Source organism: Prionailurus bengalensis, chromosome B1 (genome assembly GCF_016509475.1).
Source record: "Prionailurus bengalensis isolate Pbe53 chromosome B1, Fcat_Pben_1.1_paternal_pri, whole genome shotgun sequence".
NCBI classification, from domain to species: domain Eukaryota; kingdom Metazoa; phylum Chordata; class Mammalia; order Carnivora; family Felidae; genus Prionailurus; species Prionailurus bengalensis.
In genome coordinates, this window is record NC_057344.1 from 179,265,025 (window position 1) to 179,337,113 (window position 72,089).

The following is a 72,089-nucleotide window of genomic DNA, read 5'->3' on the forward strand; positions in this document are numbered from 1 at the left end:
ATATAAGAGAAATGTTTTTCTTTTCAAAAAATGTATATATGTGCCTTACTCTGGCAAGATGTTTTATTCTATTTCCTAAGGCAATTATCACATTTTTTATGTACCTTACTGTATATGCTACTCATTTGCCAATAATACATTGTTCTGTGTCCAGAGCAGTACAAATAACAGAATATTCGTGTAGGAGATGATTCATCCAAATTCTATCCCCATTTACCCTAGTTCTTAGTATAATTATCTTCAACATAGTAGATTCTAAAATCTAAAAGCAATAAGCAACTTATAGAAGTTTACTTCTATCTCTCTCTCTCTCTCTCTCTCTCTCTCTCTCACTTACTTACTAATAATATCAATTCTGGCTCTTCTGTATTACTATGACCTAATCCATGGTCAAAGGCTTAAGAAATCAAAGATTTTGGCTTTCTCCTTTATCTGACTATCATGAGAATTTACAGTCCCCATAGCCTGGGTATGTACCAACTCATTATATGATTTTAAGCAATATATCATGCAAAGATTGAGAACACCAACTTCCCAACACATTTTATATTATGAGCTATAAGAGACAACACCGCTGTAATCTTTTTGGATTTCCTTTTTGGGACACCCTTTTTGGATTTCCTGGAATTTTTCTGACAAAATTCAACATTTCAGAATAAGTTCAGGTTTCTCTTTCTCACAATACCTTCCTCTGAGAAGGGTCTACAGGCCCTGAGATAGAAACAGGAATAAGGATTACATCAAGAAACATTTAGAACTGAGTCGGTCAGAATGATGGAGGAGCAGGGTTAACTCCTGGGACAAACTTAAATGTACAAATATATCTAAAAGGGCTACAAGTCTTTCTAAAAAGGATGCATCCCTCAGTAAAATTAGCCTTATCTCACATGAATCAAGTGGTACAGGGAAAGTGCAAGATTGCTGTGCAAGTCGACTTACTTCTTTAAACATTCTTCTTGAAATGATAAGTTGGCTTAGGTTTGTAACCAATTTTTCAGGTTCAATATTGTCATATTTAGTTAATCATCTTCCTTTGGCTTTTTTCCCTTCTGTCCGTTATCATATAGGACAAGTAAGGCAATATAGATCCACAAATGTTCCATTTCTTTCTAATGAATATAAACCAAATCATTGGGAGAATGATCGATTTTGTAATTTTAGACCAAATTCATTATTCAAAACCTTTCTCATGGGACCTCATATTTTGCTGTACCCATATCTCTGAAACTCATATCTAGATTTGCCTCTAGGCTTCATAGGTAAACCACATGTTGCTTTCCTTGTAATTACAAATAATTATATATGTTTTTTCTCTTTATGTAATCATGATCAGGAAGTGAGGAGGGCTTCTGTAACCTACATAATCAGGAACGGTTCTTAATGCAATGACTGTGCCCTTCATGTGTTCAAACTTGACCTGTGTTCTTGGCTCACCTCACTCTTGTACTTGCAAGAATGTAAATGCCCTATAGCCTTCTCCACAATGTTTTCTTCCCTCATTTCCCCTCATAGTCTGGCTTACCTATAGATATTTCCTAAATTTATTGACATAGTCCATTTTTGACTACTAACTAAAATTTTTCCTGCAATTAAATACGTGTCCCTTTATGATCTTTACTGCCTATAGTGGAATGAATTGTAGTCCCTCAAAAGACACGTCTTTGGGGAAACTACAGATGTGATTTTATTTGTAAAATGATTTTGCATTTTGGCTCAGTTAGTTAAGCATCTGACTTCGGCTCAGGTCATGATCTCACGGTCCATGTTTTCAAGTCCCGCGTCGGGCTCTGTGCTGACAGCTCAGAGCCTGGAGCCTGTTCGGATTCTGTGTCTCCCTCTCTCTCTCTGCCCTTCCCCTGCTCATGCTCTGCCTCTCCCTGTCTCAAAAATAAAATAAACATTAAAAAATGGTTTTGCAGATGTAACTAAATTGAGGTACTTGATGTGATAGCATCACATGATGATGTGATAGCACCCCAGACTTAGGGTGGACCTTAAATCCAATGACAGGTGTACTTATAAGAGAAGGGCAGAGGGAGATCTGAGATCCAGAGACATGGGGGAGAAGGCCATATGAAGACAGAAGTAGAGATTAGATTTATCTTGACACAAACCAAGGAACATATGAAGCTACTAGAAGCTGGAAGAGGCAAGGAAGGATTTCCTCCCAGATAGGTTGGAGAGAGGGTTGCTCTCACAACACCTTGATTTTGGATTTTCAGTCACCTTCAGAACTGCATAACTTTTTGGTAATTTTACAGAAGCCTTAGGACACTAATACACTGCCATTTGATGTAAAGAATCTTTTTTTTATTTTTTTAATGTTTATTTTTATTTTTGAGAGAGACAGAGACAGAATGCAAGTGGGTAGGGTCAGAGAGAAAGGGAGACACAGAATCTGAAGCAGGCTCCAGGCTCTGAGCTGTCAGCACAGAGCTGGATGTGGGGCTCAGACTCACGAGCTGCGAGATCATGACCTGAGCCAAAGTCAGATGCTCAACTGACTGAGCCACCCAGGCAACCCAAGAATCTTAAATGATTGTGATTGAATGTATATTGTAAATACAGTAAAGAAAATAATGACCAAATTCACACCATGATTCTTGATGAATGACTTATTTGATTTAGCATTTAATATTTGACAGTTATAACAGTAAAAACTACATATGTTTAGATATTTATTGAAATATTATATGATATTAAATTTATATTATTTACATATAACTATATCTTTATATGTAAATTATTTATATATTTATTGATATATTATATAATATTAAAATTATATGAATTCTGGACTGAGCCAGAAAAAGTCAGGAAATTCAGAAAAGAAAAACGTAACAGAATAGGTCTTATAGCTTATGGTATAAACCTGTTAAAAAATGCAGTTGCAAAAGTCTTTACTTGGTGATTTATTCAACAGTTATTCGTTGAGTAACTATGGTCCCGATCCATAGGTCTTTATGACCAAATTCTGATAGATGAAATGAGAAAGCCAATTCCGATTTTTGGGAAGAAGAATGGTTCCACAGAGCATGTATTGGTTTATCATCATTTCATCAGTGAGTTATGCGTGTGGAACAGAGATATCCCTTAAAAAGATACATGGTTTTTACAATGCAACAAAACATCCACCCTTGCAAATACAAAGGTACATTAGCACTACACAGGTAGGTGAAAGAATAACCAATCGTGCCCTATTTCCTTTGAACATTTTCAAGTACATTTTCAAGCTTGCGCTAAGTAGTCAAGTGCCTTCTGAAGAAACACCCTCCACTTCAGAACCATCCCAATTGGTGATTGAGATTTGGGTTTTTGCCTGTACATATGTATATCACCGTTTACAATTTCAAATCATTTGGATCCACGACTTGTGTCCATCGCCTTGAATTCAATGAGAAATGCTTCGCCTCCTGCCAGGTTTGTGGCAGAAGTAAGGTCTTTTAGTTTATTATCCAAATGAGGGAAGAGTTTCTTCCGCTCGCACAAGAGAGTACTTGGAGTGTGAGTCACTGCCCTGTGTTTTGACTGTGAAATGTTAATCCATCTGCTGTTGATAGAGATTGCAGGAGGGAGAGCCAGGGCAGTTACGGTTAGGTCCTGACACCCTGGCATGGAGCCTGACTGGATATTGCAGAGCTCTAAATCTGCCCGTCAGGAGATGGGACACAAGGTAACAACTGCCAGTTAAATCGAATTGCTTAGAGTAAATTGGACAAATTTTGTTAGACCCTTGCCCCCCCTCACCCAGAACCACATCAGCAAGGGCAATGATGTTAACTTTAGGGTTGAACTTGTGCCTGAGCGAAACTAATTCTGTAGATGCTTCCAGCAAGTGTGTTAGGCTGATTAAAAGCAGCTGCATGGTCAACTCAAATTGTTTTATATATTGATGTTTTGTGTCACCAAATGAGTTGTAGGGGACAGAGGTTCAAATAGCGGTGTTTCATTCAGGGTGTTGAACAGAGTATTAGGCACAGAAAAATGCTCAATGTATATGGTTTGAATGGAATTGCATTAAATGTATTTTTTAATTCAAACAAGCTTTGTTGACTCAGACTCTCTCTTTAATTACAAAAACAAACTCAATAATGTGTTAAAGATGTGCTTTCCTCATTTACAGCCATGTAGAAATCTGGCATACTTCCTCTCAGTTAAACTGCCGAAATCATTAAAAACATAAGTTAGGACAGGAGATTCAACTCAATTAATAATCTTCTGACTTAGAAATCTATTCTTATTGTCATGACAAAATTTCTCCTGGTAAAAAGAGAAAAGGGCTAAAATGTGCTTGTTCTTTTCCATTGCTAGGTTACCAAGAGATGATACTCATGATGTATATGTCAGCTTATACTAGTGATATATGGAACAAAGATCAGCTAATTGGTCAGTTATTAATGGAACTTGTAGATACAATGTCACATCTTCACATACTCTTTCCTCCCTTTCTCTCCTTATCTTCCTCATTCTCTCTCTTCCTCTCTCTCTCTTTCAAATGTTCTTACCTGTATTTTGTTTACTTTTGAATGTTTACAAAATTATACTTGTTTGTAAATTTTTCAAATGATTATCATACTGATATTCTTTGAAAGTTGTTTTCTTTTTCTCCCCCCCCCCAATGCAATATTATGTATCTAAGGTATATCCATGTTACTGTATCTATTTTGGTTCATTAATTTTACCACTTTAAAATATATGATGTGAATATAAAGTGATTTTTCCATATAGCTGATGGGAAATTAGGGGCTCTTTTGTTGTTATTAGAATAGTACTTTTACAGGTCCTCTTAGACATGTCTTTGAGCTCATATATTAAATTTTTTTCTTTGGAGTATACTCAGTTGCAGAATTCCTGGATATATGTTTAAAACTTTTCTAAGTTTTTTTTTTTATGTTTATTTTTTTTTTTTTGAGAGAGACAGAGACAGAATGCAAGTGGGTTAGGGCAGAGAGAGAGGGAGACACAGAAGCAGAAGCAGGCTCCAGGCTCCAGGCTCCAGGCTCCAAGCTGTCAGCACAGAGCCCTACACAGGGCTCGAACTCATGAGCTGTGAGATCATGACCTGAGCCGAACTCGGACGCTCAACCGACTGAGCCACCCAGGTGCCCCTGTTTAAAACTTAGTGCTGGGATAGCAAGAGATACAATAGAACAAATAGAAAACCCAGAAGTGGTCTCAAATATATATAGTACTTTGATATATGATATAGGTACCCTTGCAGATCATTGAAAATATAAGAATCCTTCAGTAAATAAAATTGGAAAGATTGACCATCAATGTGCAATAAACTAAAAACAAACTTGTAGCTCACAACACAAATAAATCAAGTCCAGTAAAATGAAAGGTCTCAAAACAAATATTTAAACCACTAAAATGAATGAGAATACCTTTCCAATCTAAGGATAGGAAAAAAAAATAAAATAAAGACACAAAATAAAGTGGCCAGTGAAGAAAATTAATAAACTTGACTACACTTAAAGCAAAACACACAAACAAACAAACAAAAAAACAAAAAACAAAAAACTATAAGCTACCCAATTCAAGAAGATTTTTTTTTATTAATTTTTTTTCAACGTTTATTTATTTTTGGGACAGAGAGAGACAGAGCATGAACGGGGGAGGGGCAGAGAGAGAGGGAGACACAGAATCGGAAACAGGCTCCAGGCTCTGAGCCATCAGCCCAGAGCCCGACGCGGGGCTCAAACTCACGGACCGCGAGATCGTGACATGGCTGAAGTCGGACGCTCAACCGATTGCGCCACCCAGGCGCCCCAAGAAGATTTTTTAATAACATTATAACCAATAGAAATTTAGGGTAGAGTAGAAAAATGCTTATACAAATAAAAAATTCATTTATTAAAGGGTAAAAAATTGGAGGCTATTATCACTCATAAGCATATATAGAGATGCCTAAAGATATTTGTAATCAGAGAAATTGGGTTAAAGATCACAAGTTTGTTTTTTTTTTTTTTATACTTAATGCACACCCTGTTGAATTTTATTTTGTTTTACTTAGCTGTGTGCACCGGGGTGTGTGTGAAGAGTAAAATAAAATTTCTAAGTACATAACCCAAGTTATAGCATCATGCCTAAAAACAGTAAGATTTTTAACCTAGAACACATGGCTGAATTGGGAGTTGGCCTATAAGAAGCACATATAGACAGAACCTACTTTGGCATATAGACAGTTGGCATATAGACAGAACCTACTTTGACCTCCAATGATCTCCTGCCTCCCAATGTCCACAATTTCCATTAATCTCCTCCCCCTTGAGTGGTGAAGGTACTTGTAACTGGCTTTTAGCTGACAGAATATGGAAAATATGATGGGATGTCATTTTCATGATTAACGTATGTTAAATGGCTAAGGTCATGGGATGCCACTCCCTTAATTAAGCTACCTTTGTGACAATGCAAAAGGATAGCGCACATGTAATTAAGGTCTCAAATTAGTTAATTTTGAATTAAGTGAAAGGGCTGTTATTTGGGGTAGGCCTGACAATGTAAGGTGAAATCACATTAGACAGAGACTAGGCCTTTCTGAAGTGAGAGACGTTATCCTACCTGGCCTTGAAGAGGCACACTACCAAGTTAAGAACGTGCTATTTCCAGGGGCGCCTGGGTGGCTCAGTCGGTTAAGCGGCCGACTTTGGCTCAGGTCATGATCTCGTGGTCCATGAGTTCAAGCCTCCCGTCGGGCTCTGTGCTGACAGCTCAGAGCCTGGAGCCTGTTTCAGATTCTGTGTCTCCCTCTCTCTGACCCTCCCCCGTTCATGCTCTGTCTCTCTCTGTCTCAAAAATAAATAAATAAATGTAAAAAAAAAATTTATAATGAAAAAGAATGTGCTATTTCCAAAGGCCGTCTGGTTGATGACTGTGGGTGGCCTGTAGGACAGGAAGGAAGATTTCAACCAAACAAGCAACAAATGGGAACCCTCCGTCATACTACTGCAAGGAAATTAATATTGCCACCACTCTGCATGAACGTAGAAGCAGATCCTTTCCTAGTCAATCCTCCCAATGAGAACTCAGGCTAGCCTTGAGTCGCTGAGCAGAGGATAGAACTAAATTGTGCACAGAGTCATTACCCAAGGCAATCGTAACATGTATGTTGTCTTAATCCACAAAACTTATTGTTATTTGTTATGAAACATAGAAAATGAATATAGTTAGCCCTTCAATCAGAAGGAAACTGTTTAGGTTTTGTTATTAGAACATCTTGATCCAGAACTCAGATATCTTTCATTCACTTAACAAATGTTTTTTGAACACCTTCTAATGTGCCAAGGACTGTTCTACACACTTGGAATATATCAGTAATATGGAACTTATATCTTGGATGGGTTGACATCTTAATGAAGATGATAATTAGATGAGAAAGAAGAGAGACATAAGAATAACTAGTAAGTTACATAATATATTGGAAGATAGTAAGTACCATGATCCCAAGGAAATGTTGAATAGAAAGATCATGAATATGGGAAGATACAGGCAGCATTATTTTTTAAAAATTTTTTTTTTTCAACGTTTATTTATTTTTGGGACAGAGAGAGACAGAGCATGAACGGGGGAGGGGCAGAGAGAGAGGGAGACACAGAATCAGAAACAGGCTCCAGGCTCCGAGCCATCAGCCCAGAGCCCGACGCGGGGCTCGAACTCACGGACCGCGAGATCGTGACCCGGCTGAAGTCGGATGCTTAACCGACTGCGCCACCCAGGCGCCCCCAGGCAGCATTATTAAGGGCTGTGTTTAGGATAACCTCCTTTGGGCATATACTTTAAGAATATCGGCTAATGTTTCCCAGCAGAAGCAATAGCTTAATGCAGTGACTTCAGGAAACAGTCTGTCTTACATATCCAGGGAACAGCAAGACAGCCAATAAAGTTGGAGCAGCTGAGCTGGGGGGAAGGTTGTAGATGAATGAGACAGAGTGGGGTTCATGGGTGGCTCACTTGGTTAAGCCTCTGACTTGATTTTGGCTCACTTTATGAACTCACACTTCATGAGTTTGAGCCCCACATCTGGCTCTCTGCTGACAGTGCGGAGCCAGCTTGGGATTCTCTTTCTCTCCCTCTCTTTCTGCTCCTCCCCCTTACTCTCCCCAAAATAAATAAATAAACTTTTAATTTTTTTATGTTTTATTTTATATCTGAGAGAGAGAGAACAGGGGAAGGACATTCTGAGGGAGACACAGAATCTGAAGCAGGCTCCAAGCTCCTAGCAGTCAGCACAGAGCCTGATGCGGGGCTCAAACCCACGAGCAGTGAGATCATGACCCGAGCCAATCAGACACCCAACAAACTGAGCCACCCAGGTGGCCCTAAATAAATAAACTTAAAAAAAAAAAAGAATGGGACAGAGGGTATGCAAAGTGTGAGAGAAAGTGCGGATCACAATGGATCAAAGTGTTCAGCGGTAGAGTATGGAAAACTAAAGTCACCATTAATCGATATATGCAAAATGGTGAGCACCTAGGTTTTTGTGGGAAGACCAGAAGTTCATTTTTGGAATTGCTGTGCACTGAATTGGCAACCCCCACCCCCACCCCCCAATCCACATGCTGAAACCCTAGCCCCCAAGGCAACTGTATTTGGGGATAGAGATTATGGGAGATAATTAAGTTTAAATGAGGTCATAAAAATGGGGTCTTAATCTAATAGGCCAGATTGCATTATAAGAAGATAAAGCAAGAGAAATGTCTCACTCCATGCTCATACACCAAAGAGAGGCCACGTGAGGCCATAGAGAGGAGGCTTCCATCTGAAAGCCAGGAAGAGAGGCCTCACCAGAAACAAATGTGCCCCACCTTGATCTTGGACTTCCAGTCTTCAGCACTGTGGAAGATAAATTTACTTTAAGTTACCTGGTCTTTGCCATTGTGTTGAAATGAACCAAGCAAGTTAATACAAACATTTTAAAGTTTACGTGGTTATTAACTAAGTGAAGATGTTGACTAAGCTGTTGTTCATAATGATTCTCTGCCATGAAAAAAAAAGTGTGTGTATATAAATTATCTAAAGAGGAATTCCTCCATCCTTCATCCTCTTCAGGGCCTGTTTGGCTTAGCTTCATATTGGCGGCTGGAGAATCAATATTACACGTAGGGGAGGCACTACTTTCAATGCATTTCTATTTAATTTCCAAATGTATGTCCGTGTGTGGAATATGTGCCGTGTGTACACGTACATCTATGTAGTAGGAAATGAAAGAGAGGGAGTGGCTATTGTGAATCTTCCAGAAAGCAGATTTTAATACTCACCAAAAAATGAAATTCACCTGGATTACATCCCAGGCCGTGTAAATGGAAGGAAACGGTTAATGGACACTTAGGCTCTTTCCATAATTTGGCTATCGTTGAAAGTCCTGCTCTAAACACTAGGGTACAAGTGCCCCTATGCATCAGCACTCCTGTCTCCCTTGGGTAAATTCCTAGGAGTGCTGAACTGATGAATGGATAAAGAAATTTTGGTTTATATACACAATGGAATACTACATGGCAATGAGAAAGAATGAAATATGGCCCTTTGTAGCAACGTGGATGGAACTGGAGAGTGTGATGCTAAGTGAAATAAGTCACACAGAGAAAGACAGATACCATATGTTTTCACTCTTATGTGGATCCTGAGAAACTTAACAGAAGACCGTGCGGGAGGGGAAGGGGAAAAAAAAGTTAGAGAGGGAGGGAGGAAAATCATAAGAGGCTCTTAAAAGGTGAGAATAAACTGAGGGTTGATGGGGGTGGGAAGGAGGGGAAAGTGGGTAATGGGCATTGAGGAGGGCACCTGTTGGGATGAGCACTGGGTGTTGTACGGAAACCAATTTGACAATAAATTTCATATTTTAAAAAAAGGAAACGGTTAAATTCAAGTACATACATTTCTTTTATATTGCTCTAATTTGCCTTGATAAAAACTCAGAGGAGTGAACAGAAAAGCAAAATTAAGGTATTCAGGAATAAGGGCAACAATCTTGCTATTAAGAAAAACAGCTACGTAGTGAGGACATTTGGGGGACAACGGAGAGTACACAGACTTGTGGACAGAGTCCTTATGGTATGAACTCAAGAGAGTTTAACTTCATTTTCAGGTTTAATAGTCAATCTTGTAAGAATAACCTTATTGTTCCTCTGGCTCCTTTGGGTGCTATGCCTGAAATAATTTTGTTAGAAGGCACAGTGACTGAACACAGTTTTACTGATTCTTAATCAGCAAGCCAAAAGACAGAGGTATTAACAGACTTGAAGGGACTTGTTAGCTGGATGTCAGTCTCCAGTGAGATTTTCTTCTGTTTTGTTTTCCGACCTATACAAACCTTTTTTTTTGTTCTCGTCCTGTTTTTATTATGATAGCATATGTCAAATTCTTATGAGAAAAAAATCTGGTAGATAATTTTATGCAAATTGTTTCTATTTTTAAAGCTCAGAAGTGGTTACATTACATTGAATAGCATATACATTTAAACAATCAAGAGCTAAAGGGAAGATTGTATCATTATTTACATTAAAGTTATAATCAAATAGGTAAGACAGTCAATTAAGACCAACTGGGACAATGTAAGAGTTTAAAGTTTTTTAAGCGACTGACATCTGGGAAAATCATTCCTGAATGTGATGGGAGTTTCCTAGTTTTTGAAGGGTTGGTTAGACCGAGAACACCTGCCAAGTGGGAGATCTGAACATTGTCAAATGTGCAGAGTGTTGAAACTTATATGCAAAGAACATTTGAAATATGATACAGGAAATAACTCAGAGACAGATACAAATGTAGATGACAATTATAAATGTCGAAATGAAAATAAAAATTCAAATTCCTATGAATATACACAGTTTTCAGCCCTGAATTATTGTGAAAATAAATATGACTTTATCATATTCCATGCCCTGAAATACTAAAATGAGAGGAATGAAAGACACAGGACCATGGGAGGCTCTTGCTTTTTTTTTTTAAGAGATACAAGTCACACACAACTTAGTATATTCACTGAGTTGTGTTTATTCACCATTAGCAGTCATTCCTCATTTCTCCCCAAGCTTCCCCAGCCCTAGGCAACCACTTATCATTCTGAATCTATTGATTTGCCTGTTCTGCACATTTAATATAAATGGAATCATACAACATGTAGCCATTGTGTCTACCTTCTTTCACTTACCATGATGTTATCAACCTTCATTCATGTGATAGCCAGTATCAAATACTTCATTTGTTTTTTACTGTTGAAAATATTCTATTGTATAGACACACTACACTTTGTTTATTTATTAACCCATCGATGGACATTTGTGTTGTTTCTACCTTTTGGCAATGATGAATAATGCTGCTAAGTAGGGTCATGTATAAATTTTGTGTAGGCATACATGTTTGTTTCTCTTGGGTTTTATATCTACAAGTGGAATTGTTTGGCCATATTGTGGTAGGTAGTTAGATAGTTTTGTGAGGCCTGGGTTCCACAGGAGAGAGGGTAGGGGGGCAGGTGATGTGTGGGAGGCATGGGAGACCTGCAATTAGGCATATCCTGTCCAGATGGCCAAGGGGAATTCCAATATAGAGGCCACAAGACACATATGTGCAGAAAGAAAAAAACAAACTGCAATTAACATTGTGGTATGGCCTTCCCTCCACCTTGGACTTCCTTAGGGGATGCTAGGTAAGAAGTAAGACAAAAGTAAGAACATGATCAGGTCATGGATCGTGAGTTCAAGCCCCATGATCTCACAGTTCGTGAGTTCAAGCCCCATGTCGGGCTCTGTGCTGACAGCTCAGAGCCTGGAGCCTGCTTCAGATTCTGTGTCTCCCTTGCTCTCTGCCCCTCCCCCACCCATGCTCTGTCTCTCTCTCAAAAATAAATAATAATTAAAAAAAAACAACAAACAGAAGACTAAAGAACTAAATGCAGGCACACCATAACAAGGAAGGAGTCTTCCTTCAACAGCCAACTATTAGAAAGGTCAGAGGCCCATCCTAGCAGCACTCTGCAAAAAGCCAGATCAAACCAGACCAGACAGACTGAAGATGGCAGTTGCCATTTTTGGAAACACCTGACCAAATTCAAACAAGAGGTGGAAACCATGCTTCCTGCCCCCAATAAGGAATATTCTACCTCCTGGTTAACAACAAAAATCCTGGGACCAATTCTGTTCAGGGCACTTGAGTCTCTCTCAAGCTCCTTGCTCATCCCTCTTGTGAGTGCACTCAGTCAACTCTGCTTGGTCCTGCTTTCTGGTCTCTTGTTCGAATTCTTCCCCTCGAGAAGACCAAGGACCGAGGGCTGCACTGCTCCAGGCGGGAACAATATGGCAATCTGTGTTTAACCATCTGAAGAACTACCAAATTGTTTTCCAGTATTTTATATCTTCAAAAGCAATCTGTGAGGGTTTCAGTGTTTCCACCTCCCATTTATATTTATCATTATGCTTGTGGGTTAAAAGTAGTATTTCATTTTTTTATTTGAATTTCCTTCATGACTAAATGGTGAATATCATATGCATTTTTTATATATTAGTGCATCCTCCATTTTTAAAAAAGAATACCCCCTTTCTTTAAAGCAATTTCAGTTTCATAGCAAAATTGAGAGGAAGATACAGAGATTTCTCACATACTCCCTTCCCCCCAACATGCATAGCATCCTCCATGATCAACACCCCCCACGAGAGTGGTACATTTGTTACAGCTGATGAACCTATATCAACACATCACAAATACCCAAAGTCCATAGTTTACATTAGGGTTCACCCTTGGTGGCATTATTGTATGGATTTAGACAAATGTATATTGATACATATCTATCATTATAACATCATACACAGCATTTTCACTATCCTAAAAATCCTCTGTGTAAAGCCTTGATTTTGACTTGAGGTAATCACTGGGTGAGACACCATTAAAAGAGGGGAAAAATAAAAGAGCTGAGAGAGAATCAAACAACACATTATCTATCACAGTGATTAGTTTTAGCAAAAGCCTTGAATTGCAATATTTAAACAATATTTTGACATTTAAATTGTGCCAATCAAACTATATTAAAGTGAATTCTAAAACAATCCTTCTTCTAATATTTTAGAAGATTAGGAGTTATTTTACAAAATATAGTCCTGGTTTATCTTTTCTGAGAAGAGCTAGATTTGCATATTTCTGTTTTGCTTAAAGCACTTGCATGCATTTTTAGATGGAGAGAAATGATAAATACTTAAATGTATGCCTAAAAAGCAGGAAATTGTATGCTATTTACACATCATCTTTCCGGAGAGAGTGTTAGGAAATAATTCTATAAAGTATAATAAATCTTCTATCCAAGATATTATATTATAATTACTTTAATTTTACTCTACATTGGTTAAAATAATTTTGTAGGAGACCTTTCTTAAAAATAAAAAGTCAAGGGGTGCCTGGGTGGCTCTCCCTGTCTCAAAAATGAATAAAAAAACGTTAAAAAAATTAAAAAAAAAGTCACAAGTAATTTTTCTGAGTTCCATATGTGTCATTACACATATAGGTACATTTCTATTTTAATAAATGCCATCATAATTTCAAGACCTGTGTTAATAAGGCTATTTCTGTGAGCAGCAACTAGTCCAGCAACATCATATAACAAGTTCCAATATTAAAAACATAATAATAATTTATGAGGTGTAAAATGCAAGCATTAGCTTTCATAAAATGTTTAATTTTTTATAATCAAGTATTCCTAAATAGATTCAATTCATTTATAGTGTGCATTTTAGTATCTATTGTATATTAACAATAACTTTTCAGATATTTTTACAAGGCAGGAAATTGATAGTATTTAAGAGACATTTTGTTTGTAAAATGCGCACTCTGGATGTGGAGCTAGAAAAACAAGTCTTATATCATCTGTGGATCTCCTGGAGAGGCTCAGGTTTTAAGTTTCTTCAAATCATGTGAATCATTACTTGGTTTAGCTTATCAGCAGTTTGTTTTAGCTTCATATGTATTAGCTAACAAATCAAATATTGCTTTACACTTTGGGGGAAGTAAGAGCTAGAGATATATAATAAGACATGTATCTTAATCAAAAACTGTTTATAATCTAGTGGAGAGTATTGAGATTGCTAGCTAAACATTAGATTTTAATAAAATGTGAAGAGACAAATGCTTTACTTTTTCACACTACTGAACCATTACCCAATCTGAGAGGTATGTGGAAAACTCTCAAGTAAGATGATATCAGAACTGAATCTTGAAGAATGTAGGTTAGTTCAGTAGGTTAAGCAGGGTTTTCTTGGAGCAAGGAATCAAAAAAACAATGGGACAGTATAGAATTCCATGTTGAGTGTGCAATAAGTCTCATTACTGTGAAGTATGACGCAGAAGAATAATTAGTGTGTCCAAGGGGAAGGATAAAGTTGAGGAGGTCAATACTGCAGAAAAGGAAAAGGTGACAGCAACAATCCAGAGATCTCAGAGAAAAATATAGGCCAATTTTAATATTGATGGTTGGAAAGGGATAAACTCAAGAAATATTTGGGAACTAGAATTAATATAGGATTTAGGGTGGCAAGAGAGAGTGTGAATGAATGTAAGAGTTGAAAGAAAAGTATCTAGAATGATACTACGTTTCTTAATTTGTCCTGTAAGTATATTATTCCCAACAAAGGAAAATCAGGTAGAGGAGCATATCTGGTAGGAAGATGGAAAGTGTTGTTTTGGAGACAATATGGGTATGATTTCTAGAGTACAAACAGGAAAATGTATTCAACAAACTGGATGCAAAAAACTGAAACTCACGAGACATATAAAGGATGTAGACATGATTTGGAACACCTGGTTACAAAACAAGGGAACCCTAATAATTTCTTAAATCTTATTCTCAAGGTAGATCAATGAATTTTTATCAGTTGAACCATCTGAAGTCTATGCTGGATCTCTGAATATAATGTAAAAATAGACATCATGCCTTGCTAGGAAGAAGATGATATTCTCCATTATACCTAGGAAAAAAAGTGCAAAATGTTGTGTTCAAAAGTTGTTAGCTTTCGGGGGAAAAAAAAAGTCGTTAGCTTTGTAGATTTGTGAGTGATTAATGGCAAAACTCACATTTGATGGCTTCTATTTTCTCAGTGGTGTAAAAAAGATCACCAGATTGTTGTGTGCAGAGCGAAAAAAGAATATTAGCTTTAATGAAACAGAAGAAAACATACAAATTTACTTCACAATCTAAACAAAAGTCAACTTACTACCATGCTAGAATTATCTGCCATGTCATAAATGAATGCATGTTGTAATTAGAGTTATAGGCCTTTGGATGGAGAGTTATCTTAATGGAATCAATAATCACATAAGTCCTTAAGAACAGAACTTTCTCAGCTGTGGTTAGAGAGAAATATGAGCCTACAAAAAAAAAAGAGAGTCAGAAAGATGTGATATGAGAAAAATTGGACCATTGCTGGCATTAAAAGTGGAAGAACAAAACCATGAGTCATGGGATAACCCTCAATTTACAGCTAGAAAGAAAATGGGGTTCTTAAAGGGGAAAACCCAGTCTTTCCCCCCTGGCCATGAGTCTTTCTTCTGTGTGTCTCATTTACTGTTCACACAAAACTCTTCACTTCTGGTCACTATATGTGTAGAGGTTGGTCCCCCACACCAAGCAATGTCGTGTCCCACCAGCTTGGTATCCTACAATTTGACTCAATTCTAGTACTACCTATTTGGGGATGGTGTCGGATCCCACAGGTCAAAAATTCAGTCCCGCAAGAATGCCCCCACCCTGCTACTTCACATGCCAATAGCAAGTAGTAGGTTCCCAGGTTACCTACAACTTTTTCCAACTTGGCTATGAATTGAAGTTTCCCACAACCCTATCTTCAGTTCCGCTGATTTGCTGATGCAGCTAACGGAACTCAGAGAAACATTTCTTTAATGTTTACCAGTTTATTAAAGAATGTGATAAAAGATACAGATGAACAGCCAGATGAAGAGATATATAGGGAGAGGTAAGAGCATTCTAAGGATGCGAGTTTCTGTCCCCATGGAAGCAGGATGTGTCACCTTCTGGTATGGATGTATTTCCAACCTGGAAGCTCTCCAAACTCCATAGTATTGGGATTTTATGGAGGCTTCTTCACATAGGCATGATCGATTATTATAATATCAATAATATCATAAAATTAATACCCTTCTCTTGAGAGGTTGGGAGTGGGAAGCTGAAAATTCCAAGCTTCTAATTATGGTTTGATTTTTCTGGTGACCAGTGCCCATCCAGAGCCATCCAGGAAGCACCTAGTGTTGCCTCATTAGAACATATGAGGGTCCTACTGAGAAATATAAATATTTCTTAATATTTCACAGGAATCTTAGTCCGAGAACTACAAGGAACCAAATTCTGCCAGCAACCAGAATGAACAGAAGCGGATTCTCCTCTAGAACCTCCAGAAAGAAACACAAGATGCTAACACCTTGATTTTAAGGCCAGTGAAATTCATACAGTCTTCTTACCTACAGACAGTAAGGTAACAAAGCTCAGGCTTTAAGTCACTAAGTTTATGACAATTTTCAATAGCAGTAATAGACAGCCAATACATACTTCTTCCAGAAGCTCCCTCCATGGACTCATGGAACGCTTTTTCCACTGTTACAGCATCTGTACAACATTGTTTCTGGTCAGTAATTTATTCCACAACAACAAAAAAAGTACAATGATAGGATCACATCCATGGGATTAACAAATTCTTCTTTGAATCACATAATCCAGAATCTGCTGGATTAACACAAAGTTTTATTGGTTTATTAAAAACTCAGTAGTGAAATTGTTGGGAGATAAGAACTTGAAAAATAGCAATGGCATTCTGTCTAGGAATGCATTGGCTACTTTGAATCAGAAACATAGGACTGTCCCACGTATAGCCAAATAAACAAGTCTGGAAATCAAAAAAATCAAAGTGGAAGTGGTATCTCTAGTCACTAAATGTAATAACTCCCTCATACACTTGAAAACAAAAAAAAATCCCAGGGGCATCTGGGTGGCTCAGACGGTTAAGCATCCAACTTCAGCTCAGGTCATGATCTCGCGGTTTGTGAGTTCAAGTCCCGCGTGGGGCTCTGTGCTGACAGCTCGGAGCCTGGAGCCTGCTTCGGATTCTGTGTCTCCTTCTCTCTCTCTGCCCCTCCACAACTTGTGCTCTGTCTCTCTCTGTGTAACAAAAATAAATAAATGTAAACAAAAATTAATAAAAAATAAATGAAAAATAATCCTATCCTGGTAACTCTTCATTTTGTTGACTTGGATATCTTAGTTCCCAATGGTGGTGGTGGTAGGGAGATTCTTCCAACATGACTCTCAGAACAATTCCATTTAATTAAAAATGAGACTGCCACCTAGCTTTTTGGGGATCCTTACATTACTATAACAACAGGCAAAAAATAGCCTACCGTACTGGATGGATCTACAATTACCAAATAAAATTGAGTTGTTTGCTAAAAAACAAAGGCAAAGAGAACAACATCTGGCACCCAGGGAATTCTATGGACTTCCTCTTAGTGCTTCCATGTCCAATAATTACAATTAATGAAACACTAAAGAATCTCAAATTCAGGATCATGAAGGACTCAGACTCTTTGGGAAATAAAGTTTGGATTCAACCCAGCTGAGGTCCTGACTAGGCAAGGGAAACATGGAATGGATAGCAGAAAAGTCTAATTAGTCTAAAAGACTAATAGTTTTGTTTATTTTCTCTTTTCTTGTTATGTGTACCTATTTGCAAATTGATTATTTTTTTTTTAATTTTATTTTTCTTCCTTCCCCTTTCTACTTTATAAAACACATTGTTGAAGGTTAGCTTTAGACCAATGAAACTGTGACTGGATTTGAAGAGCTATTAATATAATCAGAGACAGATTCAATGACTGTTGGGACTGTATTTCCACATTTTGGGGGATGAAGTACGAGAGAATCTTCACTCTATGAAGGACAGCATTTAAATTCAAGTTAAATGAATATGAAAGAGTGTGTACAGTAACTTAGCAGCCAACGGAATTATCTGTGCCGATTTTCAATTACCTTCCACACAGTTTCCAATCCACTTCTCTTTGCCCTACTTGTGAAATGTTAGCCTTTGTCAATAGGGTGCGAGAAGGACACTCCTCTGAGGCCAGAGCAACTCAGTGGGTTTGTGCCCCTTCTCCTGTGGAACAGCTGTCAGCAGAAGGATGTACCAGAGGCTAAATGGTACTTAATACAGCAACGACATAGTGAAAAGACTGCCCTGCCAGCCACCTCCAATTAATTTCTCTGCCACCAGTGAAACACGTACTGTGGGCCCTCTGACCACACCCTCTAGGATAGTGGTTACTGGTAGGCGGCATGTTTCTGGGTCAGCTGTGCCCTCTAAAATGAAATCTGAATCTCAGATCTTCGTTCCTTCCATGCTTGTACTTAGCTTTTGAGGCAGTAGCTCCTCTGTGTATTTGTTATTTACCTATTTCTAGGAGTCCTCTTTTGTCCTTTCAATAGTTTGCCACCTTTTATGGTTAAGCAGTCCTTATATTAAATGTTATATGTTTAAATTACTCGCATAGCTTTATCTCCCGGCTGGACACACTGACTGACACACACATGTGGATTAGTTAAGAAAGAACAATTTTGGTAAGATATTCTAGATGAGTACTTGCAAAGATAATTGGTTGCTTAAAATTCTCTAATCAAGACTAAGAATTGTTGCAATAATAGTTAATAATTTCAAATTTGATAATCAAGCCTGATAATATATAAATTAGACATGGAAATTTACATAACAAAACAGGCATGGAATTATCACACAGATAAAGATCAAAAATCCTAATTATTCTGTTATTCCCTAACAAAATTTGAGAATTTGGAGAAGTCACAAAGCACTTTGGAAAGAAACAAATGTACTAGAAATTACAAAATGCATTTCTGTATTCAATTACTCTTCATTTGTTTTGTTTTGTTTTCATCTGGGATTTCAAATATCTCCAAGTATTCTTTGGCTAAAATGAGTGCATGCTGTGCACATTGTCAATCAAACTATGTCAGATATGATGATCAAAAGATTTAAAATGATAAAAGTTTGTGAGAGATGACACGGTATTAAGACTTCAAAGAGCAACATGACTTTCTCTTGACAGTATCGAGGACAAAGTACTTTTATGATTTTCATTACGGCTTGTGTGTATACTTCTTTCTTTTATAAGCTCTTCTTCTTTTTTTTTTATTAAGGATACAAATAATTATCATTAGGACAAGGGCTTCCTATTTTTCCCTCTCTTCAGATAATAAAATGAGCTGAGATACCATTAGAAATACCACACAAAGATCTGAGTCAATAACACGACAGTGCACACCATCCAAATCAGTCAGAATAAAGAGGAATCATTGAGGATTCATAACATTTTACTGGATAGCTGGACCATCTATTAATATGGAAATGTATTTCTTCGCCTAAAGGAGATTATGGTCTAATTAAGAATACAAGAGAGCTTAGTAATCAACACAAACGTGTGCAGGTAAAAACAAGTTATGACAAGGGTTAGTTGAAGGGGATTTAGGGATTATGCTGGCAGTCTGAAGAAGGAGCAGAAAATGTCAAGAATGAATAGGATACTGTGGAATATATTTTCATAGTTGATCAGATGTGTATGTTTAAGTGTCGTTTAAAGGTATTGAATATGCAAAAATTCTCTAAAAGCCAAAACGATGATGGACATGGTTCAAATATTGATACTGCAAGTATTTATTCCAAGTACATCTCCTTGCTAAACTTTACGGTCTAGAACCAAAGAATAAAAGAAACACACAAAGATGGAAGGATATTAAAGTTTTCATGATTTTCACAAAAATGGATCTTGCAAGTTTATGACTTCACATTTTCAAGAGCTACCTTAGATCCCTTCAATTGGGCAAATACCCACCAGCCACACCCCACTCTTCCCATATCAAGATATTATATGTTCTCCAATCAATGACCAACCTTAAATTCCCTAATTACAATTCACCTGTTTTTGTTGGATGTTTTGTTGGCTGTTTTTGTTGGCAGAAATGTCTTCATCTTAGCTTGTTCTATTCTTAAAGGTACAGTTTGATTTATTTAAAGCCTTGGTCACTTTTTTTCTGAAAAATCCTAATTCTCCTAATAGATTGGGTACATTAACTCCATGGAGTCATAACCACAAGCATTATGTCCTAATAGACGTAAATATAGGAATACTATTCAACACTTCTTCATAACACCGATAATTAGCAATGGCATTGCTAACTAAACTTTGACAGTCTAGCACCAATCACATATGTGTTATTATTATTATTATTATTGCAATTATATACATCATTATGTGGTAGAAATTTTTCAGCAGTTTATGATGTCCTTCTCTTCCTGGGCACAGAGTAAGTCTATATTTCTCAGCCTCTTTGCAGTGTCAATGGGACGGGAGTAGAAGTCATCTCTACCACTGATTGGAATGGATCCTATAAGCTTCCCATATGTGCTCTTCCATTCTTTGTTTACCTTTATCACCAAGAGATAGAGATGAACTCTAGGGAAATCAAGAAAGCCATGTATTGAAGATGGTCAGTCAGCCCAGGTCCTGAGTTGGCTATATGGAATAAATGGCCCTGTTCCACTAACTTCACCTTCTAAGAACACACAAGTTCTAGAGTCTATGTTTTGTATAGAGAGTAGCAATTGTTCCAACCATCTTTGCTTATTACTAAGCACACAGACATACACAAACACATACTCATTATTCAACTTCTGTATTTTGATATATCGTGTCTTACGTAAAATGTTAGTATGAATTCTAATTTTTGTGGATCTCAGGTTGATCTGAATCTGTCCTATATTTTAAGCACATATCATTGAACCTCACTTTTCACTTCAGACCTAGCATATTCCATCACATTTCAGATCTCTGTCCTCAGACTGAATCTTTCTCATTCCTTTTTTTTTTTTTTTAAGTATTTTTTTAGAGTAACATTGCTTTCTCGAAATAGGATGTCCCAGGCACATCCTCTTCCCTGTCCTGAAATCCAGGACTTGCTACTCCTTAGGAGGCCCAGAGCTTCTTTGGTGAGGAATAGTATAAAGACCTGAATTATAAGCACAGGGGAAATCAAGCAAAGAGAAGGTCTTAAGCTTATGTCATTCCAGATGCTACTGGTTAAACACCTGACTTTCAGAGTCCATGTAAGGCAAAATTTCCCCTCATTCCAATTTATCCATATTAAACAGGACTATTTCCAGGCCATTAGTTAGGAAATACTGGTGTTTCAGGACAGGGAAAATTTTTCAAGTTCTTATACTGTTAACGACTAATTTCCCCCCAAACCTTACTTTCATTAAGATTTTCTGTTTATATGCCACTTTTTTTTGCTTAAAGAAAAACGTGTTTGCATTTATGAAAGCTTTGATTTGGACAACGCTTCTGAAGAACAGAAAACCTGTTTTGTTACACATAGATACTGAGACCCAGAAAAGCAAATAACAATTTAAGTAGTTGGGTTTGAACTCAGAGCATCAGACTCCAAATCCAGTCTGTTTTTACCTGTGTTATTTCTTAAATTGTCCAGTTCCTATCAGAAAGATGCTCCCCTTTTATTTATAGAGGTACACAGGAGCTTAGCTGATGTACTTTTACCCTTGTAATAACTCCAGGGCAGGAGCCCTTTTTATGTCATGGTGGCTTTGACTGCTAGATTTTCACCAATCCAGTTGTCTTCTTGAACTTTAGATTGCATTTTCCAGGCTCTCTTCCAGTTAGGGGTTATCATATACTGAATTCTGCCAAAGGAATCTGAAAGCAATGGTGTGCTTTTTTTCTGGCCAAAACTTTTCAGAAATAGGTATGCCTCCTTCACACATTCTTTCCCCTTCCATCAACTGGATATAAATAATAACAAAGCTGTAAAGAATGACAGCCATTTGAGATGAAGGAATCTGTTGTTCTTGCATCACTCATAGAGGAGAACCAAGTGACAACAAAAAATGATGTGTTTGGGACCATTATATGAATAACACAGTATTTGAGACATTATGCAGTTTTGAACATATTTGCTACCATTTCCCCATACATATTGAATATTTCATGACGGAGTTTCCTATTTTCTACATTTTGCCATCAGTTTTTTTAAGTCTAAGATTGTCTTTCCACCTGTTTTATATACTTTTTATCATCTATTTCTTCAAAGGTCTCTTTCTTTACTTTTCCTTTGTCTTCTTAGCTTTCAGCCTTACTTCTCTTTCAAATGACATACCACACAATATCACATACAACATACAATTTCCATCATATTTTTCAACAATAAAAATATTGATTATCTTCAACAATCATAAAAGCACTATTCTAATTATAATACATACAAGAGTCAATCAAGGATACAATTGTTTCCAAATGTTTGTTAATGTGACCATAGTGTTGACTCTATAGCTGGAAATAAAGTAGTACAAAGCTGTGTCGCAATGGACAACCTCCATATGGAATATATCAAAGTGCATGCTCCATTTCTCCAACAATATGATGACCCGCAGCTTCAGAAATTCAAGCTACAGAACATTTACTAAACCATGATTTACCTACTCGAACTTCATATTAATATCACAACTCATGTGGTCACAATATTGTCCCAATGGGGTAAAACCAATTAGTTATATAATTTTTCATATCTAAATCCAAAAGCAGATTTGTATAGGTCAATTGATTTTGAGTGCAAAAGTCCAAATTTCTCATTCATGTTATATTTTGTATCCACTTTTCCCAACTTCCATTACATGGTGACTGCACACTCCAAGTCAACATAGGTAAAGCTCTAGCAATTGAAATGTAACCCCTTGGGGTGCCTGGGTGGCTCAGTCGGTTAAGCCTCCAACTTCAACTCAGGTCACAATCTCGTGGTCCGCGAGTTGGAGCCCCATGTCGGGCTCTGGGCTGATGGCTCAGAGACTGGAGCCTGCTTCCGATTCTGTGTCTCCCTCTCTCTCTGCCCCTCCCCCGTTCATGCTCTGTCTCTCTCTGTCTCCAAAATAAATAAACGTCAAAAAAATTTTTTTAACTAATAAAATATAACCCCTTTGAGGGGTGCCTGGGTGGCTCAGTCAGTTAAGTGTTCAACTTTTGATTTCAGGTCAAGTCATGATCTCACAGTGAGTGAGATCAAGCCCTGTGTTGGGCTCCATGCTGAGAGCATGGACCAGCTTGGGATTCTCTCTCCCTCTCTCTCACCCCCTCCCTCCCTCATTCTCTCTCTAAAATAAATACAAAAACTTTTTTTATTTAAATCTAACCCCTTTGAGTAGTTGTATTAGTCTTCCTTTGGGGCAGTTCATAATAATCCAATTAACTACAGATAAATTTATTGATCCCCATGTAATAAATAATGGTAAAGGCAGAGATTTTTTAAAAGTTATTTGAATCACATTTTCGATTTCTTACACCATTTTCATTAATTTACTATAAGTTGCACTAAGATAGTAAACCTTTCTAACTTGCCAATGTTATGCAAAACAACTTCTTTTCTTTTTTTCCATTTTTTTTTTTTGTTATCTTTTAAGCCACAATTTGTCTATCTCTAGCAATTTCCTCTTGAGTCACAATTTACTGGGTCACTCAGAAGTACAAAATTAATTAGGAAGCACTGTATTAGTACAGGGGAATCTTAGATATTGACTTTTTTCTCCCTTTTCAAGTTAGCTCTTTTGTACCTTTGAATTTAAACTCACATACCAATAATTAAGTTATGCCTTAATTGTAAGATGCATATTTCTTTTTACCTAAACAAGTTGTATCAAGTTATCCTTTACAGGACTACATGCATAGAAAATTGTTCTTTTGGATATATGTTTTGATTGGTAGATAATTTAGTAGATGTTGCTTGTTCTCCAGAAATTTTATGTGAAGAGTTATCCCCCCATCATTCTAAATGTTACTTCTCTTCCTATCCTTGAATTCTTCAATTATATTTGTTTTCAAGTAGACTTATCCTTCTTTGAAGTCAGTGCTCCACTCTCCTTATTACCCACCACCCCACATGTCTAACCAACACTATATAAACCTCGACTTTTCACTTCTGATCTTTCAGTAACATCAGTTTCCCGGGTACTGGATCCCACTTTCCAAGGAACATAATAATATGAGGAAGAGTCTGAAAAGGGCCTCTATTTTTTTATGCATGTATAATGTCCAAGTCACCATACCATCTACACCCTCACACACAAAGCAGGCTTGCATTTACCCCTAGCACTCAGAATCAGCCTCTTCAAGTATGTCCATTTAGACCTCTCCACCAGAGCATATGAATCCTTTGTGTTATATTTGGTTCCTGCCTGACCATAATGTAAAAGAATGTGGATGAACATATGCAGGAAGGGCATATTTGTTAGATTTTACTGGCTACTGGAATTCCTTAAATTCCTGTATTTGTAATTTAAACTGGAGGCAGTGGTGATGGAGACACTGAAAAGCCCCACCAGCACTGACAAAAATACTTTGCTAGCTTGAGTTAATAATTATATTAGTTCCCCCATATGCCAGTCCATGAAATAACATACATTTATCTAAAACTACAACAATCCATTTTTGTAAGAATATTTTAAACAACGTGGATTTCATTTATGAAGGACCCTTTTCCTATTAAAAACCTACTTCATCCTGAGTATCTATGGATAGATTGAACAGGTATTTCATTTTTCCTTAATCTAAACAACCTGTATAATCCCTTTCAAACATTGACACTATAGTTGCTGTTTTCCCTAAAACCTTAAGGCAAGAATGTTATTTTAAGCACATATTCAATATACATATATCTTTGTGCATTCAAATAATGATCTTTACTTTTGTCAGTTTTATGGTATTCTCATATTATCCTTTTAAAAAGTATTTTTACTAACAAATACTTATTCCTGGAATTTCTGTTAACTTAATAATAAAAATAACTGAAAGTTTCTGAGGACCTACATGCACATATTTGGCATATATAATATCTCATTCTCACATAACTCTAAAAGGTAGGTACTATGCATTAGTCCTAGTTAAGGAAATTTCAAGAATTGAAATATTTCACCCACGATGACACGGCTAATACATGGCAGAAACAGAGATGCAATCCACATTATTTGTCTGACTCCAAAGGTCATTTCCAAGTCTAAATATTTTAACTCTTATTTACAAACAAAACAAAACAAAACAAAACCTTGTAACCACATGTAATTCTATGCATTATCTTGTCCCCTTGCTATTAGTGTACTTATATATCATTAAGACCTAAATATCAGTTAGTATATTTTAAGTCACCACATGCTGATGTACTGCAAAATGTTTAGAAACAAATTGCTCTGAAGCTTAACACTTTATCCCTGTATCATTTTTCTCCAAGCACAAGGTTATTCTGACGTTTACTATCCATTTTATAGGAAAAGAATTTAAAAAGGAAATTTGCATATTTTCTGATATACCTGAGAGTTAGAAGTTCCCTGCTGTTAGTCATTTAGAAAGTAGGTGTACTTATTTGAAATGACACTTTTTCCTTCGTAATACTTACTGGTATACATTTTCTGGCATTTCATTATGGGCGAATTACCTTCTCATTATACATTTTAGGAGATAAAATGAAGATCTGGATTAAGGGGTATTCACAGGCATAGATTCAGGGAAAGTTGATAAAGTTGCATTCTAAAGAGAGCCACTCTTGCCACTACTGAGGAAAAATACTTAAAATTTTCACTCAATTTAATTGAGAATTTTAACTTAATACATATGTATTATTTCATATACATCACAATTATTATAATATTCTCTAAAATAATTAAGAATATGTAAATATTAGAAAAGGTAAGTTTCTAAATCCCAAATGATTTAAATTTTACTTCATTTTTCACTTACTAATCTGGAAGAAGATAACTGGGGCCAGTTCAGGAAGCAAGAACATGAGTTAGTCGATGACTTGCTATGATTACCATCAACTTCTCTTCGATCATCTTCACCAAATAGTGTCTCATGGTTTAACCAGATATAATGCACAGTATACTCAATCATGGTGCTGTCTCATCACTTGAAGCTTATAATTGCAAAATGGTAACAAATCATATTAAATTATAAAGTCAAAAAATATTTGATTTTATAACCCTGTTAAAATCAAGAACCTGTTCATGAAGAGATTACATTTTCAGTGAATTTTTGAGGTGGAATCTTTTTTACAGTCTCTGGGAGAAAGAGCAATAAAGGAAAACAAAACATATATATATATATATATATATATATAACACTGGTTAAATAATATATTCATCACTCTAATTAATTATTAAACAAAATAATCCCCATGAAATTACAAGCATGTTTTTATAGGTGACTGAAGTAAGTATGCATTTTAGGAAAAAGAGCCAAGGAGAGTGAAGAAAGAATTAGATTGTAGAAATAATAAGTTAGAGAAATTTTGCATGTTTGAACTAATACAAATGGCTATAAGAGTAAAAAGTCACCCAGGGATAAGACAACAGTTGGAATTAAAATAAAAATATTTGTGAATAGTAATATTAGACAGAGACTACAAAGTAGCAGACAAATTGAAGAAATGGAAGACCAGTGATGCACTAGTCAAAAGAGCTTTAAGAATAAGTCTGGCTAACTAGGTCAAATGTTTGAGAAAATGTTTGTCAAATGTAGAGAATGCATTAAATTTGATAATAAGATGTGACTGACAATGTTGTAAAGCAAACTATAATGATGACAAGAAAACATATTCAGAGAGGAAAAACAAATAGATGGGAGAAATTCTAGATAGTGTTAAGACTGCTAGCTATTTCAAGGAGTATAGTATTGAAGAGAAAGAAAGAAAAAGGAATATTAGCTACATGTTAAAGAAGAATCAAGAGTAGATTTTTTTTTCAAATAGGTGAAATCAGTGCATTTTTTAAGTGGAAAGGAATGGATCAAAGAATAGGAAGTGTGGGGGCCCTGAGAAAGATGAGAGAAAGGGTGTACTGGATTAGAGGAGGCACAGAAGAAGGTGAGAGGGAGTGGCATCAAAAGCACAGGTCGGTGGGAGGCCTGGGTGGCTCAGTAGGTTAAGCGTCGAACTTGGGCTCAGGTCATGATCTCATATCTCATGGTTCATGAGTTCAACCCCCACATTGGGCTCTCTGCTGTCAGCATGGAGTCTGCTTCAGATCCTCTGTCCCCCTGTCTCTCTGCCCCTCTTGTCTCTCTCTGACTCTTTCTCTCTCTCTCTCTCTTTCTCTCTCTCTCTCTCTTTCTCTCTCTCTCTCTCTCAAAAATAAACACTTAGAAAAAAAAAAAACACAGGTGGTGAAGAAGACTGGATGCCTGTGACAAAAAGTGTCAGTTGTGATAAGGGTACTCTCAACACCTATGTGGATAGTTAACAGGAAGCTGGAAGGAGCAGATGAGCATAATCAGATTTATTTTAGGAAATAGCTTCAGTTGAAGAAACATAACACTTTGGCACTGTGTAGGTGGGCTGGAAGGAGAAAACTTCTTGCAAATGGTAGATCTGGCAGAAGGCTATTAGCTAGACATGGTCTCTGACACCTCTGAAAGAGCCAACATCTCTCTCACTATTCCACACAGCAGTAAGAAGACAAGTATTTGTACTTCTTCTAAGAAATCATTTTGCTTTTTTGAGTGTGATAAATGTTATATGTTTTATAAATATCTGAGATCTTTAGTTGGTAAACAGTAGGATCCTTTATATCAATTATATAGAGGAGGCTAGATGAGTCATTTGTCACAGAAAATTACTCTAAATCATCATTTAAGGATAAATGTATCCTTAAGTTATTTAAATAGGTCTCTGAAAAGCTGAATTCTCTACTTTCTTCTTAATGCCTCATTAATTTTTACTTTCTCTTCAAATATATTATTGTGTTAGATTTTCTCTAAAAATGGTAATTTTTATAGAGATACCTACATCTAATATGCCATTATTCCTTTCATTTTTGCTGTATAGGACATTGAATTCATATTTCACATTTTTTCAGAGACGTTTATATCCTTAAAAAAACAAAGATATTTTGGTATAGTTTTCAATAATATTGAAGAGAGAGATGTCTGGGTGGCTCAGTCGTTTAAGTGTCTGACTCATGGTTTCACCACAGGTCACGGTTCTTGGGATTGTGTCCCATTAGTTGGGCTCTTCACTGAAAGCAGGGAGCCTGCTTGGGGTTCTCTCTCTCTCTGCCCCTACCCGCTTGTGTGCTCTCTCTCTCAATAAATAAATAAACATTAAAAAATAATATTGAAGAGTAGGAAAAAAAAAGTCCCTAAAGAGTTTGATATACCTCTATAACATAGATCAAATTCCTATCAAGTCCTTGTATTTGGCAATGCTTTGCTGGGTACATGAGTTTATATTAAATATTAAGATGTGAATAGAAATGTACTCTTTAAAAGAAAAATGGACACATTACTTTTTTTTTTCCAATTGGATCCTCACTACAGGAAATGGAACAGAGAATTTTATTTCATAGGTTTGTATAGTTCATAGCAGTAGTTGCATTCTAGAATCAGACTCAAACTCTTTACTTGTAACAAAAGTAACAAAGTCATTGCTATAAGGCAAATTTTGCTCACAATCTCTATTGAACATTGAGTGAACAAGATTTACACTCAGGAAAATTGTTTTAAAGACATGTTAAACTATATATAGTTAGGTGTAAAGAATGAGATTTTAAGATTATTACGTAGAAATACAGAAAATAAATTGAAAATTATGATCCGAGTGTTTGGATTGCCAGAGAAAGCCTTCGCTAAGTGGCTCAAATTGAACTGAGATCCATAAAGCGTGGGATTTGATGAAATGGAAATTGGGAGTTAGAAAAAGATGAGTACGAGAAAGAGGAAGAGAGAGAACATAAGCACAGAAGCCAGAAGCGTGGAGGGTGACCTAACTCATGTATGTGAACGTTTACTATTAGCAGATGACATCTGAGGGTGATGCTAAGCTGCATTTGCCTGGTGAAAATCTAAAACACTGTTCCATCTTTATGCTTCTTATTGGAAAAGGCTTGACTTCTCTTTGTTTCTATCTCTAAGGTCGTACCTACGTGAGATCTTTCCAGCTAAAGATCAACTAACTACTTCCAGCAAAAGAGAATTCACAGGACTCCTTCCCATGGAGACCCAGGAAGCTTCAAGAGTAGTACTTCAACAAATAATTTCCTTTTATAAACAGTATAAACGTGAAAAGAAGTAACTGGTAAATTTTTTGTCTAGGAAAAATGAGAATTTGTGTATTTTAATAAAATCTTTCAAGATACCATTTTGCTTTTTCTCCAATCTAGCATAGTCTGCATTAAATCTTGGTAGGATAAAACAGAGTAAACATAAAGAAATAAATAAAAACATTAATAAAGTTGGTCACATGGAAGATAATTTTGCCATTAAAAAAGTCAATTTCACAAAACTCACTCCTACTGATGATTGATTGAGGGTGTTGAATTCTGTCATTTAAATCCCAAAAACTTAGATGGCCTAAGTATTTTGCTGTGTATTTACAATCATAATTGTAATATTAATATTATATATTATTAATTATACTATTTTATATTATATAATATATTATATGTAATTATTATATATGTTATATATATTATATGTTTTATATATATTATATATAATATTATATTGTAATATTACATAATATTAATTAGAAACATTTGTGAGTATGGGCAGTATGTATGTATATATGTATGTCTGCATTGATCATTATCTACCTATGTATCCTCTTTTCATTAGAGAAAGAGAAAGACTAGGATAAGTAGGGTTAATGTCACCTTTTCTCCTTTGACCCTCCTTGCTTCTTAATCTGAGATTTTGGTAACTCATTCAATTGGGTTTCAATCCATTTTTTTTTCCCTTCGGATGAATGAATGATCATAGCTGTCATCCAGTTCTCACAAGGATTTTCCAAGAAGGCTAAAAATTACTGTTTTGGTGTTATTAAAGACATCAAAACCAGTGATATTATCTAGGAGAAAATATGACATTCTGTTTCTGATGACTCAATTAAAATGATGATTAGAAAATATGGTATGTATTCTCATCACATAACAGAGACTCAGGATAGTTATTTATAAATTGTAAATGAATTATTCTCCTAAATTAAGAGAATGCATCAGAATAAGCATCATTTTTCTTTCTTATTTTAATTTTTTTAAATTTATTTTTATTCTTGACAGAGAGAGAGAGAGAGAGAGAGCGAGCATGAGCGGGGGAGGGGCAGAGAGAGGGAGACCCAGAATCCGAAGCAGGCTCCAGGCTCTGAGCTGTCAGCACAGAGCCCTACGCGGGGTTGGGACCCACATTGCAAGATCATGACCTGAGCCGAATTTGGAGGCTCAACTGACTGAGCCACCCAGGTGCCCTGCATCATTTTTCTTTCTTAACCAAAAATGAAAGCGGAGGGAAAAAAAGAAAAGAAGTAAACTTTCCCTATGTTGACAAAATGGCTCCACATTCCTGTTAGATGTTATCTTTGTGGTTGTTCTTTGGAGCCGAAGCGTAAAGGACAGCAAAATCCAGCTATTTACAGAAATGCAGCTGTCCTGGGTACACTATTCAGAGTCATTTTTAAAGAGATAATTTCCATCAGGTTTGGCTCTTACTAGGTCTCCCTCTATTCTCAAATCAGATTGACTCTCCCCTTAGAAAGCAAAGCTTTTTAACCTCGCAGATCTCATCCCTGGAGCTAAAGATCAACCAGTAAGTACCAATAAAAGGATTCACAGGAGTACTTCCCCATGGAGATCCAGGCAGCTTCAAGAGTAGTACTTCAAACAAGTAATTTACTTTTATAAACAGTATAAATAAAACAGAAATAGGAAGAAGTTCACTGACTTACATCATTTTGCTTTTTTACAGCACTCTGGGTATTTTTTTTTTTTTTAATGCAGGTGGTCTGCAAGCTGTTATAGTTGCTTAACTATGGGAGGTCTCAAAGCTGTTCAGGTGTAATTCGGATAAATCAAGTGTTACTTCCCATTGGAAGCTTTCTTTAAGATATAGCCACAAGGTGGTACATCGCTATCTGAATAATTATAAATTGGTAGGTGTTTATGGGACATCTACTTTAAAAAGGTTCAAATACTAATGATTGCTTAATAAATATAAGTTCATCTTGACCAAAAAACTGCATTCTTTGTGTAATCAGTACTTTCCAAGCGCATTGCAACAATTTATTGAACGACTTCAGTGAGCCCTTAATATGCTAATGTGTACTTAAATCTTCAAGTAGGATAGCATATAGTGTCTCCTAAACTCATTGAGGACAAATATATATTATATATATTATATAGACTGCATAGGGCATCTCCTAGGATTTACATTAATGTGCTAAATCTTTAGGAAACCCTCAACTCCATCACATTATTTGAGAATTCATGCAACACAATTTCTTTCAAGTAAAACCAAAGATAGAGCCAAAGACAAGTCCACTCACCTACCCCACTCTGACGTATTGTTGCTAGAACTCTAACTCAAACAGGATCCAAGTTCTGCGCATTCTTCTTTTGGGTATTACTGCAGCTCCCAAGAATGCTCTCTAGAGTGAAAGATAGCACTAAAATTTCTAATCACTACTAACTCCCCCAACAGAAATGATCATTGATTTTTATCTCCTTTTTTTTTTAATTCCAGAGCCTCATGTTATATAAATGCCTAATTATGCCTTATACCATTATAGCCACATGATGTTAAACATACAAATCCAAACTAAAAAGTTCAGTAAAATGAACAGCTATTTACAAAAGCATGTATTTTTATACCAAGTAATGAAAAATTCTGATCAATTAACTGAGCTTTGCATTATTACTCAGAATAAGCAGGATCTTTGTCATCACATGGACATCTTTATAACTGTATTAGAGGTCAGTTTGCCTCATTCTTTTATTTAGCACAAATTACTTAAATATCTGCTACCTGATACATGACAGATCCTGTCCACAGTGAGCTTTCATAGGATTTAGTCCAACCGACATATATGCTATTTTCTAGCAGTCTAACATAAAACCAACATTTTAACAGTGTGCTTTTAATGAATGCATGAATATCAAATTATATCTCATATGAACCTAATCCTTTTAACTTCCAGTAATCTGCTCCCTTCTATAAGAACTTCCATTGAAAGTATCAAGCTAAAACAAAATTTTGCATTTTTACTATGCAATAATTCAATGAGAATAAAAATGTACAGACTGAGACTGAAAATAAGCTTCGGTCGTATGAAAGAAGTAGGTGATTGGTTGGCTTAAATGAATTAACCTGCACATTGAATAAGCACATATATCACATATGTATCAAATGCCACCACAGACGGAGAAAAGCTAGGTGAACTTAGGAAAAAATGGTAACAGACATGGCCCAGATGGCAAACCTCAGTCTTGAACACTAGTTTACATTCAAAGTGACTTTAACAAACTTCTTTGAGCAAAGGTTTGGATTAGTTCTTTGTGACCTGCCACACGATTAAATCTTTGCCATAATTTGATAAGCCTTTAATTACCTCTGTGGAAACATTATCACCACACCATCACCACACGTGGATAGTTATTCTTTCTCAACATCAAGTAGATAGTTTAAGGCATTTGAACCTTTCAACTCACAATATCAAATTTATTTGATGCCTATAATTTTATGATGAATCTAGATACAGAATACAATTTCATTGCCCTTAATAAATCATTTCTTTTTGCTTGTTTAAAAATGATAGGGAGTTTAATTTTACAAAGAAACTGATGCCAGGTGCCAAAAACAGGTGTGATGCAGTGGTTTAAATGCAAGGTAAGAGATAAATAAATGTGAAATGCCCGTCTTTCACAAATTCGTTTTTAAGTGTAAGTGCCTTCATTTTATCTAAAAACCTCAATTCCAAAATTAAGGCACCCTTAATGGTATATGTCCTTAAAATAATTGCGATGGATAATAATTCATTATATTTTCATATATGTTATCCACCATATACATATTAATATATTGTAGTATAATAGACAATATGTAGCACATTACAGTTTGTGTTCAAGAATACATCCTATTTATATAGAGATGTGGTTACATATTGAACCTCTCTCAAAATTAAAATCAAAGTCAAACTGATTTCTGCCTAATCTCATCAGTTTGAATCAATATAAATAGGCAATCTAGGTGAAATAATTCACCTACATAATTCCACATTTCAGAATTTGACAATTTAGTGAAGATAATAGAGTCTTACAAAAACTCAACATTTGTAAACCCCTTTAAAATTGTTTCTGAAGGGTGCCTGGCTGCCTCAACTGGTAGAGCATACAACTCTTGATCTCTGGGTCAGGAGTTCGAGTGCCATGTTGGTAGAGATTACTTTTTAAAAAGAAAGAAAATCACTTCTGATGTAAAATATATAGATATAGATATATATAAGTATATAATAATCATGTTGTGATAAGTGCTATGATGATTTTCACATCCTTCAGAACTATCCTCTGGCAAAAGTGCTGTGATAGAGTTAATGGTTTACTTTAAACTTGCTAAAAATACCATTTATTCCATCTTGAAGTTCAATATGGTGAAATGAATTAAAGTAAAGCATAAATTGCTTATCAATTTTCTTTCTTGCTTTTTTTTTCTTATTCATGACAGCACATATTCTCTCATGAATCTATTTTAATTTGAAACAATTTTATTTTAAAAATTTTACAATATGTATTTAACCTTTTGTCTACTGTATGTCACATATAATGGTTGCCCTGTATAAAACTAACAGTTTTCTTAACAATATTGTGTAATGAGATTGATCTCAGTTGCCCCGAAGCCAACATCTTTGGATTCTTTATTCATCAACATCCATTCAGTGTCGTCAGGAGAAGAGTACATGCTGAACTATAAAGGAAACTTCTTGTAAATAAGAATGACATATATAACATGTCTTTATGAAATGGAAGCTGAAATCTAAAACACCTCTGTTTTTGAAGTGAAGGCATTCATAATCAAGGAAAGGAATTATTTTCTTCTAAAATACACACAGATAAATATCCAGGCTTATATTTGGGGATTCTTATGTAGTCAACTCTTGAGTTCCTACAATTGTTGAGGATATTATTCCCATGGGGAGGTATAAAACATAGGTTTGTTTTCCCAAATTATGTAAGAAATGACAGAACGGTTGACAAAATAGAATAATGTTATCAAGGGATACAATTCTAATAGTTAACTTGGGGCCACAATAGTGAGTGCCTTCTTAATGCTGCCCCTCATTCCAGGCAAACTACAGAGCTTCAGGCTCATGAATGATGGAATGACTTTACAAATAATCATCCCATGGGTGTCGGGTGGCTCAGTCAGTTAAGTGTTCCACTCTTGGTTAAAGCTCAGGTCATGATCTCCTGGTTTGTGAGTTTGTGAGCCTCCTTGGGATTCTATCTCTCCTTCGCTCTCTCTGACCTTCCCCTGTTCACTCTCTGTCTCTCAAAAAAATAAGTAAACTAAAAAAAGATAAAAAATAAAAAATAAAAAATAAATAATCATTCCAGAGAGTGGAGTCCTTATGTAAATACTTTTATAATTTGTAGAGTTAGAAATGTAACATATCAGCTAAAGGCATTATGTTAAAATGAAATACATCTATCTGCTAGGATATTTTTGTAAAAGTCTATGAGCTTAATCAAACCCATCTATTTAGGATACATGCTTATATTTCAAGAAGTCTTTAGGGAAAAATATGTAGGTTTTGCACCTACTCCTTTAAATTCAAGAGACTATTACATTTATTAGTTTAAGTCAGTTTAATGGAATTAATGAAATTTAGCAACCACTCTGTACAGAGTTCTAGGAGTCAAGGAACAGGATGTGACCTTCTGAACTGCCAAAGTGTCTTGATTGTCCCTCATGTGTTCCTGATACCACTTCAGTCTCTCAGTATGATTTTCTCTCCTGAGCAGAGCAGCTTTGGTTGATTTCCACCTTAAGTAAATGTTGTTTTCATAAGTATGGAAGTATTCACCAGCTGTCATCAAAGTTTACTGGAACAGTTACCAACGTACTCGGTTACTTCTAAGGCAGCGGAAAGATAATGTGTCATTGAAGGAAGTTTGAGAATTTTTGATGAAAGAAAATTCAGGGGATGCCTGGGTGGCTCAGTTGGTTAAGTGTCCAACCTCAGCTCAGGTCATGATCTCATGTCTCGTGAGTTCCAGCCCCCCATCTGGCTCTGTGCTGATAGCTAGGAGCCTGGAGCCTGCTTCAGATCTTCAGATTCTGTGTCTCCCTCTCTCTCTGCCTCTCCTCTGCTCTATATCTCTCTCAAACATAAACAATAAAAAGAAAGAAAGAAAGAAAGAAAGAAAGAAAGAAAGAAAGAAAGAAATTAAAAAGGAGAAAATGCAGGAGATTTGCTCACTATAAGTCATGCATATAACAATAATTATTCATATATACAGATTAGATATATAGTTATAATTATAACTAGAAATAATTATACCTGTAGGTTAACGTATGTATATGTGTACATGTGTGCGCGTGTGCTTAGATTTCCAAAAGGAAGGTGGAATATGAATATGTCACACATTCTTAGGAAATATTTTATTTTTTTATTTTTATGGAGTATTGTAAAAAACATGTTGGAAAATACTGGCTTGGGTAAATGATTTTGAAAAGACAGCATAGACTGTACAACTCTTCTGCATGTTGGTTCATGAAGCCCCGAGCTGGGGTATAGTATGTATTTCACAGGCAACTTAAAAAAGATGTGTTTCTGTTGCCGGAAGAAAGATTCCAAATATATATATATAATTGTCACTTCTTGTGTAACAATGACTGCTATCATCTCCAAAATACTTTATGTTCATTGCTTACATGTCAATGCCATTGAGAAAACAGACCATTCACACCTGACATCTGGTTAATGTATTTACATGATTGTTCCAACTACACATATTCTCTTTCCTCCTATGGAAAATCTTCCACAACGACAAAACTAGAAAATTCTCAGTGTTGGGCATTATTACCGCTTTACTTCTTGTGTGGTAAAATATGTATTTTGTCCCTGAGTTAATGCTTATGATAATATTCCGCTACTAAATACATATGAAATATTTAACCAGGGATCTAATTTACTTCACTGTTTTACATAGTGGTCTCATATTTGCATATCTTTTGCCTGTACAAGCAAAGTGAAACAAACTACCAGGCACTTATCTGATTTGCTCATTCATTCAAAACAGAAAGGGAAGCGACATAATTTCTATAAAATAAATCGTGCATATTCAATTACATAACAAGATGGTTTTGATTATCCAACGAGATTATTGCTTTTGCCTGTTAGATGCAGCGCTTATCCCAAAATGTCTTCTTTCATATTTTCCACAAATATATATTTTTAATCTCTTTAATAATTTTATATGTTTAATCTCTATCGTTATTTATATAATATTTCCTAAACTTATCTGTTATAATCACATAAATCTGACTGTAAAATAGATGGTATTATTTTACCAGAGCAAATTGTAGCACTCAGACTACAATTTGCTCCATTTTGTATATACCTATGGTGCAAATGTACACGCATATACATTACTATGTGTGTGTATATATATATCCGTGTGTGTGTGTGTATATATATACACACATATATATGTATATATATATACACACATATATATGTATATATATACATATATATATATCCAATACCCATGATATATATCCATATATCCAATCTTCAATATGCATTTCTTTTATGCTAGGTTTATTGCATAAGAAATTATAAATTCACAGATTATGATAGTTATATGCTTTCTTGAAATTAAGAATGAACTGCAACTTTTGCAATTATTTCCATACATTTCTACATTTTTTTTTACAGCCACGGTTCCATAATTTTATACTAATCTTTATAAAGTTAGATATGCCTCTTTTTACTTACCTTGTGGACACACGAAACGAATGTTGTACAAAAAGCAGCAAATCTTAAAAGATATTCAGTTTAAGGACTTCCTCTCTGAGTATACCTCCAGCCCCATCTGCTACTCCACCCGCTTCCCAGCACCTCCTTTTTCACTGTCAAGAAATGTCATAGTTTTGGAACCAAAGTACCCATAGCTACCAAGCAACACTTAAGAGACTTTGTTTCCTTAATTCCTCTTGTAGCCTTTCATCTTTTTGGGGTTTTTTTTAATTTTTTTTAAAACTTTTATTTATTTTTGAGACAGAGAGAGACAGAGTGTGAGCAGGGGAGGTGCAGAGAGAGAAGGAGACACAGAATCCCAAGCAGGCTCCAGGCTCTGAGCTGTCAGCACAGAGCCCGACGTGGGGCTCGAACCCACGGACCGCGAGATCATGACCTGAGCCTAAGTCGGCCGCTTAACCGACTGAGCCACCCAGGCACCCCAACCTTTCATCTTTTTGTTGTACATTGCCACTTTTCCAATTTAAGCACCTTCTTCAAAATTCAAAGTTGTTTTTAAAATATAATAAAGTTCTTTATAATCCTCTTTTTAAAAAATAAGCTATTTTTTTTTCAATGACCCCAACGTTGGGTTGGGTGAATTAAGTAATCTGCATGAAGAGGTCACCTTGACCTGAGACTGAATAAGCAAGTCAAATGAACTCCCGGATCCAGTATGACTCCCAAATCACTCTGCATTCTTCAAGGGACAGCATAATTTTTTTTTTCCCCCTTCCAGGAAGCTACTTTCTGAAAATCTCCAGTTATGGCCAGAACATAGTCATTTCCTCACTATCTTGATGGAATTGACAATCTCGTTTATTTTGTTTTATGATCTTGAACTCAGATGGCATTACACTTAGTAGTCAGGGATGACTGAGCAACTATATTAATTATAGATCTTATTTTACATCTGGGGATAAATTTCCTAATATTCGTTCCATCTTCCTTTTCTCCTTCTCCACTTATCTAGTCAGCTATGAAGTTCTATCGATATGGACCCTCTAACAAACTAGTCTTTTAAATCCCATTTATATATTCTTCCCCTCCATAAAGCTATATATTGTATTTATATGAGAACATAAACTGTACAGGGTGTGTGTGTGATATACTGCCCCATTTGATGCTAAAATAAAGAGCTACAAAGATAATCTCAATACAAAAGGTAGTTCAAGTAATTTGACTGAGAGTACCTTGACTCATCAGTCCCTAACCACAGGCCTTCAGATTCCAATTAAAGTGTTTTTGTTTTTAATTCTCTAAGTTTCTAACTATTGTCACTTAACATGTTTGCCTCTGACCAATTTACCATTGAACTAAATTTCAAATTTCACTTTGATCATGCCATAGACATGGTCAAATCCTTCAACAGAAACTCATTGAACTTAATTTAAAAGAAAAATTCCCCAGGCATTAAGATTGTTTTTATAATTTGGCCCAAACTTGCTTTAATATGTATCCCTTCAACACTACTCTACACAAACCAAAATAATATCTTTAGAATTAGCACTTCGACTACTTCAAAAATAACTTGAGACTTAAAGGACTAGTTAAAGATAAATCTCCTAATACCTTTGAAATTATCTCTTCAAGCATGATTTAAATAGTTTGATTTTGACACGCATCTAAATCTTTCCTCATGCTGGACTCCCTTTTATTCTCCCTTTCCAAATAGTAGATTTAAATCCTATGCATATATTTTAATTTATTTTATTTCATGTGATTTGATTTTTTTTTAAATCTGCCCATTGGCCAAAAGTTTTCTTCTGCAGTAATGATTTATTTTACCATCTGTTCATCTTTTAAGAGAAAGGCATTTTCCTAATTCTTTTATGATATATCTATTCTCTCTACTGTACATTTTATCCCTCCATATATCTCATAATTGTATTATTAATGGTAGGATTTATAGCATGTCTCACCAAAAATATCACATGCTATACATTCAGCAAAAATATCTTGACTAATATTCACTTTTGTGAGTTCACATCTATAAGAAGTTTTGAGTTATGGTACTTTCCGTGAATATCGCACTCCGAGAAAAACATAGTCCGTGACTCCATTCAGTAGAGAGACTGCATCCTAACCTGTTCAGGTGCTGTCTATGACGTGTCTTCCAGGTTTCTGATCTGAGGTTACTTTAGCTTTCCCAGAAAGTTGATAATTATAAATGAATTGTTAGCTTCCAGACTTCACCCCTTCAAATTTCTTGTCTCTTGAAAGTTTACTGAAAATTCACAATCTTGAATTTCAGAGCAAACTATTTCTAAATTCTGAGAGACATAAGCAACAGTTCTTTTCAACATATATTTTCCTCATAAATCTATGACCTTAAGAAATAGGGATGTTATGATGAAATTTTTGATATTTTCACTGGGGATTATTATGAATGTCTTATTGGTGTTTTTATATACAAGTTATTATGCTAACACCCTTTGACATTTTGGGGCCAAGTTCATCTGCTGGGGTGACTGCTGCTTCAACGACAGTGCCTTGAGTCACTTTATGTTTGTGAAAAGTTGTCTAATTGTTTCAAAATGTTTAAACCTCCATATATGTAGCTGACTAGAGGGTTAGATTTTAATAGTGTGTTTATTAATACATTATATGGTTTGTAATTTTGCATTAAAACTCGATTTTCACAGAATACGAATTAAATAGAGACAAGTGTCATCAGGACTAAGCACAAAGTAGTTGATATAGCCTTATAAGACATTTTAAGGCATCATAATTCTCATAACATTTTTCAGTTTGGCCATTTAAGAATACATAATTCTTAGGGGTGCCTGGATGGCTCAGTCAGTTAAGGGTATGGCTTCAGCTCAGATCATGATCTCATGTCTCATGAGTTTGAGCCCCACATCAGGCTCTGTGCAGACAGCTCAGAGCCTGGAGCCTGCTACGGATTCTGTGTCTCCCTCTCTCTCTGCCCCTCCCCCACTCATGCACACTATCTCTCTCCCTCTCTCTCTCTCTCAAAAATAAATAAATATTAAAAAAAAGAATACATAATTCTTATCAAAATTTTCATTTGGACTATTACGATTCTCTAGATGCAAAACCAAGAAAGTCAAGGTAATCATAAAACATGAAATATGGTATCATATCAACTGAGTAAAAGCTACCATATTACAATATATCAGCAAATAGGTAAGTTTATTGTTGAAAATTCTGTATAATTAGACACTTGACACATCCTGAATCTTTTTAAGGTAAAAATGTAAATAATAAGAATTTTATAACATACGTAAATAGGCCAGTGAAGTGTTTCCATTATTTTGGTAATGTTTCCACATTTCACAGATTACTCCCTGTCAAAATCATCTTAAAATAAACTAAAAATAGATCATTGATTTTATCACTTTGGGTTTACATTCAATAAATATTTGAAGCACTTATTTGTGCAAAGTATTACTGAATATATAGCTTCAGCAAGTTCAACATTTTTTGAATGAATCAATGTAAATCTCTGGCACATAGGCATGACTTGAATTTGAAGACTCATCTGCCAGTCCCATTTTCTTGAAAAGGAGCATTTGATTAATATTCAAACATTCTTAATAATTCTGTCAAAATTATCAGTGGGCATATTCTAAGAAGACAAAATAAAATACAGGGTATTTTCAGTCTTAAACTAGTTAAACTTAGTCTTAAATTAGCTAAATGAGTAAGCACATTTTGAACAAACCGTTTGATTTTGAAGTTGTTTCTATTAAATTTTTCTTGTCTTAAATAAAGAAATCAAAATGATTTTAAAAACAACAACATTTAAGTATAATTATTTTGGAAATATAAAAAAAACAGGGGAAACTGAAGCCATTAATTAATTTATAAATTCTATAATCAGGAGAGATTCAACAACTCATTTTATCTGGTGCTACACAATATGTATCTTTTTAGCTGAAAAATAAGCTGAATAGGAGCTTACTGATTTCTGGAACAAATATAGAAAGTAAATGATGTATGTTGGCAATACATGATACTAACCAGTCGTTACAAGTTTGTCAGGAAGATATGGTTTTTACTAAAACTGACCTCTGAGAGAAACACCCTCCCCAAATTTTCCAAACCAGAATATGCCTATATTGGACAATATCTTAAATAACACTAAAAGCAGATGTAGTTTTAATTTTGTGAATATTTTAATGGCTCTGTATCAAAAAAAGGATGCCTATTATTATTATTATTATTTTAAAGAGAGAGACAGAGCACTAGCCAGGGAGAGGGGCAGAGGGAGAGAGAGAGAGAATCTTAAGCAGGTTGCACACTCCATGCAGAGCTCAATGAGGGGCTCCATTCAATGACCCTGGGATCGCGAGCTGAGCTGAAATCAAGAGTTGGACATTCAACCGACTCAGTCACCCAAGTACCCTTATTATTATTATTATTATTATTATTATTATTATTTTAAAGAAGTTTATTTAAAATTATTCAGATTTGGGGCACCTGCGTGGCTCATTTGGTTAAGCATCTGCCTACGGCTTGGGTCATGATCTCATGGTTCATAAATTTGAGTCCTGCATCGGGCTCTTCACTAACTGGAGCCTACTTCGGATCCTCTGTCTCCTTCTCTCTCCACCCCTCCCCAGCTTGTGCTCTCTCTCTCAAAAATAAATAAACATTAAATTTTTTTTCGTGAAAATAAGTAAATAAATAAAATGATTAAGATTTGGGGAAGATGAAAAAAATAACATAGACAATATAATTCTCTGGTCCAACTAGGTTTTGCAATAAAAATAGACAATTACAGAATGAATGCATTATATACTCCTCGTTTTATCCCTTAAGGGTATTACTTATCATACCTAAAATTAAATGATGATTCATGGAGTTCTAGGGTATATTCCTTTGAAAGAACATAGAGTAAGGCATACTCATTATATGAGTAGTTTGGAGAATATCCACATATATCAAATATCAATTGGAATAAGGTAAATTCTCGTGAAAATTAAGGGGTGTACTAAATTCAATTAGAATAGATTGCTGTATAATATGTGCTAGATTAAAAACATGTATAGTTGGTTTCTAAATTTCAGTAGGACCTGGTGGAAAGTAGTCTAAAGATAATATTTAGGCTATTTTATGTTGAATATTATTTAACCCATGAGACTATTCAAATGATTTATATCTGGGAAGAGAATAGCATACAATTTTAATGCCAGGCAATTTGGTTGTTAGCATAAGGCTGACAGGAGATCAAGTGTTTTTCGTCAACCATAAAAGTTCATCATCTCTGGAAAGCAGGTATCTCATTTTCTGTTGTCTGTTTTTTAAGAAGATGGAATAAAAAAAGAACAAACTATTTCTCCTTTTCTAAAAGATACTATTTTCTTATTCTTTTAATAAGCCCAAGTTATTTCACTTAAAAGATTATTATGTACCTAAATATACTCTTACCGTACAATTTAGCAATTATACTCCTTGGCACTTGCCCAGAGAAGTTGAAAATTTATGTTCACACAAAAAGCTGCACACAGATATTGAGAGCAGCTTTATTAATAATTGCCACAACTTGGGAACAACCAAGATGCCTTCAGTAGATGAATGAATAAGGAAACTGTAGCATGTCCAAGTAATGTAATAGGATTCAGTGCTAAAAAGACATGAGCTATCAAGTCATGGGAAGAAATAGAGGAAACTCATATATAACTAAGTGAAAGATGCCAAATTGAAAAGTCTACATACTGTATGATTCCAACTATGTGACATTCTGAAAAAGGCAAAATAATGAAGACCGTATAAAGATCAATGGTTGTCAAATTGGGAGGGAAGAAAAAGAGGAGTACAGAGGATTTTTAGGATCCTGGAAATTTTTGCATGATCCTATCATGGTAGATACATTTCCTCAAAAGCATAGAATAACAACACCCTAATGTAAAGTCTGGACTTTAGGTAATCATGATGTATCGGTGTAGTTTCATCAATTTAAAAAAAAGTGTTATCACTCTGGTGGAGGATGTTGATAATGGAGGAGGCCATGCTTGCCTAGGGGAAGGATGTATATGGGAAATCTCTGTGTCTTCTGCTCATTTTTTTAAAGTTTATCTATTATTTTGAGAGAGAGAGAGAGAGAGAGAGAGAGAGCATGTGCACGCACACACGAGCACAAGAGGGCCAGAGAGAGAGAGAAAGAGAGAGAATCCCAAGCAGACTCTGTGTTGTGTGGTGAGCCGAACATGGGGCTCTATTTCACGACCCTGAGATCATGACCTGCGCTGAATCAAGAGTCAGACGCTTAACCGACTGAGCCACCCAGGCACCCCTCTTCTGCTCAATTTTGCTATAAAACTAACACTGCTCCAAAATTAAAACTACAAATTAAATCTAGTCATATTTTTAAAAGAATTTCATATCAAATACACACAAATGTCTTAAAAACCATTTTCTAACTGATAAAATTATACTGATTTCATGTCCCATTATAATTAATTATGAACAAATATGATAAAAGGGGACTTTTTCAAGTTAAACTTAGATTTAATTAAGTTCAAGTTAAACTTATTTTTAATTGAATAAGAATATGAACTTCACTCCTTACCATAGATCATTTATAACAGATATTCAGTATCATGTTTAGGAATATTGAACAGAGCAACTCTTTAACAAAGTTGTCCCAGATTTCTATGTTGTAGTTTAATTACAAATATGGTATACATGTGTGGCAAATCATTATTTTAAGACTGTTACAAACAGACTGACTATCACTGGCAATTCTGACATTTTGTCAATAGGGGATTACTGTTCCTTGATGACACATTAAGCATAAATAATTTCAGTTACCAAATAAATGGCCCCCAAAATATTACATTCATCAATGAGTAAATAACTCTTAAAAATAGAATGGTCTTAGTCAAATAATTAGGATGAATGTTATCTAAATTCCCTCTCGGAAGAATAGTAAAGATAAACAGAGCAAGATGCAGTTTATAATTACCTGTATTTACCTGTAAGTCCTTTTTAAGATTCTTGTTTCTGCTTTTTGTAACATTCCTACTCTTTTTTTTTTCTTTTTGTTTTCTGACTTATGTTGCGTATCTATGAGTGTGTGGCTTTTCAAAGGGAAGTGGTTTGTTTTCTTGTAAGAGGTCTTGGCACACTGAGGAAAATTGTACGTCTTCAACTGTCTATGTTGACTGTAGCAATTAATCGAAGAGCTCTTGACCGTGGGTTCCTCAGCTGTAAAATAAGAACCCACTTTATATCATCTATAAAGTCATTTCTTTACAATTCTATGGCTTCCATGCATTTGTATTTCATTCTTTAAGTAGTAAGAAAGTCGTTGAGAATCCCTGGAGAAAATCTTTTTTTTTTTTCCCCTCTCCTCTATCTGAACTACTTTATATCATTGTTTTTACCCTAGTTCTCTTCCACACTCAAATAGTGAGTAATCATCAGTACAGTTCGATTAGGTTTTGGAAGTATTATCTGTTTTTCTTCTATCTTTTTCTCTATTTTAAGTTCTACCTAGCTGTCTACGAATTTTAACAACAGGCACCTGTTACTATATAATGTCAGAGAAGTATTTGCCTATTTGGAGTGCCAGCTGTCTTTCAAGCACCATGCATGGCACCCTGAGAGAATGAAATTTATTTACACTTTAAAAATAAAAAAAACAAAAACTGGAAGAGGTTAAAATCTTGCTCAGAGCCAGACATCAAGTTGCAGACACTGATTTAAACTCATATCTGCCAAATTCAGAAGTTATTTTTCTTTCTTCTGCATCGCACTGAATTTGAGTCACTATTAAAATGGAATGCACAGTCTCATAGCACTGCCAAATAAGGGAGTTTAAGGCAAATCATTTACTTTGTATTGAACATAGCTAGTATATTTTAATTTTTAAAGTCACTGGCTAATTGCAAGTGTGTCTTTCTTCCAGGCCAAAACGGGTTATAACTTAGCGTGTTAACTTTCACACAGAATGCCTCTCTAAATACCAGTTTAATTGTATTGAAATACAAATCAAAACCACACTGAGATATCACCTCACGCCAGTCAGAGTGACCAAAATGAACAAATCAGGAGACTATAGATGCTAGAAAGGATGCGGAAAAAGGGGAACCCTCTTGCACTGTTGGCGGGAATGCAAACTGGTGCAGCCGCTCTGGAAAGCAGTGTGGAGGTTCCTCAAAAAATTAAAAATCGATCTACCCTATGACCCAGCAATAGCACTGGTAGGAATGTACCCAAGGATACAGGAGTGCTGACACATAGGGGAACCTGTACCCCAATGTTTATAGTAGCACTTTCAACAATAGCCAAATTATGGAAAGAGCCTAAATGTCCACCAACTGACGAATGGATAAAGAAGATGTGGTTTATATATACAATGGAATACTACCTGGCAATGAGAAAGAATGAAATCTGGCCATTTGCAACAACGTGGATGGAACTGGGGGGTACTATGCTAAGTGAAATAAGCCATACAGAGAAAGACAGATACCATATGTTTTCACTCATAGGTGGATCTTGAGAAACTTAACAGAAGACAATGGGAGAGGAGAAGGGGAAAAAAAAATTACAGAGAGGGAGGGAGGCAAACCACAAGAGACTCTTAAGGACTGAGAACAAACTGAGGGTTGATGGGGGTGGGGGAGAGGGGAAAGTGGGTGATGGGCATTGAGGAGGGCACTTGTTGGGATGAGCACTGGGTGTTGTATGGAAACCAATCTGTCAATAAATTATATTTAAAAAAATAAAAATAAAAAATAAAAAATATGCTAACACCTTTTTGTTCTTAGGCATATGTGTTTTAAAAGAAAGCTATTTAGGGGCACCTGGGTGGCTCAGTCAGTTAAGCGTCAGACTTCTCCTCGGTCATGATCTTGTGGTTCGTGAGTTGGAGCCCCAAGTCAAGTTCTGTGCTGACAGCTCAGAGCCTGGAGCCTCCTTCGGATTCTGTGTCTCCCTCTCTCTCTGTCCTCCCCCATTCTCTCTCTCTCTCTCTCTCTCTCTATCTATCTTTCTCTTCCTCTCTCTTTCTCTCTCTCTCAAAATGAATACACATTAAAAAAAATTAAAAAGAAAGCTATTCAAAGAATTTAAAAAAATACTTGATTAATGAAAAACTCTGTTACAGCAAATTGTGAGTGAAAAAGATTGGTTTGAGTTTATGGGATGTAATTCCCAGCAGTACTTGTGATAGTTAATGAGCAAAATTTTGGACCCACAGGGGGGCAGTTTCCATATGTGTTGTATGGCACACAGAATAACATTAAAGCTATGTTTCCTATCTAAAATCATGTGCTTTTAAGACACCTTTAAAATAATCAATGACAAACTTTCAATAAATGCAACTATATATATAATACTTCAATGAAACAATAATGAAAATATAATTTTTAATCTCTTTGAAAATTCTTAAATTGAGTTATTCAAAGACTTTGACTTTTAATTAATAAAGCTCATTATGAATCATGTGGCAATAAGGCAGTCATATTTACCTCTTAGTGATAGAAATAGCCTGAAAATCATATGTTAATAAAGGAGATTTTTTAGGGGCGCCTGGGTGGCTCGGTTAAGCATCCGACTTCGGCTTAGGTCATGATCTCACAGTTCGTGGGTCCGAGCCCCATGTCGGGCTCTGTGCTGACAGCTCAGAGCCTGGAGTCAGTTTCAGATTCTGTGTCTCCCTCTCTCTCTGCCCCTCCCCTGTTCACACTCTGTCTCTGTCTCAAGAATAAATAAACATTAAAAAAATAAATAAATAAAGGAGATTTTTTTAAAGTTCTATTTCATCAAAGGAAAAAAAAAATCAAAGATGTATAAGTTGAATGTTTCTTTGAAAAAGTGAAATAATATAAAAGTGAGTAATAATATAAAAACCTATTCATGAAATTCATAAAATTGAAGTCAATTCACGAAAATGGTAAGCTCAGTCAATGAAATACATATTTGTGTGAGACAATTATTTAAACAATAGTACAAAAGGTACACTAACTTCATACATCCCTTTTTGTACAAAAGGTTTTGCAGTTTTCAATTAGTGATAACTTTCTATTACTGGCAACTTCTCCATTTGTGATTTAAAATAAACAAGTAGCGGGGCGCCTGGGTGGCTCCTTCGGTTAAGCGTCGGACTTCAGCCAGGTCATGATCTCGCGGTCCGTGAGTTTGAGCCCCGCGTTGGGCTCTGGGCTGATGGCTCAGAGCCTGGAGCCTGTTTCCGATTCTGTGTCTCCCTCTCTCTCTGCCCCTCCCCCATTCATGCTCTGTCTCTCTCTGTCCCAAAAATAAAAATAAAAAAACGTTGAAAAAAAATAAAATAAACAAGTAGGGGCACCTGGGTGGCTCAGTCCGTTAAATGCCCAACTCTTGATTTCGGCTCAGGTCATGATCTCCCCGTTCCTGGGATTAAGCCCCGCATCTGATGGTGCTGGCAGCGTGGATCCTGCTTGGGATTCTCTCTCCCTCTCTCTCTGTCCCTTCCCTGCTCATGCACGTTCTCTCACACACTCTCACTTTCTCTCCCAAAATAAATAAATAAACTTTAGCAATAAAATAAAATATAAAATAAAATAAATAAAAGATATTTGGAAGACAAAACAACTCTTGAAAACAAAATCAAGTAGAAATGATAATGTACTGTTTTGCAAATTAATACAACGGGGGGTTGTTTGGTGAGATAGGGAGGGAAGAACGGAAATCCTAGGTTGTTTGTTCCATTCTCTCGTGTGTTTATCAAATATGTGCACACTTGTTATTTGACAACTTCTCTACTAGTACCTTAAGATACGTCATGTCAAAAATATATGGTTCCCGTCCTCTGGGTGTTTGTCACAAAAGCTCTAGACATGGCCGTGGAGGCTTCACTTTTGCTCTCCTCAATGCTATTGAAAAATAAATAAATAAATAAATAAATAAATAAATAAATAGAAATGGTGCCTAACAGGAGAGTGATGTTAATGATTTGTCATGAACTTTAAGCTGCATAAGGCAGGAAGAAATAAAGCTAGTAGCTGTAAAATGATGGAAAGATCGATAGTTCTAATTTCCACTGTGTTGAATGGCTGTAGGTGTTGGGGCATTGGAGGGAGAAACTGTAACAAAGGAAGAAGGTGGTCCCAGAGCAGAAAGTATGAAACAAATTGCAGGGCAAGAGTAATGAAACTATTTCAGGGGAAAAATGTGAGCTATGGCTAAGACAGTGAGTGACTGAGGTGAGGGTAGAGGACAAGATCATTGGAGGACAAGAGGAAAAGTATCTAAGAAGCCAGGTTTTAGAAGAAAATGCCTCATAGATTTTGGAATCATCAATATTTCTATAAAACTTTTCACTTAAACTGCAATACTAAAAATCTTTGTTTCTAGTTTTGGTTGTATCTACTATTTGCACATGAAATAGAATGCTGCCTGCATATTTTCTTATAAGGAACTTCAAAATAATTTCTTATGCAAATTATTGTCCCTATGTTTTGCTATGTTATTAAAGATTTCCAAACTTCAGATTAGATCTATGCCCTGAATTTCATCTAATGCACTGTAGAATAAAAAACTTTTTTTTTCATTTCTCCTGATATATCTTAAATTTTCTTTAATGTTTATTAATTTTAAAGAGAGAGAGCGAGACATAGAATGTGAGCAGGGGAGGAGTAGAGAGAGAAAGAGAGGGAGACACAGAATCCAAAGCAGGCTGAGCTTTCAGCACAGAGCCCGATGTGAAGCCCAAACTCATGAACCACAAGATCATGACCTGGGCTGAAGTCAGACGCTTAACTGACTGAGCCACCAGGCGCCCCAACTTGTAACATATCTTAAATAGCATCCTGGTACTATAAAGTAGTGACATCCAGTAGAAATAGAATGTGAGCCACATAATATAATTTAGAATTTTCTACATTGTATATAGTCTTGATTATTTCCTGATTGAAATAAAAACTGTACAGACTGAAAAAAATAAAATAGAATATTCTCATAGCCACATTTAAAGATGTAAAAAGAAATAGACAATACTGATCTAATAATGTATCTAACATAATATGGCCAAAATATTATTCTTTCTACATGTATTCAAAATAGTTATATTCTTTTTTTCATCTTTGATATCTTGTATGTAGTTTATACTTCTAACACATAATTTGTACTAATCCTATTTAAAGGGCTCAACAACCACATGTGATTATTGGCTATAGTGGTGAATAGCACAGGTCTAAATATCATATTTAATATTATTTTAAGTATAAAATGTAGCAGTAAGGCATCATATAGTCTTTTTTTTTCTTTTATACTTTTTTTAATGTATATTTATTTTGCAAGAGGGAGAGAGCATGAGCAGGAGAGGGGCAGGGAAAGAGAAAGAATCCCAAGCAGTCACCATGCTCAGTGCAGAACTGGACATGGGCTCTGTCTCAGAAACTTGAGATCAGGATGTGAGCCGATAACAAGAGTCAAACCCTTAACCAACTGAGCCACACGAGCACCCCACATTTCTAATTTTTAAATTAATATTGCAAGATTTTATTTTTCCAAGAAAAGTAAAGAAAGAACATTTTGAAATTTTGTTTGTTTGTTTTGAGAGAGAGAGAGTGCGAGTGTGAGAGGGGCAGAGACAGAGAGAGACACACAGAATCCGAAGCAGCTTCAGGCTCCGAGCTGTCAGCACATAATCCTACGCGGGGTGGGAACTCATGAACATTGAGATCAGGATCTGAGCTGAAGTTGGACGCTTAACCAACTGAGCCACCCATGGGCCCCAGAAAGAAAGAACATTCTATGGTGCAAATTGTTTACAGGTGAATTAAGAGAACAGGTGTAGTCATACCTTGATTGTATCCATTTTTCAGACATTCATAGTATCAATAGTACATCCTACTAGAGCTCTATTTTCTTGGCTCAATTATTTTGGACTCCTATTGGTGAAATAATGATGGCTTTGTTTCTCTGCACCTTTTCATTCACAGCTTTGGCTTTCTTAATTCTGTGAGTCAATTTAGAATAGAAAATACTATAAAGAGTGTAATTCAATAGAAAATAACTAAGTCACCTAGATGTGTTCCATTTTAGTAACCAAATGTAGATTTTTCCCTTTAAAAGCTGTCCCTTCTTTTGAAATCATTAAACATTAATTTGGTGTGATTATTTTTAGGACACATCAGTACCATACATTTTAATTTGTTTGTGAATTGAATAAATGTTCGCTCAGCTTTTGCCCCAGGGTTTTGTTTTTTGGGGAGGGGAGATTGTTCTTTTAAACAAAATTATTTAATCATAGTTCTTTGTCCTTTTAAAGTTTGGAGATAATTTGGTATATTCCCTTTTTTCCAATTTTTTATTTGAGTATAGTTGATGCATAATATTACATTAATTTCAGATGTACAGCCTAGTTTCTCTGTACATTGCTATGCTCATCACAAGGGTCGTGTCAACCATACAATGCTATTACAATGTCATTGACTATGCTGTGTCTTTTATTCCTGTGACTTATTCATTCCATAAGTGGAAACATGTATCTCCCACTTGCCTTCGCCCATTTTGCTGACCTCCCCAGTTCCCGCCGCTCTGGCGACTCATGTAGAAAATGTTAAGGTTCAGAGGGAGCCGACAGCCAAGATGAAGTCCCTGACATGTCTTCGGTGCAAAACGGTGGTTGTGACAGGTGACAGGTTACATACCTTCAAGTTGGGAGGGGATTAGGGATAACATAAGTCTCTAAGGACTTTTGGAACCAAGGTTTCCAGGACCTTGAGGGGTCTAACTAGTGTTAGGAAAAGGTCATTTACTTCTGTCCAGTAAACCCTCAGTCATGAGAGCCTTTAGATGTATATCAGTAAGCCATTATCTTGGAGTATGATTCCCAACATATATCCTGGGGTGGAGGGAGGTAGAGATAAAGGAAGTTTCAAGGCCTATTTCAAGGATGTGTCAATGGACTGTAAGTTGTAAGGAAATGTCTTTTTTTAATTTTGCTTTTGTTTTCCACATCAGCAACCATCAGTTTGTTCTCTGTATTTATAGATCTGATTCTTTTTGTTTACATATTTATTCATTTGTTTATTTTTTTAGATTCCACATATGAGTGAGATCACATGCTGTTTGTCTTTCTCAGTCTGACTTACTTCATTTAGCATAATACCCTCTAGGTCCATCCATTTTGTCGTAAATTTTTGCCCCTGTGTTAATCTGAGAGACATATAAGTGGTAAAAGCCACTCTCTGTCCAATCATATTATATTATTAAAATTACATATGATAATTGTATTTCTTCAATGTATTTATTTCTGATATTTCAGATCCTATTTTTGAGGCAAATTATTAATGAAAAAGTAGAGTTCACTACTACTTTTATTATTGAATATTTTTCAAATATTTTCTTCCTGAACCCACAACATGGTTCTCTTCCTCTTTAAACTCCATTGCTTACAAGATAGGTATCTATATAGAGCCATACTGGATTTTTCAGCGTAGGTAGCATTATTTACTAAAGCCTTGTAACACTTCAATATTTTCTTGGGTAATCTAAGTATGAGTCCTGCTATCAACCAAATGTCCCTTGGGTCTGAGCGTTTTTTGTCATGCCTGCTACTCTCCATTATCTGCCACTGCTACCAAGGAAGCTGAATGTGTCTTTGTGGGGCATGGGGACATAGATGGGTGGGTTTGCAGTGACCGAAGAAGTATATGCCACACTGAGAACCAGCCAGCTATTTTTTTTAGATAAAGTCCTTTATTATTTTTTTTCTCTTATCTTTTTTAAAATCTGAAAGGCTTAGAGCACATGCCTATTAGATAGGTTTTAAGATGTTTAGTATTAGTAAGTAGAAGATAGAAGGCAGCCAAAGCCATCTAGCAGGAGAAGGAAGACTGAGTAGGGTACAGCATTAAGATCTGAGATCCGGAGACACATATAGAATGCTAATTCTGTGGACCTCTCTGCTTGCTGCATGCTATTTCTTTCGCACTTTTTCTTTTAAATTTTTATCAAAGTCTTAAAACCCTTTACATATAAACACTGCTTTTAAAAACTGTTTCAAATATACCATTCTACAGCTCCTGCTAAAGATGAACGACTGTTCAACCTGTTTACCAAAGCTCTGATGCTTTTCCAAATTTTTTTTTCGATATTTTTGGATGCTTTACATGGGAGAAAGAAAATGGATGGACTTAGAAATAAACATACCAAAACTGATTATTCACGTATGGCTCTTCATCGTATTTATTTGTGTAAATGTTTAGCTTCTTTAATAGCACTTTCCAGACTTTGCACAAAGCACAAGACCTTGAATAAAATAGGCACCCAGGAAATACTTCACATTGACTGGTGTAAAATTACCATGAGCTTCAGATTCCCCAGCCATTCTGTTGATACTGTTTAGTGTAGATAACAAAGCCAAGTTTATATCTAGCACTTTTCATTGGGAAATTACCAAGTCGATTGTCTTTGGCTCCTTCTTATGTTTGGTTCACATGGTCTCTCTCTTAAATCTTGGCACAATCTTTCTCCTAACATCAGGTTTGCTCACAGGAACTTCGAGTTCAACAGTTATTCTTTTCAGACAAAAATAAAAATAAATGTATACAAACTTCACAATTTCTTGTTTTTAACTGTTCGAAAAATAAATCTGTGTGAACTAATTCATACCAAAGGTGGAGAGACTGAAAGGAGACTCAATGTCTAAAATATGTTTTAATTTTTTTAAGTTTATTTATTTTGAGAGAGAGAGGGTGCGTGTGCATGCGGAAGGATCAGAGAGAAGGAGTGAGAATCCCCAGCAGGCTCTGTGCCATTAGCGCAGAGCCTGGTATTAGTTAAATAAATTAAATTTCTGAGATTTTAGTAAAAAAAATTGTTGGTGGTGGTTTTATATTTGACATATTCAAAACTGTCATATTGTACCAGGCACTCTTATTTTCAGTACCTGATATGTTCATAGCTTTGACGTACCTCTGAAAACCCAGCGAAGTAATTTTAGTAGCATTGCAATTTAATGATGTTTAGATACAATTAAAATAAAGTAACAAGTTATTTCTTCAAACTTATCCAATATTCAAAGCTAAGTTTTTAAGCATATTAGATTTCAAAAAATTGGTTTTCTTTTAAAAGAGTCAATTTGATTCCTAATTAAAATAGAAAGCACTTTATAAATATACAAAAGACATAGAGTGCAATAGCCTTATAAGTAAATCTAAAGAAATAGTTAATATTTTTTCATGCACATAATAAAACTATCATTTTAAACCATGGGTGAAAAAGTAGATATCTAAAATGAACTTATGCATTAGTCAGGATTTTTTAAATTATTCTAAATTTGAATATGTTGACATAGCTTATACTCTGATTAGCTGTTGTATCCTAGATTCCCATCCTTTATAACAAAGACTTCACACATTTAATCCGCCTGAATTTTGAAGATTTAAGAGTATGTAACATCTGCCTTAAAGTTAGGGAGGATTCACTTTTTTTTCAACGACACTGAAACAAAGTTGGGGAATCCTACAGCATCAACAGTAGAGTCCGCCATCTACACTGCTCCCATTCAGCAAATATTCATGCTTAAAATATTTAATCTCAGAATATAGTGTGAAATGGAGTACACGTCGGTGGTATCATATCACAATGTAATCTCGATACTACCCCTGGATTAATTGTAGTGGCATGACTTCACTCAGTCATTCATGGTCTGAACTTGATCTGCCGACTCTGGCCACCTTAGCAACATACTAAAGTGGTAAGGGTAGGTTTTCTGCAGTAATAGTATTGCAACAGGGAATAAGATCCAGCTGAACTGAACTCAAATTCCTAAAACAAAAGACTGGAGACTTCTTCAGACTGGCATTTACCAAAGGGAAGGTACTGAAGGATGTCAAGAAGAATTAGTCCATGGGACTAAGCCACCTGCATTTGTTAATGGGCACTTACCCAGAGGAAAACACATTTTTACCTTTATGACGGGAGCAAAGGTAAGCAAGGCACCCACTGACGTCAGGACCTGATTCTTCCACAAGGATTGGGAGAGCGGGGCTGAAAATTATCTCCTTGCATATTTGCATTTCAAAGAACCAGCTCTCAGGTCCTAGAGGAAACAGTTTTGGGTGGTAGATTTACATCTCAATGGGCAGAGAAAGAATTTAAAACTACAAGATTTCTAAAGTAACTTGCTCTAAGAGAGGCTGGAACAAACAGCTAATTTACCTGGTGGTACTGAACTTTCTCAGGCAGGCATTTTAAGGGGACTTAGGGTCATCCTAGGCTCAGATTCTTAGGCTACTGGAAGCCAGGCTAGACTTAAGTCTTTAGTGCTAACGTTTGAATACAATCATTTTCCCTTAGAGTTCTGCAGTTCTCAATATTGGCATTTGCTAGATTTTTTTTTCTTTCATTGCATTTTATTGCATTTATATCTGTTGATTTAAGTTAGAGATCACAACAACTGCAAAACATAAAGTTAAGGTGGTAGTGGATGAAAAATAAGGTTATATATTTGTTAATACATACACAACAAAATGTGGTAATTCCGCACCAGACATTATTGTTTTAAACATTTTTTCTGGTTTGTTTGCTGTATTAAACACTATGTTCCTCAAGTTACGTTTTTAATCAAACTGTTTAAAGTTTATACATTTTTATCCTGCCGATGTGTATTCATGTGTCTTTAAAGAACCCGAGATAGTCCAGGATGTTGAGGTATGGCTCCAATGTTAAGTCATTGTGTGAACTGGGGAGATACTTGCAGGATTTATGTCTCCTCAATAAATGAAGGGTAGTTGATTAAATGATCTCTTAAAAACATTTATGGTCTCCAAATTATATGTTTATAAGTCTAATTTAATGACTTTATCAATTCTATCTATATGCTATAAAATACGCTAAAAGCTGTGTGACATGCCTAAAGATACAGGATGTCCCCAAACTTTAAGAAGTAAAGCATGATGGCTTTACCTAGATGCCTTCTGTGGATGTTGGAGGGGCATGCCTCACTTCGGAATAACTGACATCAGTCACAAGGATACCCGCTAAATTCATGCAGTCATTTGGAAAATTTCTTTCTGCGCTACCCATACAGGACGTATTTATTTTCAAGTCAACTTGAATATGCACAACTAGAATACATTATTCCTGCATTTGTTCAGTCACTTAGTTATTCATTGCATCCATTTTTTTCCACATCTCCTTAAGAATTTGTGACCAGTCCATATATTTTACTGAATAAAGATATAGAACTTGTCAACAGTGGTAACAGTCCATATTTATTGTGACTTTTCATACTCAGGCATACAGAGAAAAAAATAATATTTGGGACACAAAATACGGACAATCACCAAATTAACTATGCTTTGCAGTAGTCATTTTTTAAAATACCCAAATAAGGTTATTTTAATGCTTTCATTTTCAGTATCTGCTTCATCTATCAGGTTTAAACATAACTATATATTAGCTATTTTTTAGTAGTATGTATTTTTCCTGACAAAAAAGTCATGCATATCACTGAAGAACATTAGAAAAATATGGTAAACACGTAATGAGTATATTTCCAATGGAAATATTAATAAAGAGATAGCATAATATTAAACATGTAAATCTGCATATAATCTCCATTTCCAATGTAATGTTTTTAACTAAAACTCTCTATAGAACACTATTATGTATCATTAGCCCAACAATGGGAACTATAGTCATTCTAGTAAGCAATGTCAAAGAAACAACCCACCCTCTCTGTCACACATTGGATGTGCCAATCCATTCTGTATAGATAGGCCCAGAATTTAATGCAGCTGTAATTTTTTTTTTTTTTTACTTACATGAATTTCTTAGTGTCTGTTTTTTTTCCCAACATCTAATATCCACAATTAAGCCCAGAAAGTTGTAATTCGCTCTCTTGGATAATTCTCTCATCTTGGCCCTGTCTTTACGAGTTTGATGTTACTTGTCAATTACTATTCAGCTTTGCTTGAATCAATATTGCTTCTTCCTTATAAACCAGGCCTTCTTATCATGATTCTCAGACTTGGACCATGGACAAGATGCTTCATAAATGTTGTATTTATTTTTAAAAGTCTGACAAAGAATCCCTAAGTCTTCTCTAATGATGAATGGGGCCATGAGACAAAGAAGAACAACAAAGTCCCTTTTACTTCCTAGGACAAGACGTAATTTCACCCGAAACTGAGTTCAAGAAGCTTTAGATAACTATGCAAAGTGGAAAATACCAGTTCCACTGGAACATCTTTTTAACAAAAGTTTGGAGATGATGCAGGAGTTGTGATGCTGCACATTTTATACACACAGATTTAAAGTAATCAGAACAATGCATATATCCTATTTTGTCAATATGTTTAAATACGTTTTTCTTAAAAAATCTTTAGATGTTCTCTGAGGATCCAAGTGGGCCTTTAGAGAGAAAATAATTACGATGTGATACATGTGAGGAGATAAAATACCAAAGAAATACTCAGACATGAAAATCCCTTAAAATAATAAAGAAGGACATGGTCTAGATTATATATTTTCACTTAGAACTATTAGTGATTCATAGTAATTCAAATCAAAAGACAATATAAATGCCATATTAACTTTAAGTTATTTTTTATTTTTTTTTTAAACTTTGAGTACAGTTGACACACGAAGTTACATTAGTTTCAGGGCTACAACATAGTGACTTCACGTCTCTATACATTATTATATGCTCACAACAAGTGTAGTTAACCATCTGTCACCGTACATTGCTATTACAATGTTATGGTCCATATTGTCTATGATGTCCCTTTTCTTCTCTTGACTTATTCATTCCATAATTGGAAGTTTGGATCTCCCACTGCCCTTCACCCGTTTGGCCCATCCCTGCATCCCCTTTGGCAACCATCAGTTTGTTCTCAGTTTATAAGTCTGATTCTGCTTTTTGCTTGTGTATTCATTTGTGGGTGCTTTTTAGATTTCACATGTTAACTTTTAGTTTTTTAGTTTGTTTTTTGCTGAGAGAGTCAAACTCTGTTCTCCTATAACATTTGATGCCTATACATTATAATACTGAGATTATATTATATAATAATATGGCTGTGTTTCCAGTAACTTTATTAGAATGAGAGATGGAATGCAGGTCCCCTGTACTTAAAATGATGTATAGGCCATGGCTATCATGAGCTAGGACCATATTCCATTCTGGCTGCAGCCACAGCAGTGACTGGTATTATTTCCTGAGACATCAGGAAAATGGGAAGTCATTATTAAATAATGGTAATGGGTGTGGGTTCTTCTGTTTACTACCTTCCCCACTGAGGAACAATAATAATTATATCACATAATGACTGTATCACAGGATTATAAATGTTCTGTAGTCAGTGCAAATTTTTGACAGGATGCATTGAGTAACATACGGCTGTTTGTTTTCATTGAGAGAGCTTTTTCTAGATTATAAGTATTCTGGAAATTTCTCTTTCCTCCCCAAACTAAGAAGAGTGAACCCCCCAGCTGCAGCAGTTTTAAGGATACAGATTAGATACAGAGGAACTATTTTCTGGGAAATTGACAGCAATGGCAAGCATTTGCAGAGCGAATTAAAGGGATCCAGACCTTTGCTAGTCTAGTACAACTAGGAAGATAGATAGTTTTGGGGGCGCCTGGGTGGCTCAGTCGGGTGAGCTGTACTGACAGCTCAGAGCCTGGAGCCTGCTTGGGATTCTGGATCTCCCTCTCTCTCTGCCCCTCCCCCGCTCACACACACACTCTCTCTCTCTCTCTCTCTCAAAAATAAACATTAAAAAAAAAAAAAGAAGGTAGATAGTTTTGGAAACTGAAACATTTAATGAACATAAATCTGAACTCTATCTCCACTATGATTATGATTTTATGATATTCTAGGCAAAAACAACAAACTGTATTTGCTCCTGCTAAATTCCTAAAAGAAGTATGTGTCCATTCTGATGTAGGGCTTTGTGAGCCATGAAGAACCCCAGGCATTAAATGAATACATAGATGGAGATGTTACTAACTCTGGGAGACAAAGAATAACAAGTCAGATCATGTCAGACAGATAACTGACTAATCCTATCACCATCCCCCTACTGATATAGAAATGCATGTTAATGATTCTTTATTGGTATTTTTTTTCTCTCTACATGTAGGTTTGTTAAAGTTTTTGTTTGTGTGAAAGTTGGCATGATTGAGTAACCCTTAGATATTTAAATGCCTGCATAAAATTCCAAGTTAAAGACCCTTCCAGAGGTTGTACAAGATAATTATCTAAACATAATGATGGAATGTTACTAACAATTTGCAACCTATATTCAGATGTTCAATTTTAGACCAGCTAATCATCTACCCTTTTTGTTTGTTTTTGCAGCCATTTCAAAGCTCACCTCTCTGCATGGGCCAACTGTTAACCCAACATATTCTGTTAATGATTATGTTAGGAGAATTGTAGAGAATGACCACTCTTAGAGAAATTATTGTCATGTTCAACAAAATTATATATATATGAAAAAAGCGTCCTAGGATAACACCATCCAGGACCCCCTACAATGATCATAGGCTTGTTGAGAGAGATGTCAAAAAAAGATAGAAAGAAAGAAAAATGACCCTGCCTGGACCAATTTGAGCTCATTAGTCTGAGGTTTTTGTATTCCCACATTTAACTAACATTTAATAATAGTTTTTTAATATTTTTAATCAGAGTTTATGTTTTTCTTTTTTTAATAAGTGTTTTTTCAACTAAGATTCAACTTGCTAATTAAGAGTTTTATCTAATGTTCACTTAGGCATTGTTATATTGATAACATTTTAAATTGTTTTTGCTTTAGTCTTTCTACCTTCCACATTTAGCTATTTATTTTATTTTATTCTTTAAAATATGGAATAGAAAAAAATTATAATAATAAAGTTATGAGACAAACCTATGGGCAAAGCAAATGTAGGTATATGACTAAGCCAAATTTGTACTAGATGAAGTCCAACAGGTAAGGAGGACTTTATATAAGGCTACTAAAATAGGAGAGAGAGAATCTGAACTCAAATCCTTTGAAACAAAGGATGGGGCAGGTGGGTGAAGTCACAGACCTTCTGTGTTTGCTTAATTGGCCGTACCCAAAAGGAAATTAAGGGAGTTTCACAATTTGGAACAAGATGCTCTACAAAGTTAAGCTCCTACCCTCCCACAGGGACTGGGAGATAGGGTGTTATCTTCCAGATGATTTCACTGAAAAGGGATTGCTCCCAAATCCTTGGGAAAGAGTCCTGGGCTATAAAACTGACAAGATTATTCTAAAATGAATTACAATCAAAGTTACAAAGAAAGAATTTACAATGACAAGTTTGTGAAGTAAATGCTCCAATTAAGGAAAGTAAGCAGAATGTTGTCTAAAGTTAAGTCCATCTTGGTCATAGGTTTCCTGCAGTAGAGAGTGTCTTCCTTGAGGGCAGAGAGAGAACAAAGGGATAAAGTCCAGATCATATATAAACATAGTACTCTGACCCCCACAATCTGTGGAGCAGCCCGGTCAGGACTTGTTCAGTCACTGACAGCTTAGAACCAACCAGAGAAACCTAATCATGCTCCCCTAACCCATCACACAGGATGCCCAGCTTCTTGTAAGCCAGTTCCAGTATCCCCACGCCAATAAGCTCCGATAAGAACAGACTCAAGGCCTTCCCTTTTTTCACCCTTAAATTTTCCCTCTCTGTCTGCCTTTGAGTCTCTGCCACACACAAGTGATGGTGGCTGACTCCTTTGTTACAGCGAGCTTTAATAAATAGTCTTCGCTTGTTCTCATTTGTTTGCTCTTCATTTATTTCCACAGAAGCGTTTATTTCTATAGAAGCATCTAGGACTGTGGGTGATTAATAGTACTAACTTAATCTATTGAAGAGAGAGTTCCTGTGTAAAGACTTCTGTGCAAGCAGCATGCTGGAGACAGAATATTGTAAGAAATTAATAATGTAGTAGCACTGAGCCTGAAACACTTATTTCGTGACCTTAGACAATTTAACGAGCTGCGTCCTCTAGTCTCACCTCTGTTTTTGGAGTAATAATTCAACTTAGTAGTTGTTTGAATATCAAATTAGATGATGTTCGTGAACAGTGTTTCTTCTTCCATGTGCACTATTTCTCTATCCCAGTGTTTGGAGGGAGCCGCTGTCCTTCAGGTTTAATGCTAAAAAGATATAAATGAACCTTAAAATGCTGCTCAAAAAAAAATGGTTAACAATTTTTTTGTTTCTATCTATAGTGACTGTGACTGAAGAAGTTTAAATTCTTGTACGTTAGTTGAAAAAAAAGGCTCTGGGGAAAAATGGTCTAGAAAGGAAAAGACAAAAACACCCTCAGGCCAGCTATTGTTATGCAACTGAACCAGGCAAGGTGGGAAAAATAGTCCTGGGCAACCACCAAAGCCTCTGGGTTGTTCTATGACTAATGACTTCCAGCAAATGAAATCAGCTCTCCAGTTTTGCTTTGTTTTCAACAGTTTTTCTTTTCTAGAAATTCTACATTAAGTAGATAGTACAACCGCATGAGTGAAATAAAGGAAACAGGTAAAAAGTATAAAGGGTTTTTGCTTTCACACCTGTTCTCCATTCTCCTGGATCCTTACCTTCTAATGGAGAATCCCATGAAACACAAACACTTGTATTCGTTTCTTGTTCAAACTTCCAGCAGCATTTTTTTTAAATAACAAAAGTACATATTTATGCTTTTAATGTTTTATGTAAAATACAGGATGCTCTATACCCTTTGTTGGTCACCTTGCTTAACTTAACAGCACATGTTGGTGGTCTTTACCTATCTGGACATAAAGAGCATCCTCCGTCTTCATTAATTTGTGTATTTGTGTGCATATGTGATGTTTTAAAGACTACTGGACTTTAAAGATGTGCTACAATGTGTTTAACAGGTACCCACTGGTGTGTATTTAAGTTGATTCTCTGCTTTCGTTATTGTGAACAATACTGGGATGAATAAACTTGAACACTGGTCATTTCAATTTTTATGCATCTATCTCTATCCTTTTATGTGAAATGTGTATCTGGTATGTCTAGAATAAATTCCCAATAGTGGAATCTCTGAGTTAAAAGGTATCCATAGCCATGGATATAGACATACAGTTAGACACAGACCTTATCTATATAGATAGAGATGTAAAACTATCAATGTAGAGATAGGTAGATAAATAGACACATATACACATATGTAACAAAATTACTCTCTATACGGAAAGATATCAAGTTTCTGTTGTTGATTTCCAATTTATGTTCCTATCAGCCTGTTTCTTCACAAATACAAGGTGTTATTGAACATGTGGCTTTTACAAAGCTGATAGGTGAAGATCAGTACCACAATGTACTTTCAAAGTGTATTTGTCTTATTGTTAGGAATATACTATGCTTTGTTCTAAGTTTAATGGGTCTCTCCTTATTTGAAGCCCATTTTTCCATACTCTTTGTTTCCTACTGTTTTTTTAAAACAATTTGTAAAGATCGTTATACTTTGCATATGGTAAGTGTAGTAACATTTTTCTGCCAATGTCTGCATCTGTATCTCTACCTATAGATACTGAAAGAACATTTCAAACTTGTCTTTATGGCTTTGGGATTTTTTCCTCTCTCCAAGAGTGTAAATGAGTCACTTGAACTTTTTTCTAGTCTATTATATTCATCATTTTTATTTTAAATACTTGACTAGTTTCAGAGTTTTGCTGCATAAGTTATGGATTTGCTTAATTTTTTTTTCCCCACAATGTCAATTATTAATCTCTGGCTCACTTACTCCACATATTGGGTTATACCTTAAATGTATCTTAAATTGGCAAATGATTTTCAGTGTATTTTAAAAGTGATTCTCCTTTCACATAATCTGTCTACTTATGTGCCAGTAATAAACAGCTTTATTGATTAGTACTTATTGTATGTATTTAATTCTGGCATATTGTAAGAATTCAATTTTTTTGACATTGACAGAACTTTTTGTACAGATTATTTATTAGGCTTATATTTACATTTGTATTGACTCTGCATAATTGTATACGGTCAAATATTTATACAGGTCATATATTTTTATCTAATAGATATAAATTTTAAGGTGGTGGGTATAGATGGAGAAGAGAGGACATTTATCAGACTTGCTTTCTGATTTAGGAAAAGAAAGCATAATTCTTTGTGGTGGTTGTTATTGTAGCAATTATTTTTGGCAAACCATACAGACATTTATGTTTAAGGATTGCAAGAGTAAATTGTATTTCAAGTGGCATAAAATATTTCAAATGTAAGCCTGTTGATTCTAGTAAAAGTATTAGGATGATCTGTGGTTGCTTTATAATCTCAGGTCAGTGTACCTATGGGCTCACTATGCTTTTTAGTTCAAAAGTGGGACAGGCTCTCTTCAGACTATTACTCAAAAACGTTTTGGAAAGGGATGGAATTGACGATCAGTGAATAAAGCTTAATGAAATGTATTTATCAAAACTAAGGATTCTGTCAAAGAAAAACGCCCAAATAATCTCTCAGGTGATACAATCTTCTTTTCTGATTGGATAATAACTCTAAGCGTAGTTTATTAAAAAGCCGTTTTTATATTTATACAGATGTTGACAGAAAGTCAACTAATATTAATTAATGCTCATAGAGTGCATAGCGTGATGATAAGCACTTCTATATTTACCATACATTTAAATCTGACTGTGATTCTGTGACAAAAGTAATATTTTTAATATGGTATAAATTATTAAAGTAAGCCAGAGAAGTTAATAAGCACTACCCACATGGTGGAACTAAGATTTTAATCATGGTTTTGGAATTTCAGTACTATATTTCTCCCTCCACAATTGCTCCTTATGTGCTGCATTGATTACAGTGATAATAGGCATCATGGTTTATTCTTCTTTTATTTAATAACATTTCAAGTAATTACTAACATTGACAAGAAAGTATTCTTTGTCAATTTTCTTTATAACCTAGACGTTCTAAAATTTAAGTACATCATTTATTATTCACCAGTCAAATAAGCTGGGCATTATTGTCCCAGAATATAGACTAAAAACTTGTTCTTTATGTTACTGGCATGGCCAATTAATGGAATAAAACCTGTCTTCCTTTATCAATTCCATTTATAAAGTTAGGCTTTGGGGGAGAATGTAGGAGCTCATTTTGTTTTTTTTTTTTTTTTTTTTTTTTTTAGATATCTGTTTGCTACATAGCAATGTATGAGAAAATTTCCAGGACAGTGGAATTTGTAATTGTGCCATTCAACAATTATAATCTACTAACATCTAAATTTCTTTATTTGTTAACATCAGTGCCTGAAATATGATGTTAGGGGTGCCTGGGTGACTCAGTTGGTTAAGCATCTGACTTTGGCTCAAGTCATGATCTCATGTGTTGTGGGTTCTAGCCCCGCATCGGGCCCTGTGCTGACAGCTCGGAGCCTGGAGCCTACTTCGGATTCTATATCTCCCTCTCTCTCTGCCCCTCCCCTGCTCGCACTTATGTCTCTCTCTCAAAAGATAAATAAATAAATAAATAAATACACATAAAAAATTTAAGATATGATTTTAGACATATGTGAATAATTAACTTTATATGTTGATGAATTGTATATGTATATATATGTACTTTATTTTTAATTAAATATTTGAGTCAATTACATGTTTACGTTATTTAAATTCAATACATGTTAAAATTTAATCTGTGAAAAATAATGTCTCCCTCTCACCCTTGATTCCCAACCTGTAATTTGATTTCAATAAAAATTAAAAGGTAATCAGTGAAGAGTAATACCTTCCTCTCACCCTTAATCCTGCAATTACTGCCTATTATCAATTATATGTCTCTTTAGAAACTTAAAACAATATGTCTTTATAGGGGCACCTTGATAGCTCAGTCAGTTAAGCATCTGACTTCAGCTCACGTCATGATCTCACAGTTCAGGGGTTCGAGCTCCACTTCAGGCTGTGTGTGCTGACGGCTCAGAGCCTGGAGCCTGCTTTGGATTATGTGTCTTCCTCTCTCTCTGCTCCTCCCCTGCTTATACTCTGTCCTCTGTCTCTCAAAAGTAAATAAATGTTTAAAAAATTAAAAAATATATATATACATAATATTTTTCTTTATTTAAGAAGAATGATATTCTATTTTTTAAGAAAAGTCATATTCTCTACACACTGTTCTTGATCTTTGAAATTACTCTTTACTCTTTGAAATTAACTATGTATTCCAAATTTATTCATATCAATGAATAGGAAGCTTTTATAGTTTTTAAGATGATTGTATTCTACTGTATCGATATAGCATAATTTATGGTATATATTTCGTTGCAAAACTTTTGCTACTAGTGAGAAAAAAATAGCAAAAAAACACTACACAAATTTTCAACTATAGTACATACATTAGTTTACACATATCTACTATGTTGCTGACCTAAATTCTTAGAGCTGTAATTGGTAGACATTCCCAATTGCCCCTAACAGTTTTGTGCCTGTTTATTTATTTAGTTAGTTAGTTAGTTTATTTATTTATTAGTGTGTGTGTGTATGTGTGTGTGTGAGAGAGAGACAGAGAGACAGAGAGACAGAGACAGAGCGACAGAGAGACATAGAGAGAGTGAGAATGTGATCAGGGTTGGGGCAGAAAGTAAGGGAAAGAGAATCCCAAATGGGCTCCATGTTGTCAGTGCAGAGACCTATGAGAGGCTCAATCCCATGAACTGTGAGATCATGATCTGAGCTGAGGTCAAGGGTATGATGCTCCACCCACTGAGCCACCCAGCTGCCCTATGCCAATTTATTTTTGAATCATCAATAAATCAAAGTGCTTACTTGTCTGTAGCCTGGCTTATGGCTTTTAGCATCTTGTAAGACTGACTGAATCTAAATAGTATGTATGGATCTATCTATATATTATATGTATAGATACACATGTATTTTTAGCTTAAACAAATAAACTGATACACACTATTAAACTGGTAATTTGACAAAGTAAAATCTTACAGTGAATGAAATGAATGTTTCTCATATATTTTACAGCAACATTGTTTTCATTTTTGTGAAACATCTGTTGGTAGGATCTGTTGACTTTTCTACTGAATAGATCTTTTGCTTTTTTTTGTATCTATGCTTTAATTATTAAAGCAATTGCTAATTTGTGCTGTGTGTTTTAAACTTATTTTTTTAAATGTTTTCTTTGCTTTTGATTATATTCATGGCATTTCTTGGAACTTGTAGTTATTTCTTTCCCACTATCCATTACATAGTCTACTTTTCTAAGCTTTTCTTTTTTTGGTTTGTGTGTGTGTGTGTGTGTGTGTGTGTGTGTGTTTTGTTTTTGTTTTTGCTTTTGTTTTTGTTTTTGTTTTTGTTTTTCCATTGAGTATATGTTTAGAAGTGGGAAGTGTCATAATTCTCAACAGCTTTTTTCCATAGAGAGCAATTACCAAATTACGCCCCATGGGACAAGTCTGATTCACTTGTATTTTATAAATACACTTCCATAGGAACATAACCATACCTATTTGTGCATTATTGTGCTATAATGGCAGAGCTGAGTAGTTGCAATAGTAACTTTATGGCTTGTAAAGCCCCAAATACTTACTCTCTGGCCCTTTACAGAAAAATTTTTACTAGTCCTTTCTCTTTATATTTCTATCAGGCATTATCTTTATCTTTTACAAAACATAAAATCTCAGATGAAGTGGGGTTAAGAAATATTTTCAAAATTTTTGAAAATTTTGAAATGTTGGCAAAGAAAAATTTTCAAATGGCAGATCTTGGATTTTACTCAGGTCTGTCTGATGCAAGAACTGAGGTACCCCCATGATCTATAAATGTGTTTGTATGCTCAAAGTACAACTCTACTTCATTGGGGCACACTAAACTCAAATTTGGCCACAGACAATGAAGTCTTTGTGGAGGACATACTTAATTTTATAAAAGTATATAAGCAACTTGGAAGTTATGGATGTCCTCATGAGGGCAGAGAATTTCTCATGTCCAAAGATACCTAAAAGCCCATATGTATCATTCACAAATCAATATTATGATAACTATTATAACTACAGCATGTCAAAAAAATCTCAAAGCCATTTAAACACTTGAAATAATAATCTGTGGCATAACTCTATATCTATATCTATATCTATATCTATATCTATATCTATATCTATATCTATCTATATCTATACCATCTATCTATGTATATTAGGAATATGACCTTGATAATGGGAGGGAGAGTGAAAAGAAATTGAGGTTTTTTTAATGCACAATGCATAATGATAAGCAAAAGGAAGCTGTTCAATAAATTCTTAGAAAAATTGTGCTTGACTTTCATTATTTTCTAAGAAATGTACTTTGCAATTGAGAAACCTTTCTGACCTTCCTAGAAAAACACAATAAAATAGATCAACAAAACAACCACAAAAACTGTTATTTTCCCTTACACTCTGATTTAGTAGTAGCTTCTAATTAACTGTGAGGCAAATAAAAATGTGACTGGAAATTCTCAATCTGTCAAATATTTTGTATCATCCATGAAACTAAGTAAGAGAATCAAACAGTGCCTATTATTCAGTGTTTCTGCTGAATGCAGAGAGTAGGTATTTTTCAATATACTGTATGGTCATACTTATCAGCCTGATCGGTTTGTGTTTTCATCTTCCTTAATGAATGGAAAACGTTCTTTTCGATGAACTGAAAATGAAAAATATTAATGCTCACTGTAAAACATTAAAATAAAAGCATTTCAAACACTTATTGGTTTTGACTGCCAGGTTCCACATTGTTTATATGGAAGATGGGTATCTGGATATGTTAGCAAAAAGCAACATTAAGATGGAAATGCAGGTTGAAATACCTCTGTAATGTTACAGCCTTTGTACATTTGACAGTGTTGAAATTGAATATTCTTATTTTTTTTATTTCTATCCATTATATTACTACACTGATGATGGAGACATTATAAAATATAAAGTACTGAATAATTTTATGCACATGCCATTCCAAAATGATTTGGCATAACTCTTGTATCACAATACATTAAAATGGAATGATGCATTGCTTACATCTGCCAAGTATTCTTCAATATGTTAAATATAAAAAACAAAATAATAAACAAATGTAGTGATTGGGTTTTTGTTAGGGATGTAGTAATCCCCACGTATTTTCCCCTCATTTTAATTTTGTCCCACATTTCTAGAAAGTGTCCCACATTTCAAATAATTTCCAAGATCACAAAATATTTCCTTTAAAGTCAATTGCATGTGGCTTTCATGTGTATTTGTGTGTATATATGTGTAGATGTGCATGTTTTGCCTTTTATCATGACTTGTGATTTTTTTTTTTTTTAGTGAAAGCTGTACATGATGTATCAAATAATAGGGACTGAGACAGATAGTTTTTTAATGTGAAGTTTTATGCTCACCTGACTCGGAATTGAGCTATGGTTACTATTTCCTGGACCTGTAGATGTCAGAGGCTTCAATTTCCTTCCATGTCCTTTCTTGTCTTCCAGTTGTCTTTGGTTTTCCCTAGGTACTCTTTCTTTGTTAAACAGAGTGTGAGCCCTGAAACACTTTTCAGCTGTGTGCCCCTATTATTATGCAGGAGCCCTGTTGATGTACTGCTAAGATATTAAGGGAGGGAAATTATTCAGTAAACTCATGATTAGGTTTCAGCCTTTTAGTGGATCTGTGTCCCTATCTTAGGACCTTCACAAGTTCTTCTTAGCTTAGGTGACATAGGCAGGCCAGAGGGGGCTAGAGTTGGGTAATTTCCCTGCCCCCAAGTGGGATGAAGCTTTGGTGAGGTCTTTTCTCTTTCTGGGTAAGCCTTTGTTATGGAGAACACTTGGGGTTTGTTTAAAAATGATTATTTCTTCCCCTTCCCTGACAATACAAAAGAGGACTTTGCTCTTCATCTGGAGAACTTGGTAGAGTTCTTGGAGTAAAACTCAAGTATTGAGTACCATCTTAGGCTAGGCAAGCAAGAATTTTTAACTTTTAAGCTAGTCCACATTCAGCTTCTGGCAGTTTATTAAAGTCACTGTTCAGAGGCTCCAGTGACTTGTGCTTCAGGTAAGCTGATCTGTATTCCCTGATTTCGCCTGTATCTCCAGTTTAGAAGGTGGCAGTTTCCACCATGACCTCAATTCTCTGATGGATCTAAAGAAAGTTATTGTATTTCAACTTGTTCAGTTTTCTTTTTCTTGTGAGTGGAAATAATGACTTGCAAGCTCTTTACTTGTTGGAAGGGAAACTGGAATCCAACAGTGGTGTTTTTAAATAACTTGCAAATTTAAATGCTTACTGAAAAAAAAATTCAGAGTAAAATATGTATCTCAGTAAGATATGCCAAGTGTGTTCTCCAGATTTAGTATCTCTTGGCATTCCTCTTATTATCCTGAAGGTATCTGTATCCAAAGTATTCAGGGTTAAATTTAAGTGAATATCATAATAAATAACAACCATTGAAACATTCCATATGTATCAGTTACTTGTGACCACTTTAGGGCAAGAAGAAGTTTCCACATTGGTTCTAGAGACTTCTTCTATCTTTGAATCTTTCAGTTTTCTGGATACCCTTTGGGTTATATATTGACTTACTGAAAAGAAGAAAAGGAATATAGTGTTTTATAAGGGAAGATGTTTTAATTCTTAGTGGAAACCCAAAGTGATCCCCAAAGGGGATAGTAAAAACAAAATGTTTTGTGACTTTAAAAATATGTGATTATAATAAATACTAATGCTTTGCTGTGCTTAGGACCATTTTATTCAAAAGCATAGAAACATCTACGTAGTTCTAGACAACGATAAATTTCTTCATGAATACCGGAAGTACAAATGTTTAGTAAGACAGAAGAAAACATGAATATTACAATGTTGTTTACTGTACAAAATACAATGAGAGCTCTCAGGTATCTCTCCTTAAAATGCAAACTCATAAATTTTCCTTGAGAGTTCGGAATTAATGAGGCCTTACAAGATGTTATTAACCACTTTCATAAATGACTTCCTGTGAAAAAATTGAATATTTCTGAGACCTACTAATAGTAACTAGCCAGTAAATTATTTCAGCTAAATGATACCTTCCTTAGGCTAGGTCATGAGCCAAAGTAACATGTATAAGGTATTGTAAAATATACCACAAGGCCTACTTTTATAAATAATATTCTGTTTTGTTAATAATTAGGAATTTATACTTAAACTATGGTTTTTAACTTCCACATAATATCAAAATACAAAAATTCTACTTTATTTCTTGTAAGTATATTCTCCTTAGGAAATTTGCATTTACCTGGCAAATTAATGTTTTAAGGTAATATTTAATAGCTAAAAGATTCATCTTTCTTGTAAGAGTAACAAATGTCAAAAACTGTTTATTAATTTTCTTAACAAATAAGAACCAATAGGCTTATCAAAGGTGTTTTTTTTTAATTTTTTTTTAAATTTTTTTTTAACGTTTATTTATTTTTGAGACAGAGAGAGACAGAGCATGAACGGGGGAGGGGCAGAGAGAGAGGGAGACACAGAATCGGAAACAGGCTCCAGGCTCTGAGCCATCAGCCCAGAGCCCGACGCAGGGCTCGAACTCGTGGAACCTGAGATCGTGACCTGAGCTGAAGTCGGACGCTTAACGACTGAGCCACCCAGGCGCCCCATCAAAGGTGTTTTAAAACCACCGTGATTCTGTAGCAAGTAGGCAAAAACATTGAATAATTATTACTTTCCTAATTCTAAGCATTCTATCAGCATTGCAATAAATGTTAAGGTCTATCCTCAAAGGTCAAAATTTTTAAAATTTGAAAAAAAGTTTTGCTTTATGGTACAGAACACAGAAATGAATATTAATTTGTAGATAAATATATCTCAAGTGTAAATTATAAGTGTCTTAACAAATTTATATTTTAAACAAATTCTTCAAAAATTTATATTTTAAACAAGTTCAAAAAATAGTCTATTTTCACTTAATTTTTTCTTTCTTTCTTTTTTTTTGTTTCTCCATGATTTATAGAAATAGGATCAAGAAGAATATACGAGACATTTAGATCTTTAGAGTTCTACTTGTATATTGTGAATACGATGCCTTATTCCAAATTTCCATTTTGAATTCTCTCTGGTATGCATTGATTTTTAAGTCCAAAGACATCCTCATTGTCTTGAACTTCCACCAGACTGAGCTGATGGAAACTCTTAGGAAAAATATATAAATAAAGGTAAAAGTTACAGATAAGAGATACATAGAGAAACAAACAAACAAACAAAAACAAAAAACAAACAAAAAAAGAAACTTTGACACCAAGCTTAAAGAAACAAGATCCTCAATGGGGGGTGATATCTTTGATAAGATCAGAGTTCTTGACCTCAAATTGTAATACACTGTGCCATTTTAGCTTAATCTAAAGTGAATAACGTTTTTGTTTGTTTGTTTTGGTTTTTATTCAAATTCCAGTTAGTTCACACACAGTGCAATATTAGTTTCAGGTGTAGAATTTCGTGATTCAACACTTCGCCGTACAACACCCTGTGCTCATCGTGACTAGTGCCCTCTTTCATCCCTCTCACCTGCTCCACCCATGCCCCCTCCCACCTCCCCTCTGGTAACCCTCAGTTTGTTCTCTGTAGTCAAGAGTCTGTTTCTTGGTTTGCCTCTCTCTCTCTCTCTCTTTTTCCCTTTTGCTTGTTCATTTTGTTTCTTAAATGGAGCTAGAGAGTATTAGGCCAAGTGAAATAAGTCAGTCAGAGAAAGGCAAATACCATATGATTTCACTCATGTATGGAATTTAAGACTTTAAGAAATAAACAGTTTTAACATGTATCTTTCACTTAGCTTTTTAGCACTACAAAAACGTACGAACAAAAAGGACCTCTTTAAACTTAAAAATATAGCAATAAACTTTTATAACCCCCCAAATATAATCATGATACTGTTTTAACATAGGTTTTTATTATTATTCAGTCATGATAAGGTCAACAGATCAGGATGTGAGTGATTGAAAATACAGTTTATTACGTTCACAGATCCCAAGAGTAAGAGGCCCTCTACAGCTTAGGGGGTCACATGGGAAGCACCAGGTCAGTCAGGAGTCCGGGGGGAGGAGAATAATTGTGGTGAGAGCCTACATTGTGGTTTCCATGGGAAGGAATGAGTGAGGCAGGGAAAGCAGGTTTAGTATTGGCTAGTTTGAGTAATTTCAGTGGGCAGTGAAGTATAGGGACTGTCCTCTGGCTAGTTGGGGGCGATTAGGGCTGGTGGAATGTGCCCAGAGTATGAGAGCTTGATACAGGAGTTAGCTGGGCAAGGAATTCTGGGCTGGTTGGTTTGTATTTGAAAAGTGCTCTCATGGGTGGGTTGTTTACTATCTCTGGGAATTGACTAACCCAGGGAGGGGCTATTACTACAACTATCACTGGAGTCATTAAGACTCCGGATGTCAGTCTCAATGAAGAAAATAAAGGGCATGGCTAATACAGATACTTTCTACAATGTAGACATGTCTTCTTTGAAAAGAAAGTAATTTACCTTCTTAAAATAAAGTTTTACAATTTATGTTCTGCCTCATTTCAAGCAATCAATTGGGTTTAGTGAGTCCTCCCACTGGATGATATGTTGATAACAAATGCAACAACCAACATTTCCAAGTGTTTTCATTAAGTCAAATCTCCTTGTAAGGTTAATGAATAGAGTGTAAATGCATGTTCTGCATGCAGTAAAAATCAATAAACTGTGCTACATTGTTGCCTTAAGCCACAATAAAATTCCAGGAGTCCATTGATGAAAATAACATGTCCTAGATGATTTTGAAAATAATTAGACTATAGCAAAAAAATAAATAAATAAATAAAAAAAAAACTAAACAAAAACATTGAATATGATTTGACGGGAAAAATATATTATTGAGATAGCAAGTCTAATTTTCGAAAAGCACTATTGAATTCTCTATCTGGGTCCTAACCCCTCATAGTAAAATCCAAAAGTAGGAACATTATTAATTTTTTTTCATTGAGAATTCCATGAAAAAGAAAACATGATTACAGAATTCTATAAATTATACATGATGTATATATTTTATCTGTACTGAATCCCCTCAGTCTGGCACAATTTCACTGTTAACAGTTTATAGGTATCCTGGTATATAAGTCTCTCTTCCAGAGCATACTTCTCTCATTCTCCTCAATTTCCAGAGTAGACATTTTCTTTCTTTTCCGTGGTAAAAAATTATATTTAATTTTTTGTCGTTCTCCTTTAATATATAATGATCAATTATATGAAATTAATGGTGCCTTCTTAGTCCTTCCTAC